The sequence below is a fragment of the Gymnoscopelus microlampas genome (assembly GCF_963454915.1).
Source record: "Gymnoscopelus microlampas genome assembly, chromosome: 20".
Taxonomy (NCBI): domain Eukaryota; kingdom Metazoa; phylum Chordata; class Actinopteri; order Myctophiformes; family Myctophidae; genus Gymnoscopelus; species Gymnoscopelus microlampas.
In genome coordinates this window covers 40,524,726-40,576,386 of record NC_139957.1, presented here as the reverse complement: position 1 = coordinate 40,576,386, position 51,661 = coordinate 40,524,726, and the positions used below count along the sequence as shown (strand labels likewise).

The 51,661-nt window shown below is 41.8% G+C and overlaps 2 protein-coding genes across 3 annotated transcripts in view; both read right to left on the bottom strand.

Annotated features, from left to right (window-relative positions):
• Positions 1 to 17,306: 17,306 nt before the first annotated feature.
• On the bottom strand, positions 17,307 to 37,008 carry fbxo34 (F-box protein 34). Of its 2 annotated transcripts, none has more exons than XM_084045838.1 (3): positions 36,784 to 37,008; positions 24,689 to 24,871; positions 17,307 to 21,875 (listed from the first exon to the last, which is right to left on the bottom strand). In XM_084045838.1, the coding sequence occupies exons 2-3, from the start codon at positions 24,760 to 24,762 to the stop codon at positions 19,679 to 19,681; spliced, it is 2,271 nt and encodes a 756-aa protein (XP_083901964.1). In that variant the 5' UTR covers positions 24,763 to 24,871; positions 36,784 to 37,008; the 3' UTR covers positions 17,307 to 19,678. The 2 variants fall into 2 exon arrangements, with proteins under 2 accessions (XP_083901964.1, XP_083901965.1); XM_084045839.1 differs by lacking the exon at positions 36,784 to 37,008 and adding an exon at positions 35,737 to 35,760.
• Positions 37,009 to 42,553: 5,545 nt separating this feature from the next.
• Positions 42,554 to 51,661, bottom strand: part of LOC311036894 (alkaline phosphatase-like) — a gene marked incomplete at its 3' end in the record, with an annotated part of 15,217 nt that continues 6,109 nt past the window's right edge. The window contains exons 4-11 of the mRNA XM_084045904.1: positions 50,467 to 50,646; positions 49,212 to 49,379; positions 48,484 to 48,624; positions 48,246 to 48,315; positions 47,999 to 48,133; positions 46,868 to 47,059; positions 43,530 to 43,649; positions 42,554 to 42,885 (exon numbers count right to left, since the gene is read on the bottom strand). Of these exons, the coding sequence (XP_083902030.1) occupies positions 42,554 to 42,885; positions 43,530 to 43,649; positions 46,868 to 47,059; positions 47,999 to 48,133; positions 48,246 to 48,315; positions 48,484 to 48,624; positions 49,212 to 49,379; positions 50,467 to 50,646 (1,338 nt within the window). The remainder of the gene's footprint in view (positions 42,886 to 43,529; positions 43,650 to 46,867; positions 47,060 to 47,998; positions 48,134 to 48,245; positions 48,316 to 48,483; positions 48,625 to 49,211; positions 49,380 to 50,466; positions 50,647 to 51,661) is intronic.

Below are 51,661 nucleotides of genomic sequence, written 5' to 3'. Positions count from 1 at the left end.
TTTTGTTACAAACTCAGCCGTTTGCAACACTCTTGGTTGGTTGTTGCAATAAATACATTACATTTAAGTGGTTGTATTCAATTTACGTAATTTGTTATCCCTGAGTCACTAGAATACCTCCATATGAAGTATGGAGCTCGGCCTATGATTGATCATTGAATTGATTGATGTGCTGCATGCCATGAGTGCAAAGTGGTATTTTCTTAAACTTAATTCAGCTAATCAAAGAGGATCTGTGGTCATGATACAGCTCTGTTTGAGGAGCTATAGTTGAACACATACAGACATATTTTTTACTGTCCAGTCCAAAGTGAGAACAATGTAGCCTACTTGATTTAACACCAAAACTGCTATAGTTTTGATAATCTGAAACTAAGGAATTTATAAATGACAAAAAGGGTATGAATTTTTATGACATTACGAAACATCTCTCTGTTTCCTTTCAATGAAAGTGTAAATCTGGGTTCAGACTCAGCCAGAGTAAACGTTTTCTAACAGATGGTTTTAAACAACCTAAATCTCAGTCGTGTCATAATGAACCCTTTCCCTGATCATCAGAGGGTGTATCTAGTAGATCCAGTCATTCTGTCAGGGGTAGAGGTGTTTGCTGTGGATTTTCAGTTTTTGACCTGTCACCTCTTGCTTTAACTTTAAATATAACCTCAAAATCCTAATTAGTGTGAAAGGCCTGGTGGTGCAAGAGCAAAGCATAGGCTTCACAAGCGGATGGTGGTGGGTTTGAATCTTGGTCAGGGAAGATCTCAATTTTCGGTCTTTTTAAGGCGAGAACCATGGATGAAGCCCGCCTCCCTCCTCACGCCCTCTTTTAGCTCCGGTAGGAGAGGGAGGAGCATGGAGGGAGCCCACCTCCAGGGGGAGGAGCTTAATACATTTACATATTAATTAAAGATTTTTATTTTAGTATTTTTTGGCCAGTATTTTTTTTCACATGAATTTGTTCGAGACATTTTTTTATTGTTTTTTTTCATCACCAGTTTGTATTGACCACAGCTCCATTGTTTTTTTGTTGTATTACCCTTTTAGTTTGTAGTTGTTTTGAGTGAGCTTTGAACCTTGAACCTTTAGTTTGTGAACCTTTGATTTATCTTTTAAGCCACGCTGGCATGGAAAGTACAATTGGGAACGTCATCCTTAACCCGCCTTTTAGAATTTAGAGATGGACAGTGAAAATGTTCTTCAGGAGCCTTGAACCCCAAACCTTCTGCTTTCAGACCCTGTGTTTATCTCTTGAGCCACGCTGGCATGGAAAGTACAATTGGGAACGTCATCCTTAACCCGCCTTTTAGAATTTAGATGGACAGTGAAAATGTTCTTCAGGAGCCTTGAACCCCAAACCTTCTACTTTCAGACCCTGCGTTTATCTCTTGAGCCACGCTGGCATGGAAAGTAAACTTGGGAACGTCATCCTTAACCCGCCTTTTAGAATTTAGATGGACAGTGAAAATGTTCTTCAGGAGCCTTGAACCCCAAACCTTCTACTTTCAGACCCTGCGTTTATCTCTTGAGCCACGCTGGCATGGAAAGTACACTTGGGAACGTCATCCTTAACCCGCCTTTTAGAATTTAGATGGACAGTGAAAATGTTCTTCAGGAGCCTTGAACCCCAAACCTTCTACTTTCAGGCCCTGCGTTTAACTCTTGAGCCACGCTGGCATGGAAAGTACAATTGGGAACGTCATCCTTAACCCGCCTTTTAGAATTTAGATGGACAGTGAAAATGTTCTTCAGGAGCTTTGAACCCCAAACCTTCTACTTTCAGACCCTGTGTTTAACTCTTGAGCCACGCTGGCATGGAAAGTAAACTTGGGAACGTCATCCTTAACCCACCTTTTAGAATTTAGATGGACAGTGAAAATGTTCTTCAGGAGCCTTGAACCCCAAACCTTCTACTTTCAGACCCTGTGTTTAACTCTTGAGCCACGCTGGCATGGAAAGTACAATTGGGAACGTCATCCTTAACCCGCCTTTTAGAATTTAGATGGACAGTGAAAATGTTCTTCAGGAGCCTTGAACCCCAAACCTTCTGCTTTCAGACCCTGTGTTTATCTCTTGAGCCACGCTGGCATGGAAGTTACTATTGGAAACGTCATCCTTAACCCGCCTTTTAGAATTTAGATGGCCAGTGAAAATGTTCTTCAGGAACTTTGAACCCCAAACCTTCTGCTTTCAGACCCTGTGTTATTATCTCTTGAGCCACACAGGTATGGATAATACAAAAGAGAACGTAATACTTAAACCACCTTTTAGAAGTTAGATGGACAGTGAAAATGTGCTCCAGGAGTTTCGAACCTTAAACCTTTGGTTTATAAACCCCAGAGTTTTCTCTTGAGCCATGGTGGCATGAACCATGCAACTGAGAACATAATACTTAAACCACCTTTTCAGGATTGAGATGGACAATGAAAATGTTCTTTAGGAGCTTTGAACCTTAAACTCTTTGGTTCATAAACAGTGACACATCTCTTGAGCCACAGAGACATGAAACATTCAGATGAGAAGGAAATACTTATCCTTTTAGTATTTAGATGCACAGTGTATTTCTACATTAACTTCACCACTTAAACCCTCTATTCTTAGTAAAGTTGCAACTTTACTTTCCCGCTTGCCTTGTTACCATCTACACCAAATCTTTTCACAAAGAATTGTCAATCTACAAGCTCACAACACGTCGACACATTGTAAATCTTGACAAATGTTTGCCGCCAGAATAGGGATGTTGGGCCTTACTTCTCCCACCACTGCTGAAGAGCATACAAGACATTAGACAACTAAGAAACCCCAGTGGTGCAGTTAGAGCATACATGGGAAGTGACACAATGGTGGAAAAAAAAAAGTACTAAGTCCAGAGCTCGATGAATGTTAGGGACCAAAAAAAAAAGTCACTACAAAGTACTACCAATCAACTCTAAATTGCCTGAAACGTACTCCTAACAGGTTTTTGGGGGGACGATTTTGGCCTCCACACTTAGTGATTTTTTCGGATTTAACTTTCGTTCCGGTAGTGACAAACTTTCGTTTCGGTAGTGAGGACCCCCGGACTCCCCACTAGCCACGCCCCCAACCAATCTCCTGGATTCTGACAGTCCAATGTTGGCAGCCCTGCCTTTTCTGAGGAGAACTTTAGCCAAAAATAGCAGATCTACAAGCTGGTGTGGTTGTCATGGTTACTAACCATGTGTCATGTGTGTCAGAATGATTGGAGGGCGGAGTGTGTCATCAGTGGAGATCTGGCCCACCTGGATTGTCCTCTATAAAAGAGGTGGCTGGACTTCATTCTTGCTCTCTCTCTCTCACCGTGAAGCTCACTGAGAGCACTCCAGCCTTTTGGATTTTGCTTGTTAAAGAACGAGATCACTGTGGTAGAGGTTTGGGTTGTGTAGTTACCTTGTCATGATGTAACTCCAAAGGTGAACAAGAAATCTAAAATAATTGCTGTATAATAATTTAATAGAAATTGATCATTCAAAATATGCTCCTCATTGACATTGTACGGTGAAACGGCTCTCAAAGTCACTCTTTTAGCACGTAAACGAACACAAACAAAGCTGATTCAGTCAATATAGAACATCACCAAACCCAGTACTGTTTTTCTTTTTAAATAAAAATGTCAACTTCCTGTTGACTTTACTATTTGAAGATCCAGATCCGTGGATCCAGTCCGAGTTCTTTTTAATAAAAATAGCAAAATCAACAGGATGTTAGCATTTTTATTTAAAAAAATAAACGGTACTGGGTTTGGTGATGTGATATATATATATATATATATAGTCTGAATCAACTTTATTTGCGTTCGTTTGTGCTAAAAGAGTGACTTTGAGAGCTGTTTCAGCCTACAATGTAATTCAATGAGGGAGGAGCATATTTTTTTTATTATCAATGGAGCAATTATTTTTAGATTTCTTGCCCACCTTTGGAGATGCATCATGGCAAGGTAACTACACAACCCAAACCTCTACCAAAGTGGTCTTGCCCTTTAAGCACTGTTATCCACCCCAGTATCCGTATTGTGGGTATAGCTTTAACAGAAAATAGCCGATCGACAAGCTCACTGCGACACGTTGTGAGCTTGTTGATCGGCTATTTTCAGTCAAAACTTTCCTCATAATAACACAAAACAGAAAATACACTAGTATTGAGCCCTGAGGCTCACCTGTTACCCATATGGGGTTAAGTTAGTATTAATAAAATAATTTAAACGTTCTTTGTTTGTGTGAGTTGCCTCATTTTGTTACAAACTCAGCCGTTTGCAACACTCTTGGTTGGTTGTTGCAATAAATACATTACATTTAAGTGGTTGTATTCAATTTACGTAATTTGTTATCCCTGAGTCACTAGAATACCTCCATATGAAGTATGGAGCTCGGCCTATGATTGATCATTGAATTGATTGATGTGCTGCATGCCATGAGTGCAAAGTGGTATTTTCTTAAACTTAATTCAGCTAATCAAAGAGGATCTGTGGTCATGATACAGCTCTGTTTGAGGAGCTATAGTTGAACACATACAGACATATTTTTTACTGTCCAGTCCAAAGTGAGAACAATGTAGCCTACTTGATTTAACACCAAAACTGCTATAGTTTTGATAATCTGAAACTAAGGAATTTATAAATGACAAAAAGGGTATGAATTTTTATGACATTACGAAACATCTCTCTGTTTCCTTTCAATGAAAGTGTAAATCTGGGTTCAGACTCAGCCAGAGTAAACGTTTTCTAACAGATGGTTTTAAACAACCTAAATCTCAGTCGTGTCATAATGAACCCTTTCCCTGATCATCAGAGGGTGTATCTAGTAGATCCAGTCATTCTGTCAGGGGTAGAGGTGTTTGCTGTGGATTTTCAGTTTTTGACCTGTCACCTCTTGCTTTAACTTTAAATATAACCTCAAAATCCTAATTAATGTGAAAGGCCTGGTGGTGCAAGAGTAAAGCATAGGCTTCACAAGCGGATGGTGGTGGGTTTGAATCTTGGTCAGGGAAGATCTCAATTTTCGGTCTTTTTAAGGCGAGAACCATGGATGAAGCCCGCCTCCCTCTTTTAGCTCCGGTAGGAGAGGGAGGAGCATGGAGGGAGCCCACCTCCAGGGGGAGGAGCTTAATACATTTACATATTAATTAAAGATTTTTATTTTAGTATTTTTTGTGATTTTATGGCCACTATTTTTTTTCACATGAATTTGTTCGAGACATTTTTTTATTGTTTTTTTTCATCACCAGTTTGTATTGACCACAGCTCCATTGTTTTTTTGTTGTATTACCCTTTTAGTTTGTAGTTGTTTTGAGTGAGCTTTGAACCTTGAACCTTTAGTTTGTGAACCTTTGATTTATCTTTTAAGCCACGCTGGCATGGAAAGTACAATTGGGAACGTCATCCTTAACCCGCCTTTTAGAATTTAGAGATGGACAGTGAAAATGTTCTTCAGGAGCCTTGAACCCCAAACCTTCTGCTTTCAGACCCTGTGTTTATCTCTTGAGCCACGCTGGCATGGAAAGTACAATTGGGAACGTCATCCTTAACCCGCCTTTTAGAATTTAGATGGACAGTGAAAATGTTCTTCAGGAGCCTTGAACCCCAAACCTTCTACTTTCAGACCCTGCGTTTATCTCTTGAGCCACGCTGGCATGGAAAGTAAACTTGGGAACGTCATCCTTAACCCGCCTTTTAGAATTTAGATGGACAGTGAAAATGTTCTTCAGGAGCCTTGAACCCCAAACCTTCTACTTTCAGACCCTGTGTTTAACTCTTGAGCCACGCTGGCATGGAAAGTACAATTGGGAACGTCATCCTTAACCCGCCTTTTAGAATTTAGATGGACAGTGAAAATGTTCTTCAGGAGCCTTGAACCCCAAACCTTCTACTTTCAGACCCTGTTTAACTCTTGAGCCACGCTGGCATGGAAAGTAAACTTGGGAACGTCATCCTTAACCCACCTTTTAGAATTTAGATGGACAGTGAAAATGTTCTTCAGGAGCCTTGAACCCCAAACCTTCTACTTTCAGACCCTGTGTTTAACTCTTGAGCCACGCTGGCATGGAAAGTACAATTGGGAATGTCATCCTTAACCCGCCTTTTAGAATTTAGATGGACAGTGAAAATGTTCTTCAGGAGCCTTGAACCCCAAACCTTCTACTTTCAGACCCTGCGTTTAACTCTTGAGCCACGCTGGCATGGAAAGTACAATTGGGAACGTCATCCTTAACCCGCCTTTTAGAATTTAGCTGGACAGTGAAAATGTTCTTCAGGAGCCTTGAACCCCAAACCTTCTACTTTCAGACCCTGTGTTTAACTCTTGAGCCACGCTGGCATGGAAAGTACAATTGGGAACGTCATCCTTAACCCGCCTTTTAGAATTTAGATGGACAGTGAAAATGTTCTTCAGGAGCCTTGAACCCCAAACCTTCTGCTTTCAGACCCTGTGTTTATCTCTTGAGCCACGCTGGCATGGAAAGTACGATTGGGAACGTCATCCTTAACCCGCCTTTTAGAATTTAGATGGACAGTGAAAATGTTCTTCAGGAGCCTTGAACCCCAAACCTTCTGCTTTCAGACCCTGTGTTTATCTCTTGAGCCACGCTGGCATGGAAGTTACTATTGGAAACGTCATCCTTAACCCGCCTTTTAGAATTTAGATGGCCAGTGAAAATGTTCTTCAGGAACTTTGAACCCCAAACCTTCTGCTTTCAGACCCTGTGTTTATCTCTTGAGCCACACAGGTATGGATAATACAAAAGAGAACGTAATACTTAAACCACCTTTTAGAAGTTAGATGGACAGTGAAAATGTGCTCCAGGAGTTTCGAACCTTAAACCTTTGGTTTATAAACCCCAGAGTTTTCTCTTGAGCCATGGTGGCATGAACCATGCAACTGAGAACATAATACTTAAACCACCTTTTCAGGATTGAGATGGACAATGAAAATGTTCTTTAGGAGCTTTGAACCTTAAACTCTTTGGTTCATAAACAGTGACACATCTCTTGAGCCACAGAGACATGAAACATTCAGATGAGAAGGAAATACTTATCCTTTTAGTATTTAGATGCACAGTGTATTTCTACATTAACTTCACCACTTAAACCCTCTATTCTTAGTAAAGTTGCAACTTTACTTTCCCGCTTGCCTTGTTACCATCTACACCAAATCTTTTCACAAAGAATTGTCAATCTACAAGCTCACAACACGTCGACACATTGTAAATCTTGACAAATGTTTGCCGCCAGAATAGGGATGTTGGGCCTTACTTCTCCCACCACTGCTGAAGAGCATACAAGACATTAGACAACTAAGAAACCCCAGTGGTGCAGTTAGAGCATACATGGGAAGTGACACAATGGTGAAAAAAAAAAAAAGTACTAAGTCCAGAGCTCGATGAATGTTAGGGACCAAAAAAAAAAGTCACTACAAAGTACTACCAATCAACTCTAAATTGCCTGAAACGTACTCCTAACAGGTTTTTGGGGGGACGATTTTGGCCTCCACACTTAGTGATTTTTTCGGATTTAACTTTCGTTCCGGTAGTGACAAACTTTCGTTTCGGTAGTGAGGACCCCCGGACTCCCCACTAGCCACGCCCCCAACCAATCTCCTGGATTCTGACAGTCCAATGTTGGCAGCCCTGCCTTTTCTGAGGAGAACTTTAGCCAAAAATAGCAGATCTACAAGCTGGTGTGGTTGTCATGGTTACTAACCATGTGTCATGTGTGTCAGAATGATTGGAGGGCGGAGTGTGTCATCAGTGGAGATCTGGCCCACCTGGATTGTCCTCTATAAAAGAGGTGGCTGGACTACATTCTTGCTCTCTCTCTCTCACCGTGAAGCTCACTGGGAGCACTCCAGCCTTTTGGATTTTGCTTGTTAAAGAACGAGATCACTGTGGTAGAGGTTTGGGTTGTGTAGTTACCTTGTCATGATGTAACTCCAAAGGTGAACAAGAAATCTAAAATAATTGCTGTATAATAATTTAATAGAAATTGATCATTCAAAATATGCTCCTCATTGACATTGTACGGTGAAACGGCTCTCAAAGTCACTCTTTTAGCACGTAAACGAACACAAACAAAGCTGATTCAGTCAATATAGAACATCACCAAACCCAGTACTGTTTTTCTTTTTAAATAAAAATGTCAACTTCCTGTTGACTTTACTATTTGAAGATCCAGATCCGTGGATCCAGTCCGAGTTCTTTTTAATAAAAATAGCAAAATCAACAGGATGTTAGCATTTTTATTTAAAAAATAAACGGTACTGGGTTTGGTGATGTGATATATATATATATATAGTCTGAATCAACTTTATTTGCGTTCGTTTGTGCTAAAAGAGTGACTTTGAGAGCTGTTTCAGCCTACAATGTAATTCAATGAGGGAGGAGCATATTTTTTTTATTATCAATGGAGCAATTATTTTTAGATTTCTTGCCCACCTTTGGAGATGCATCATGGCAAGGTAACTACACAACCCAAACCTCTACCAAAGTGGTCTTGCCCTTTAAGCACTGTTATCCACCCCAGTATCCGTATTGTGGGTATAGCTTTAACAGAAAATAGCCGATCGACAAGCTCACTGCGACACGTTGTGAGCTTGTTGATCGGCTATTTTCAGTCAAAACTTTCCTCATAATAACACAAAACAGAAAATACACTAGTATTGAGCCCTGAGGCTCACCTGTTACCCATATGGGGTTAAGTTAGTATTAATAAAATAATTTAAACGTTCTTTGTTTGTGTGAGTTGCCTCATTTTGTTACAAACTCAGCCGTTTGCAACACTCTTGGTTGGTTGTTGCAATAAATACATTACATTTAAGTGGTTGTATTCAATTTACGTAATTTGTTATCCCTGAGTCACTAGAATACCTCCATATGAAGTATGGAGCTCGGCCTATGATTGATCATTGAATTGATTGATGTGCTGCATGCCATGAGTGCAAAGTGGTATTTTCTTAAACTTAATTCAGCTAATCAAAGAGGATCTGTGGTCATGATACAGCTCTGTTTGAGGAGCTATAGTTGAACACATACAGACATATTTTTTACTGTCCAGTCCAAAGTGAGAACAATGTAGCCTACTTGATTTAACACCAAAACTGCTATAGTTTTGATAATCTGAAACTAAGGAATTTATAAATGACAAAAAGGGTATGAATTTTTATGACATTACGAAACATCTCTCTGTTTCCTTTCAATGAAAGTGTAAATCTGGGTTCAGACTCAGCCAGAGTAAACGTTTTCTAACAGATGGTTTTAAACAACCTAAATCTCAGTCGTGTCATAATGAACCCTTTCCCTGATCATCAGAGGGTGTATCTAGTAGATCCAGTCATTCTGTCAGGGGTAGAGGTGTTTGCTGTGGATTTTCAGTTTTTGACCTGTCACCTCTTGCTTTAACTTTAAATATAACCTCAAAATCCTAATTAGTGTGAAAGGCCTGGTGGTGCAAGAGTAAAGCATAGGCTTCACAAGCGGATGGTGGTGGGTTTGAATCTTGGTCAGGGAAGATCTAAATTTTCGGTCTTTTTAAGGCGAGAACCATGGATGAAGCCCGCCTCCCTCCTCACGCCCTCTTTTAGCTCCGGTAGGAGAGGGAGGAGCATGGAGGGAGCCCACCTCCAGGGGGAGGAGCTTAATACATTTACATATTAATTAAAGATTTTTATTTTAGTATTTTTTGGCCACTATTTTTTTTCACATGAATTTGTTCGAGACATTTTTTTATTGTTTTTTTTCATCACCAGTTTGTATTGACCACAGCTCCATTGTTTTTTTGTTGTATTACCCTTTTAGTTTGTAGTTGTTTTGAGTGAGCTTTGAACCTTGAACCTTTAGTTTGTGAACCTTTGATTTATCTTTTAAGCCACGCTGGCATGGAAAGTACAATTGGGAACGTCATCCTTAACCCGCCTTTTAGAATTTAGAGATGGACAGTGAAAATGTTCTTCAGGAGCCTTGAACCCCAAACCTTCTGCTTTCAGACCCTGTGTTTATCTCTTGAGCCACGCTGGCATGGAAAGTACAATTGGGAACGTCATCCTTAACCCGCCTTTTAGAATTTAGATGGACAGTGAAAATGTTCTTCAGGAGCCTTGAACCCCAAACCTTCTACTTTCAGACCCTGCGTTTATCTCTTGAGCCACGCTGGCATGGAAAGTAAACTTGGGAACGTCATCCTTAACCCGCCTTTTAGAATTTAGATGGACAGTGAAAATGTTCTTCAGGAGCCTTGAACCCCAAACCTTCTACTTTCAGACCCTGTGTTTAACTCTTGAGCCACGCTGGCATGGAAAGTACAATTGGGAACGTCATCCTTAACCCGCCTTTTAGAATTTAGATGGACAGTGAAAATGTTCTTCAGGAGCCTTGAACCCCAAACCTTCTACTTTCAGACCCTGCGTTTATCTCTTGAGCCACGCTGGCATGGAAAGTAAACTTGGGAACGTCATCCTTAACCCGCCTTTTAGAATTTAGATGGACAGTGAAAATGTTCTTCAGGAGCCTTGAACCCCAAACCTTCTACTTTCAGACCCTGCGTTTAACTCTTGAGCCACGCTGGCATGGAAAGTACAATTGGGAACGTCATCCTTAACCCGCCTTTTAGAATTTAGATGGACAGTGAAAATGTTCTTCAGGAGCCTTGAACCCCAAACCTTCTACATTCAGACCCTGTGTTTAACTCTTGAGCCACGCTGGCATGGAAAGTAAACTTGGGAACGTCATCCTTAACCCACCTTTTAGAATTTAGATGGACAGTGAAAATGTTCTTCAGGAGCCTTGAACCCCAAACCTTCTACTTTCAGACCCTGTGTTTAAATCTTGAGCCACGCTGGCATGGAAAGTACAATTGGGAACGTCATCCTTAACCCGCCTTTTAGAATTTAGATGGACAGTGAAAATGTTCTTCAGGAGCCTTGAACCCCAAACCTTCTACTTTCAGACCCTGTGTTTAACTCTTGAGCCACGCTGGCATGGAAAGTACAATTGGGAACGTCATCCTTAACCCGCCTTTTAGAATTTAGATGGACAGTGAAAATGTTCTTCAGGAGCCTTGAACCCCAAACCTTCTGCTTTCAGACCCTGTGTTTATCTCTTGAGCCACGCTGGCATGGAAGTTACTATTGGAAACGTCATCCTTAACCCGCCTTTTAGAATTTAGATGGCCAGTGAAAATGTTCTTCAGGAACTTTGAACCCCAAACCTTCTGCTTTCAGACCCTGTGTTATTATCTCTTGAGCCACACAGGTATGGATAATACAAAAGAGAACGTAATACTTAAACCACCTTTTAGAAGTTAGATGGACAGTGAAAATGTGCTCCAGGAGTTTCGAACCTTAAACCTTTGGTTTATAAACCCCAGAGTTTTCTCTTGAGCCATGGTGGCATGAACCATGCAACTGAGAACATAATACTTAAACCACCTTTTCAGGATTGAGATGGACAATGAAAATGTTCTTTAGGAGCTTTGAACCTTAAACTCTTTGGTTCATAAACAGTGACACATCTCTTGAGCCACAGAGACATGAAACATTCAGATGAGAAGGAAATACTTATCCTTTTAGTATTTAGATGCACAGTGTATTTCTACATTAACTTCACCACTTAAACCCTCTATTCTTAGTAAAGTTGCAACTTTACTTTCCCGCTTGCCTTGTTACCATCTACACCAAATCTTTTCACAAAGAATTGTCAATCTACAAGCTCACAACACGTCGACACATTGTAAATCTTGACAAATGTTTGCCGCCAGAATAGGGATGTTGGGCCTTACTTCTCCCACCACTGCTGAAGAGCATACAAGACATTAGACAACTAAGAAACCCCAGTGGTGCAGTTAGAGCATACATGGGAAGTGACACAATGGTGGAAAAAAAAAGTACTAAGTCCAGAGCTCGATGAATGTTAGGGACCAAAAAAAAAAGTCACTACAAAGTACTACCAATCAACTCTAAATTGCCTGAAACGTACTCCTAACAGGTTTTTGGGGGGACGATTTTGGCCTCCACACTTAGTGATTTTTTCGGATTTAACTTTCGTTCCGGTAGTGACAAACTTTCGTTTCGGTAGTGAGGACCCCCGGACTCCCCACTAGCCACGCCCCCAACCAATCTCCTGGATTCTGACAGTCCAATGTTGGCAGCCCTGCCTTTTCTGAGGAGAACTTTAGCCAAAAATAGCAGATCTACAAGCTGGTGTGGTTGTCATGGTTACTAACCATGTGTCATGTGTGTCAGAATGATTGGAGGGCGGAGTGTGTCATCAGTGGAGATCTGGCCCACCTGGATTGTCCTCTATAAAAGAGGTGGCTGGACTTCATTCTTGCTCTCTCTCTCTCACCGTGAAGCTCACTGAGAGCACTCCAGCCTTTTGGATTTTGCTTGTTAAAGAACGAGATCACTGTGGTAGAGGTTTGGGTTGTGTAGTTACCTTGTCATGATGTAACTCCAAAGGTGAACAAGAAATCTAAAATAATTGCTGTATAATAATTTAATAGAAATTGATCATTCAAAATATGCTCCTCATTGACATTGTACGGTGAAACGGCTCTCAAAGTCACTCTTTTAGCACGTAAACGAACACAAACAAAGCTGATTCAGTCAATATAGAACATCACCAAACCCAGTACTGTTTTTCTTTTTAAATAAAAATGTCAACTTCCTGTTGACTTTACTATTTGAAGATCCAGATCCGTGGATCCAGTCCGAGTTCTTTTTAATAAAAATAGCAAAATCAACAGGATGTTAGCATTTTTATTTAAAAAAATAAACGGTACTGGGTTTGGTGATGTGATATATATATATATATAGTCTGAATCAACTTTATTTGCGTTCGTTTGTGCTAAAAGAGTGACTTTGAGAGCTGTTTCAGCCTACAATGTAATTCAATGAGGGAGGAGCATATTTTTTTTATTATCAATGGAGCAATTATTTTTAGATTTCTTGCCCACCTTTGGAGATGCATCATGGCAAGGTAACTACACAACCCAAACCTCTACCAAAGTGGTCTTGCCCTTTAAGCACTGTTATCCACCCCAGTATCCGTATTGTGGGTATAGCTTTAACAGAAAATAGCCGATCGACAAGCTCACTGCGACACGTTGTGAGCTTGTTGATCGGCTATTTTCAGTCAAAACTTTCCTCATAATAACACAAAACAGAAAATACACTAGTATTGAGCCCTGAGGCTCACCTGTTACCCATATGGGGTTAAGTTAGTATTAATAAAATAATTTAAACGTTCTTTGTTTGTGTGAGTTGCCTCATTTTGTTACAAACTCAGCCGTTTGCAACACTCTTGGTTGGTTGTTGCAATAAATACATTACATTTAAGTGGTTGTATTCAATTTACGTAATTTGTTATCCCTGAGTCACTAGAATACCTCCATATGAAGTATGGAGCTCGGCCTATGATTGATCATTGAATTGATTGATGTGCTGCATGCCATGAGTGCAAAGTGGTATTTTCTTAAACTTAATTCAGCTAATCAAAGAGGATCTGTGGTCATGATACAGCTCTGTTTGAGGAGCTATAGTTGAACACATACAGACATATTTTTTACTGTCCAGTCCAAAGTGAGAACAATGTAGCCTACTTGATTTAACACCAAAACTGCTATAGTTTTGATAATCTGAAACTAAGGAATTTATAAATGACAAAAAGGGTATGAATTTTTATGACATTACGAAACATCTCTCTGTTTCCTTTCAATGAAAGTGTAAATCTGGGTTCAGACTCAGCCAGAGTAAACGTTTTCTAACAGATGGTTTTAAACAACCTAAATCTCAGTCGTGTCATAATGAACCCTTTCCCTGATCATCAGAGGGTGTATCTAGTAGATCCAGTCATTCTGTCAGGGGTAGAGGTGTTTGCTGTGGATTTTCAGTTTTTGACCTGTCACCTCTTGCTTTAACTTTAAATATAACCTCAAAATCCTAATTAGTGTGAAAGGCCTGGTGGTGCAAGAGTAAAGCATAGGCTTCACAAGCAGATGGTGGTGGGTTTGAATCTTGGTCAGGGAAGATCTCAATTTTCGGTCTTTTTAAGGCGAGAACCATGGATGAAGCCCGCCTCCCTCCTCACGCCCTCTTTTAGCTCCGGTAGGAGAGGGAGGAGCATGGAGGGAGCCCACCTCCAGGGGGAGGAGCTTAATACATTTACATATTAATTAAAGATTTTTATTTTAGTATTTTTTGGCCACTATTTTTTTTCACATGAATTTGTTCGAGACATTTTTTTATTGTTTTTTTTCATCACCAGTTTGTATTGACCACAGCTCCATTGTTTTTTTGTTGTATTACCCTTTTAGTTTGTAGTTGTTTTGAGTGAGCTTTGAACCTTGAACCTTTAGTTTGTGAACCTTTGATTTATCTTTTAAGCCACGCTGGCATGGAAAGTACAATTGGGAACGTCATCCTTAACCCGCCTTTTAGAATTTAGAGATGGACAGTGAAAATGTTCTTCAGGAGCCTTGAACCCCAAACCTTCTGCTTTCAGACCCTGTGTTTATCTCTTGAGCCACGCTGGCATGGAAAGTACAATTGGGAACGTCATCCTTAACCCGCCTTTTAGAATTTAGATGGACAGTGAAAATGTTCTTCAGGAGCCTTGAACCCCAAACCTTCTACTTTCAGACCCTGCGTTTATCTCTTGAGCCACGCTGGCATGGAAAGTAAACTTGGGAACGTCATCCTTAACCCGCCTTTTAGAATTTAGATGGACAGTGAAAATGTTCTTCAGGAGCCTTGAACCCCAAACCTTCTACTTTCAGACCCTGTGTTTAACTCTTGAGCCACGCTGGCATGGAAAGTACAATTGGGAACGTCATCCTTAACCCGCCTTTTAGAATTTAGATGGACAGTGAAAATGTTCTTCAGGAGCCTTGAACCCCAAACCTTCTACTTTCAGACCCTGTGTTTAACTCTTGAGCCACGCTGGCATGGAAAGTACAATTGGGAACGTCATCCTTAACCCGCCTTTTAGAATTTAGATGGACAGTGAAAATGTTCTTCAGGAGCCTTGAACCCCAAACCTTCTACTTTCAGACCCTGCGTTTAACTCTTGAGCCACGCTGGCATGGAAAGTACAATTGGGAACGTCATCCTTAACCCGCCTTTTAGAATTTAGCTGGACAGTGAAAATGTTCTTCAGGAGCCTTGAACCCCAAACCTTCTACTTTCAGACCCTGTGTTTAACTCTTGAGCCACGCTGGCATGGAAAGTACAATTGGGAACGTCATCCTTAACCCGCCTTTTAGAATTTAGATGGACAGTGAAAATGTTCTTCAGGAGCCTTGAACCCCAAACCTTCTGCTTTCAGACCCTGTGTTTATCTCTTGAGCCACGCTGGCATGGAAGTTACTATTGGAAACGTCATCCTTAACCCGCCTTTTAGAATTTAGATGGCCAGTGAAAATGTTCTTCAGGAACTTTGAACCCCAAACCTTCTGCTTTCAGACCCTGTGTTTATCTCTTGAGCCACACAGGTATGGATAATACAAAAGAGAACGTAATACTTAAACCACCTTTTAGAAGTTAGATGGACAGTGAAAATGTGCTCCAGGAGTTTCGAACCTTAAACCTTTGGTTTATAAACCCCAGAGTTTTCTCTTGAGCCATGGTGGCATGAACCACATGCAACTGAGAACATAATACTTAAACCACCTTTTCAGGATTGAGATGGACAATGAAAATGTTCTTTAGGAGCTTTGAACCTTAAACTCTTTGGTTCATAAACAGTGACACATCTCTTGAGCCACAGAGACATGAAACATTCAGATGAGAAGGAAATACTTATCCTTTTAGTATTTAGATGCACAGTGTATTTCTACATTAACTTCACCACTTAAACCCTCTATTCTTAGTAAAGTTGCAACTTTACTTTCCCGCTTGCCTTGTTACCATCTACACCAAATCTTTTCACAAAGAATTGTCAATCTGCAAGCTCACAACACGTCGACACATTGTAAATCTTGACAAATGTTTGCCGCCAGAATAGGGATGCTGGGCCTTACTTCTCCCACCACTGCTGAAGAGCATACAAGACATTAGACAACTAAGAAACCCCAGTGGTGCAGTTAGAGCATACTGTACATGGGAAGTGACACAATGGTGGAAAAAAAAATTACTAAGTCCAGAGCTCGATGAATGTTAGGGACCAAAAAAAAAGTCACTACAAAGTACAACCAATCAACTCTAAATTGCCTGAAACGTACTCCTAACAGGTTTTTGGGGGGCCGATTTTGGCCTCCACACTTAGTGATTTTTTCGGATTTAACTTTCGTTTCGGTAGTGACCCAATGGTGAAAATGGTGCGCGCGCGTGCATGTGAGCCCGCATACCGCAGCCCTAACCTCAAAGGTCTTCCCGCGGCTATGAAGAGACTCAAGTCAAGTTTGTTTTAAAACAAACAAGTGTCTGTTCATACATATGTTAACTGAAAAGTGTTCCAGGTGACTACCTTTAGAGAGCGTCTAGCTGTGACTTTTAAACACATCCGATTCCTTCATCTTTATGATTTTTATTTATTTACTATTAAGAAGTACTGGTTTGTGATGCAAGTCTTAAATCACTGGCGATGTTCAGACAGGCAAATGGAATATTTGTACAAATGTGATTGGTTGCTGTGGTAACATAACAGACATGAGTATAATGCTCAACTTATATACACATATATGTGTCAGTATAAATCAGGCTTGAGTGTCCAGACTAATATCACTCCGTAGATATTAGTCTGGAACTTCGGTGTGAAAGATTCATTTCCAAGGGCTGGTTACAAACAGATTCACACGGCACAGCAAATCTTTTTTTGCTGTGGCAGATTCGTCTTGGTTTCCAAACTACGCCAGTAGGGCTTCTACTATCTAGATGTTTTTGTCCACCCGGATTATTCTATTGATTACATTTTTAAAATAATCAAGAAGCATGTTTCGGAAAAAAAGTGTGTAAAATATCAAATTCTATTCGTTTTTATATTCAACTAAATTACTTAAATTACTGATTAACCACTGAAATCCCACTTTATACTTTGGCTGCAAAAAGTGTTAAATAGCCAATCTACAAGCTCACACCCCGTGACATAGGTCTGCTTTTCGCCATTTTTCAGCTTAACTGGACTTCCATTAAAGCTGGACATCTTCCATTTATGCTACTGGATTAAATCGAGTCTTAATCGAGTCTCGATTAATCAACTCAACAAAAAACAAAACCTAATCACACTTTCCTGTAAATCTGTGTGACAATAAAGATTCTGAATAATTACAAATATATATATATATAAAAAAACAAGACGACAGTCTATTCCCAGAACAAAAGACACGAAAAAAAACTTTATTTATCATAGAGCATCCAGAGAAACCAAGTAAGCTTCAAAAAGCAATATATTACATGGTCTCCACCCATAAACCTTCTTTAAAATTCTTTTCCAAAATCATTAACCTCCTGCGCTCTCCAGTATGTACAATTATGATAAACAAGGATAATAAAAGAAAAGGTAAAACAAAGCCAGGCCGCTCCGCTCTGTGTTTGTTAATAATAAAACCACTCTGATTTATGTACAAATGTAAACATGAACAAAAGGTGCAGAAGTTACATCATGATCCTCCCGATGAAACACACACACTCACTCACACACACACACACACACACACACACACACACACACACACGCTTGCATTACTATACTTGATGTATACTAATATACATCACTGACGTCCTATACTTGAGGACATCACCATTTTACAACACTCATTTTAATACAGGCATTTATGACATTTTTAAGACTTTAAAGCCTGAGTTTAAACACTTAAACCCCAGCATCCTTACTGTGGGAAGGCCTTCGCTCACAAGGCGTCGCATTTACTTTCTATAATGTTCTATGTCTGTATACGGTATACTTTTATTTGGCAAATATTAAAGTTGTAAGATTTGGGGGGGAAAATATCTGATACATTTTCTAAAGGAATATAACCATAATTATAACCGTATAAGACCAAACAGAGTTTAATGCTGCACTTTGCAACATCACTGATATCGGCTCCGCGACAGCAGAACACAACCAGGTACAAATCAAGCCTTTACCATAAAGCTACATTTTGTCCTTGTGAGGACAAGAGATTTTTTACTATACTTGAGGCCCTCACAAATATAGTAATACAAGCAAGCACACACACACACCTATTTTTTGTGTCTTTTCCATGTCAAAAGGTCACAGCTAGGTTTCTGTTTTTCGGCAAAAAATGACACCCATAATAAAAGCTCCCAGATGAAATATTTTTCTCCCAGGTTGTTTTTCCGTCTCAGTGTTTCAGTGCTCATATTACTACGGTTTCTGCCGTTTGGGGTTTGTAAGACAAACGCTGTACCCTGCTGCAGCTCCACAGTCTGACCACTGGGTGTCCCCATACCACCACCACCACCACCACCATGACTAGCCAGCTTAATAGGGCTGGGCAAACAACCGGAAATATATCGAAACAGATCCTTAGAACCATCCTTAGTAACCAACTTAATTTCGCTCATGTACTGTAGGTTAATCGGATAATCGAGAAGCAGGTTTTTTTTTTAATGATATATATTTTTCTTAATTTCTTACATATCAACAGGAAAAAATTCAAACAGAATTTTTAGAATAGACTAAATCGATAAGTCTGATTAACCATTTAAGCCCTACATTATACCTCGTCGTACAGCGGTGGTGAGCAAAAATAGTGAAAATAGACGATCTACAAGCTCGTAGATCGATCTACAAGCTTGTAGATCGGCTATCTTCGCTTTAAAGCGGTTCTAATAATGCTGATATGGATGGATTTGAAGTCATCATCGCCCAGCCCACTGCCACTTAGAAGGTAGAAGAAGAACTTTGGCTGAACGTTCTCTTCCACACGTACGGCTGTGGCTCAAACTTCACAGAGAAGAGGAGGAGACAGGAAATGGACAGGCGGGGATAAAGTGCAGATGACATCACGACTCAAAATCCACGATTACATTTTTGTTTCGATTCCAAGGTCACGATTCAATTCAATTATCGATACAAATAAATGTTAACCAGTTAAACCCTATATACTTAGTTGACCGGAGTCCCCCAGGGGTCTATACTAGTCCCCCTTCGTTTTCCGCTCTATATTAAATATATTTTCAGAATGGGCGGTGTGAGCTTGTAGATCTGGTATTTCAGTCACACGTTTGCCCCAGAATAGGGGCGGTAGGGGTGGCTGTTGGGGGGGAAAAAGTACATCATTCTAATCTAGGTGGTTTTGCAGGTTGTGTGTCTGAAACTCAAGCAATAAAGCAGCTGGCATTCAAGCTCGTGATGGCATTTGAATTTTGATTTTAAAATCACAGATTCGATTAGTTTAGTTTTTTGGGGTGACACCCCTACCAGACAGGACGTCAGGCTGCGAGCTGCAGACAGGGGGCGCTGTTTCTTTACAGTCTGTATTGACAAGGACAACCACCCACACTCCGAAGACAAACAATACATCGTCAACATGCTTATGGCAACAACAGAAAAGGCAGGCAGGCTTGCGCATACACATGTGCGCACACACACACACACACACACACACACACACACACACACTGATTCAGCCCTCATAGGACAGCAGACAAACCCACACCCTCAACAAAACAAGAAAAGAAACCCAAACGTCAAAAATCATGAAACAAGTCTGTGATGGTCAGTCCTCAACCGAGTCCTCATTGCGCTGCCCCAAGCCTCCCCCGCGCCTGTAAACGGGCGCATTGATGCTGTGGAAGGCGGGCACCCAGCGGTTGTCGTGGAGGCCCACGTTGCACCCCGGCGTGTCCCTGGAGAGACCGTGGCAGCACATCCAGAAGCCCGGTCCGTACGGGTGAGCCTGGCAGTAGGGCTTGTGGTGCCAGCGGCACAGCGACACATCGCCGCGCCCGTACCGCTTCTTGCACTGCTTGCACGGGTCGTCGCGGTAGCGCGGGTCCGACACCCAGCGCGAGTCGGCGGGCCGGATGCCGTAGCTCCGGATGACCAGGCGGAAGTAGTGGCACGTGCACTGCAGCGCCGCCAGCGAGCACGTGGGCAGCAGGGAGAAGATGTGGACCAGCAGGTGGTGGGGGAGCAGCGTCAGGAACGGCTGGGGGTCCAGCAGACGCTGGATCCTCTGGCGGACCGCCAGGAACTCTTGAGAGACGCTGCGATGCAGCGGGAAGCACGCCACCACTCCGCCTTGCTCCTCGTCATCCTCCGAACTCCTCCTCTCCTCCTCCCTGCCGGATTCAGACTCACACGGCGAGGGGGAGAGGCGACAGTCCGTGGGGGGAAGAGGTGAGGTGGAGCAGGGATCTGTTGGGCCGTGCGTGGCGTGTGTAGAGGCTAGCGTGGCGTGTATAGGACCGTGCGTGGCGTGTGCAGAGGCTTGCGTGGTGTGTGTTGGGGCATGCGCGGAGTGTATAGAGGCGTGCGCGGAGTGTGCGCTGAGAGGGCCTGATGAGAAGAACAACATGCCCGGGGGTGGTTCCTCTGGTCTGGGAGCAGTTAGAAGCTCTGGTTTGAGGGAGCGGACATTGCACTGAGAGTCACTGTGGTCTTCAGGCTGTGGCTGTGCCTGGGAGGAGGTTGGAGGCTCCAGTTCAGGTTCCCGAGGAACTCCCCCGTCCCCGCTGGTGGGTCTGGGACCCCGGACCTCCTCCAGGCAGACCTGGAGCCTCTCAGGGGTCTCCCGGTCCAAACCGTGTTCAGCCTCACTGGGACGGACTGGCACGACTGGGAGCGCAGAGGAGACCACTTCAACCTCTGGCAGCAGCGAAGGTGGTGAGGAGGAGGAGGAGGATGTCAGGGGCGGTGATGAAGGCTGGCCTCTCCGCAGACTGTTGCTCCTGGACAGACCTCCTCCTGATGTTGAATTGCTCCTGGACAGACCTCCTCCTGATGTTGAATTGCTCCTCTTCAGACACTCTGACTCCAGCCTGGCCACCATGTCAGACACCCTGATGACCTCTGATCCCTCCTCCACCTCTGAACCCTCATTAGGAGTAGAGGGAGGCGTGGTAGGAGGTGTAGAAGGAGGCGCAGTGGTAGGCGGTGCAGAAGGAGGCGCAGTAGTGGTAGGAGGAGCAGTAGCAGGTGCGGTAGGAGGAGCAGAAGGAGGTGCTTTGGTTGTACAGCCTGTGTGTGTGTTGACGTTTGCTTTCTGTTCCAACAGTGCCACCATATCCACCACACACACTCCTCCCCCACCATCCTCCTCCTCCTCGCCGCCTGCTTCTCCCCCACTCCCTCGGGCTGCCTGGCTCAAGGGCTCCTCACCCGGGCTGCTGGCGTTGGTGTTGAGGTCTCTCTGCTGGTGATGGAGGTGGTGGCGATTGCTCCCTGATCTCCTTCGTCGTTTGGCGGAGGAGCAGCTCTCCCTGTCCCGCACGCCGCCCTTCACCTTCAGAGACACAGGCCTGGCGGGAGTGGAAACGGGCGTGACCTCCTCGTGTTTCAGGGCGTCTTCCCCCCAACCGTCCGAGCCTCCGATTGGTGGGCTGACGGAGGTGAAGATGGCGATCTTCTGCCGCACGTTGCCTGGTTTGATAACCGCCCAGATGTCCACAGGCCCCTCCCCCTCCACCCCTGTAGCTCCTCCTCCTCCCCCCTTGCGGTACAGCCCTTCCCCTCCCTGGGAGCCTTTAGCCTTGCGTCTCCAGGCGTCTCCATGGCAACCCGATCCGTTAGCGTTGTGGTTGTTGCCGTGGTGAAGTGTGTTTGCCGATATGACCGTCAACGGGGAGCGCCCCCTGACCCCAGCCACGCCCCCCACCACTCCTGGGTTGCCACAGTTAACGCTGCGGGTGCCAGGTTCCAACCTCACCTCCGACCTCACCAGCTTAGGACACGACTTCATATGCATGATAGGCCTGAGAGAGAGACACAGAGAGGAGAAAACATGTTATTATGAAGGAATAATAATTATAGGGCTGTCATGATCGTAGACTTTACCTTGACGATTCATTGTCATACAAATAATTGCGATTAATGATTTAATTATGTTTTTTGCCATTAACTCATTCAGTGCCTGACTTATTTCTGGCAGTTTGGCTCTGAGTGCCAGAGCCAAAAATACCTTGTAAAAAAAAAGGTTAGGAAGCGAGATACAGCCTTTTTCAGTAAGATGTTAAACAAGAAGTGAATGGAGCAGCAAATCTTCAAATCATGATATCTTGGGTTCTGAACATTTTTTTTCAAAACGTTTTTTCATGACGTCGGCGACGTCATTGGCACTCTGGGCTTATAAAAATGTGACGTCAATGGCACTGAATGAGTTAAACATTGGAAGATATAAATTAAAAATCGGGTTGTCTTTTAGGCTTTGCAAACAGGGTGCACAGGGCAGATGACAAATAACTTCAGTATACAGTAGAAAGAAATGACTGACATTGACCGGCAACATTAGGCCTAATCAAAATGAATATGTACGATGGCCAAAATAGGCCATTATATAATAAAAAGGCTAATGGAAATAGCCGCTATAAAAGCTCAGTTCGTAGACCTACCATTTCCACTGTTTTTGAAAATATTTGAAAATCTACGAACATTTGAATTCATACTAATAATGGAAACGATCCTTCTGATTATGCAATACGATGTCGGTGTCTCAAGTGGCGTGAAACTTTTCTGGGCCAAATTAAACTGTTGGTGTCAGTATGAATGACAGACGCTGGCAGCTGATCCAGCTGTGCCGCCGTAATAACAAACGGGTGTCGTTTCAGAGCGCTGGTCGCGACCAGTGCTCCCAGGCAACTGTGGCAACCCAGGAGTGGTGGTGCTCTAACATTTTCAAAATTAAAAAGAAATTTCCAAAAAGATGAATTCATGTATATAAAAAAAATACTTACAAAACTACAAAACAAATTATATGATTTTTTTAAAGAAAAGTAGTGAAAATAGCAGATCTACAAGCTCACAACGTGTCGTGATGAGACACGTTGTGAGCTTGTAGATCGGCTCACTAGTATGGGTCCCGGTGAGACGACACATTTCTCTTTTGGGGTTTGGGAACCACTGTTTTAGAGGAAAGGACGCCCGATTTCTCTTAAGAACGTTATTTCCTTGTTTCCTCTCTCCTTGCATCTCTCCATGGAAAGAAAAGACAGTTAAAGAACAACCGCCGTTAAAAGATCACAGAGACATTGACAAATAATCGGCGATCATCTCTTCAGAGATCGTCAACATCTATAGGAGTCTACAATACAGTATTGATACAGAGGTTGTGCTGGCATACAGTGGTAATAGAAGTTGTAGTTTGGTTGTTGTTCCATAGTGATCTACGCGTCAGTGAGATCACACCACTCAGCTAGCATTAGAATATCTACTGAGGTAATATGGTGTGTGTGTGTGTGTGTGTGTGTGTGTGTGTGTGTGTGTGTGTGTGTGTGTGTGTGTGTGTGTGTCTCTCTCTCTCTCTCCGAGTGGCAGGTCTGCAGAACCTCGTGTTCTGCATTTCACCTCCAGGCGTGTGTGTGTGTGTGTGTGTGTGTGTGTGTGTGTGTGTGTGTGTGTGTGTGTGTGTGTGTGTGTGTGTGTCGGTGTGTCGGTGCGAGCCTGTACATGTGGTTGAACATGTTGGCATAAACACACAGGGAGTCATACCAAAGACATGAGGAGAGGAGAGAGCGAGACAGAGAGAAAGAGAGAGGACAGAGAGAGAGGAGAGAGAAAAGAAAATAAAGGAGACAGAAAGAGAGAGAGTGAGACAAGACATCAGGAATGCGTTTTATAACTGGGGAAAACTAATGTTTGGTACACAATAGAGCGTAGAGGTTCCCAACCTTTTTTGAGCTCTGGAACACTAGCATAATTTGAACAATTCTCAATAGGACCGCCCCACCCCAGCTCCCCACAACAATATATACAATATATCTAGTATACAACACAGTTATTTCTATTTAATTAATATTTAACTTTAAGGACCTTAAAAGCTGGATGCTGCCGGCGTCGCACACTGCATGCAACCAATGTCAAGCCAGTCAATATTTAATTCCAAGCATTTATCCCAACACTACAACCATTAGGTAAAAAAAAGATAGCATATACTTATACACATTTTCCCATGGACCAACTGTAATGACATGGTCCACTCCACGGACGATTATTGGTACCAGTCATTGTCATTTATTTGTATATTCAAGCTATTTATCATATATCTAGCCGGTAGGCCTGACACAATTATTACATAATCGTCTAATCTCAATTATTTGAGATAGTCGCAATTCTTTTAGCATAATAATCATAATCGTTTCCATGTTGAAAAATGTTCACACATTTTCAAATACAAGCTTACAACGCGTCACTTCATGATGCATTGTAAGCATGCTAAGCAGCTATTTTTTGATTTATAGAGTTATTAAATATGTCAATCATTTCTTTGTATATTTCAGTTGTTTGTCATATCAAAGGCTTCATATGTTCCAATGTTCAATGCCAAACACACAATTAAATCGTTAATCGCAGTTATTTGAGTGACAATTAATTGTCAACTTAAATTTGTAATCGTGCCAGCCCTACTACCCGGTGCAATTTTAGTTTTAAAAGCCTAAAGAGGCAAACAGAGATATAATTTATATTTATATGTTCCAATGATCAATGCCAAAAACACACATTTGTACGAAAATCCTTGTCGATAACCTGGCGGTTGATTGGTTAGTATAATGTGGATGTAGGTGGGCCTTACCTCCAGGCTGACTGTTGATTGGTTAGTGGTGGTGACGCTCTGGGTTGATTGACAGTTTCACATCTCTCATGCATTCACTCCTCCCTCCCTGACAGAAGAAAAAACAACAACCTCTCCTTCTCTTCCTCCAGGACAGGCTGGGTGTTGATCAGTTGACCCTCAGGGTTCAGGGATTCAGACAACCTGCAGAACACCACAACAACACACACACTTACATAGGGTTGGGATACGGAACCGGAGGAATCGGTAGGAACCGCATCCAACATTGAGGAACCGGAATCGGCTTCGTCACATTTGGAACCGGTTTTATCACACCGTCAGAGCTGGTTATGTGGACTTCACGTCTGCTATACAATTGCAATTACCGGTGGTTCTCAAACTTTTTAATTTCAAGGACCACCATACAGACCTGTAAGGGTTCATTTGGAACCCCCCTATAGGAATCGTTGAAGGGAACCGTTAAGGAATCGGACCATTAAGAGGAAATCGTTAAAATGCTAAAGGATCCCTCCCAACCCTACGCATTACATAGGGTGATGCAGCATTAGAGGGGCCAAGAGTTCATGTAACTGATCTATTTAATCAATTATTAAATGATCCATGTTGAAATGTTGCATTTTTGTTCTTTTCAAATTGTTTTTGAGATATAGAAAATAGCCGATCTTCATGCTCAAAAAGTGTCGCGTCGTGAGCTTGTTAGGTCAGCTATTGTAGGTAGTTATTATTCATTTTTTTGGAAAACTTTTTTTTTTATTAATTGAAAATCGACACATTTAATCGAGTAAATTCTTAACAGCATTTAATCTATTTTTCTATTATAGATACATTTTTAACATCCCTAGCATGGTTTCATGCAGATATACAAGTTTCCAGTAGGGTTTACCTACACCTGTTATACAGTAACTGATTCTGGGTGCAGATGCAGTCTTCTAATAAACAATGCATTCTTATTACCCGATTTATTATGCCTGCTGATGCACATATTAGTTCAAACAACTTAAATGTAGTATTTTTCCAACTTGATGGCCCTTTTTGAAAGCTTCTTCAGAAAACACTGAAGAAGCTTCACATACAAACATAATACATTATAAAAGATTGTCTAAAAAAAGATATATTATTGATACGATATTGCATCTTTAAGGACAATACCGATATGACGTTTAATCGTGCATCCCTATATGAAAGTATTACTATTAATATGATTACTGTTGTTGAACTGTGTTGAACATGGAACTGTGTTGGACATGGAAATCACACACATGCGCGAGTGAAGTTGTAGCGTATGAACTAAGTTATACACACACAAATGTTGTCATGATGTGTCGTTCTTTCCATTACACAAACACATACTTTGTCTTTCACTACGAGAACTGACTGACTGAGTGTGTGTGGCTTGTACACAACAACAGAACGTGATGCTGACCGTTTCACCCACACAGCTGTTAAAACCCTTCTCCTATTACACACACACACACCTTGCCAGTACAGGGTCCCCACACATTTTTAGCAATGAATTTCCAAAACTTTTCCAAAACTTTTCCAGAATATTTAGCCCAATTTCCAGGCCTATATAACAATCATTCAGCGCAATAATGTGTCTCTTAGGCCTACTCCTATGCAGAATGCCCAAAGATAGGCAGTGTAGCAAAAATAAAGTTTGAGACATACATTAGGCAGCCGTCACAAAGCCCGTTCGGCGAAAAACTACTTATGTTACATATTTCGGCAGTGGGCGGCAGTGGCTCACGGGTAGAGTGGCCCGGTAGAGTGAACTGGAAAACCGCAAGGTTCCCTGTTCGATCCCGGGCTGGGGCGCTCCCCTAGAGTTAGTGTCGAAGTGTCCTTGAGCAAGACGCTGAACCCCTAATTGCTCCCGATGAGCAGGTTGGTGCCTTGCATGGTTTCCTCCGCCATCGGTGTATGAATGTGTGTGTGAATGGGTTAATGGCACAATCAATGTTAAGCGCTTCGGATAGAAGCGCTATATAAATGCACCATTTACCATTTATATTTCGTGTAATATTATTCATGTTTATGAAAATGTTTTGTTTTAACAAAATCAATAGCCAAAAACAATGCATAGCCAAATATTTTTCCAGGACCCTTGATAAATTCCAGGACCTTTGATGATGTTTGATCAATTTCAAACCTTTTCCAGTACTGGATTTTTTTATTTTTTATTTCAAAATATTTCCAGGAATTTCATGACCGTGGGGACCCTGCCAGTATTAGGTGTGTGTTTGTTGGACTGAGTAAGTGGCAGTGAGAGAATGCGTGTGTGTGTGGCGCTAGTCTTGTGACGAGCCAATAAGCATTTGGGATTCTTCTCATGTCTATATATGGCAGAGCGTAATCAATATGCTTGGAATGCACGCCATATTGCCTGTGTGTGTGTGTGCGTGCGCACGCGCTGCTGTACATACAAGTCTAGAGAATTCAACACCTACTCTACTAGTTCTTGCTACCCAGTGCCTATCCGTTTAGACTATTTTGGTATCGTATTTAATGTTTAAAGCAATAAAAACTGCGTGCCTGCATGGCCTACAGCAAGCGGCAGCGCAATGCGCACACGGCCATATAATTTAGCTTCAACTAGGCTAATTTCTGTTTGAGTAGCCTACTGTAGGATAGGCTACTCACAACACGAGCCATGCGCATCCACAAAGTAATCCAACGTTTCATCATCAACCATCATTTAAAATGAATAAAATGGCCAATCTATCATAAATCAATCATCATAAATCCATCGTCCCATGAAAATAGTTGGAGAATGAGCAGTCCGGTTTGCAAGTGAAACCATAGAACACCACAGAGGTTTGCTTCAGTGATTTTACAGATCTTACTCGCCTTAACCCATTGAGACCTCCCGGTCTCAAAAATAGCAGATCTACAAGCTCATAGATACGAGCATGTAGATCTGCTATTTTTTCTATATCATTTTTTTTTTGTTTCAGAGAAAATATGATAGCTGACAGCTGGTGTTTGAATGAGACGAGTCATGCACAGTCACACGCTTTCCAGTCTTTCCAACGCTTACCACAGCCGACGTCGGTGCGGTGGAGAGCAACCTTTAGTAGGCCTGTAGCCATGACACCAAGAGACAGCAAATAGTAGGGAAGTAACGATAGTCAATTTTGCGACATTGTGATAAATATTATCACGGTCCATTTGTGTCTGAACAGCAGCAGAGGACCCAGTGTTCACAGCAATCATATGTGCAGATTCACAGATCTTTAAAACATCCCTCTTGCTAGAAATCTAATATTTTAAAGATCACTGTGAAAATATCTGCACAGTTGATCCCTGTGAACACAGGCTAGAGACTGAGATGTGCTGATGTCAGTGTTGCCAGATTTTGCGTGAGAAAGAAGCAACCAGGTCTATAAAAAAACGCCCCAAACAAGCGCCTATGGCAGGTCAGTTAAACTTGATTGTCTAATGTTGAAGCAGTGTAGAGCAGTGGTTCTAAAACACTTTTATGTCAAGGACCCCAAAATTCATATTTGGCCACAGACCCCCATCAGAAAAGATTTTGGTGCTGTCTATTTTCAAATAGCTTAAGTATATATATATATATAGGGTTTAAGTGGTTAACACCTTTGCAGCAACTCTCTCGCTGATCGCGGGTTATTTTGCTAAACAACTAACCCGTTGTTGTTGGCCGTTTGGCTGAGCGATATAGCCTAGCCATTTAGCTTAGTGACTAACTCAGTTTCCACCCATTCACGGTCTTCCCTCCCGGCTTGGCAAAGTATAAAATTCGATTACAGCCATACTTTAAGTCAAACATTGTAACCAGCACTGTACCAAGAGACCAAAGCTAAAGTGACACAAGAGCCTCAAACAAGCAGAGTGCATCTCATTAACCACAGATGGGTGAACTTCATGGACTACTCAGAGCTATATTACAGTCAGAGCTCATGTAATGACATGAGAATGGTAAATGCAAAGTTGTTGAATTGTTTTCATTTTTTAAATATACATTATGATAAATATCACGTTGTGGACTCGTTACCGTGATATTATCGTATGAGTTTTTTGGTATCATTACATGATCACGACCAGATACAGTATTGGTAGATAGCCATCACTCACACAGTAAACACCGACTCATATACGGTCCAACACCTAACTGCACCCTACAAGAGAATAAAACTAAACAATAGGCTGTGACCTAGAAGCGGGCATGAAAAAGGGAACTAGGACAGAAAGTAGTGGAAGTGGATAGAAGGAGAAGAGGCAGTCACAGCTCAGTTTTAAACCACACTCATGACAATACTTTACGTAGCCCATGTAATCAAACACTCTAAAGAGATAATTAACTCCAACTAATTCCAACTCCCAACTAAATCCAATGAACTCCAACCGACTCCAAGTTCTCCAACTAACTTCAACTAAATCCAATTCCAACTAATCCAACCATTTCAAACAAACAAACTCAAACTAGATCCAATTAACGCCAACTAGCTGAAATCAACTCAACTCAATTAATTCCAAACAACTACAACTACCTCCAACCAGCTGAATCCCCCCCCCCCCCCCCTGATCTACTGATTTTCAAAATCAAACTGTGGGCCAGTGCTTCTCAAACTTTTTCAAGTGAAGGACCCCCAAATTGATATGCATACATAATCAATCATCATGTACATTAATACATGCCAATACCATTTTGAAAAACGCATTTTAGGCCCTGTAGATCATAGGTTTCACAATCTCCAGTGTAATCTCCCTACCTACAGTATCCTGTTGTCGAATTCCGTAATACTAATAATCTAATCTTCAAATCTTCTTTTATGGGGTCCCTGGCAGAATATCTTTTAAAAATAGGCTTCTGTGGCCTAATAAATGTCAATTTGGGGGTCCTTGACATACACATATTTAAGAAGCACTGTCCTAAAACCACTTGTCCTATATACTGTAAAAAAATGAAGTGGGTTTAAAAAAACACTGTCCTACATACTGTACTCTGATTTCTGCTTTACAAGCTCACTGTGTGTGTGTGTGTGTGTGTGTGTGTGTGTGTGTGTGTGTGTGTGTGTGTGTGTGTGTGTGTGTGTGTGGAACAAAGCTTCTTTTACAAAGTAGTCAAACAGGATCTTTACATTTTGACTGGGGAAACCCAGCTGTCAAAAACACACAGTTGGGGTTTTCACCTGAACACACACAAAAACCACATAAACCTTAAACCTGACCTGTGAAAAATCTACAAAGTCATGTGACCATTGGCTCCACCCGGCTGACAACAAACATACCTCCACATGTCTCTACAAGATGAAGTGAGCTGGGCGGAACAACCGACTGAGCTGTCGACATGTCTCCACAATGGAACAATGGATCTCCAATGTCCTCTAGGAAAAACTATTCATCCATCTATTCTAAAGCATTGATTCAATGATTTTCAACCTTTCACACTCCAAGGAGCCCCAGTAGTCTGACATGCATTAGGCCACAGAGTAGACCCCCCCCATCATCTCTGGTAACCCAAACTACACAATAAAATCCTCTGTCTAAATTCAACTGTGAGAGTATAAAAGAATGGACCCCTACGGGTCGAACTGGTTCCATTTGTATCATCTCAAAGTTACAGAGCTGTAAGGGTCCAATTCAACTACATGATTTAATTGTCCAGGATTATTCCTTTTCAAATGTTAAATATACATTCATAATTATAAACATACAGCCATTTTTCTTTTTTTTGCACGCCACCCTTGTGCGCCCACGACTAAATAAAATAAATAAATGTAATTGGAAGTCAATTTAATGGTTTTGTTTCGTGCAACTATCCATTATGTTCTTAGTGATCGCTCTATTGATTACTTTTGAATAGATAATTAATCATTAACTTTTTTTATGTAAACAAATCAATGTAAAGAAAAAATAATGCATTGCCTGATACCCGGAACTGGAGCAAAAACTAGAGAAACAAGAGAGTGTGTGTGTGTGGGGCGGGGGGGGGACTGAAAGGGAGAGCTAACCCACCCAGAAACATCTGGTTAGGTTGAATCAGTCACGTCATAACATTACATCATTAGCATTACACACACAGTATTAGGTGGCAGTCAGCCATCATTGAAATAGTGGAGATAACAGGGTGATTTAATCACAGGCCCGAGTTCAGTTTGCCTAAAAGTCGATTTACAACTAAATAGAACGCCGTCAGTGCTCCACACACACACACGCCGTCACAGTGCTCCACACACACACACACACACACACACACCGTCAGTGCTCCCCACACACACACACACACACACACACACACACACACACACAGATGTGTTCGCCTGAGGACAACACATGATAACCCTAGAAGACAGATGTCTCTCCATCAGGGCAAAAAAAACTATTAAATTATCTGTCAGCACTACAGTACATAATGAAGGTATAATATATATATATATATATAAAATAAATATATATATTTTTTACCCATCATTTCATTTTAGATCTGCTATTTTTGATATTTATAAGAAAACGATTACGTGAAATCAAAAATGGTTCATTGTCTGTGGGTGTTATAAATATCATTTGAACCAATGAAGTAATTAAGTGCTTGTGACTAAATAACTACATTGGATCCATTGGAACACAGGTCATTTTTTCCCCCTTTCCTGAAAAGTAACGGTTTTGGACATGACCAAAACCATTTATGACATATGACACACAGACAAGGTCAGAGAGAGAAGGATGAGGCTGGCAGGGCACTGACAGTGTCTGGCACCCAGAACTGGTCTGGTGGCAAAGCAAACTGACACTGTCGGAGCCAACCCAAGGTGCAGCTAGAAGGGGGAAGAGACGCACCACCAACATAGACACACAGTGGCGTTAGGCCTCTCACAATTATTACATAATCATCTAAACGCAATTATTTGAGATAGTCGCAATTATCTTTGCATAATCGTCATATCGTTTCCATGTTGAAAGAATTTCACACATTTTCAAATATTTAAAAAAGGCAGAAACAGCAGATCTACAAGATTACAACACGTCGTCGTTGTAGGCTTGTAGATCAGCTATTTCTGCCTTCTACAGCTATTTCAGAAGATCTACAAGCTTGCTATTTCTGCCATTTTTAAAAATGGCAAAAATGGCAAAATGCAAGTATAAAAAATATTACATGTATAAAAAAAATATGAAATGGGTCAATAATTTCTTTGTATATTTCAGTTATTTGTCATATCTGCCCTGTGCAATTTTTGATTACAAAGCCTAAAAGGCTTCATATGTTCCAATGTTCAATGCCAAATACACAATTAAATAGTTAATCACAATTATTTGAGTGACAATTAATCCTAAATAGTCCTAAGTGGCGTGACAGCGGAGCTAGCAACACTGCAGAGCTCAAGAGCCTGATGCTAGATGGGAAGGTGTGGAGTGAGTCCCGAGATGGTGTCGGCTGATCCGCACTCTCGCATCGCATCTTCACAACAAGACAAGCTCAACTGGCAAAAACCTGCAGAAAGAATTGCAATACTTCCAAGTGCTTAGTCACAAGCACTTGTTAATAACTTCATTGGTTCAAATGATATTTATAAAACCCACAGACAATTAACCATTTTTGATTTCACGTGATTCTTTTCTTCTAAATATCAAAAATAGCTACAAGCTCACATCACGTCGCATCGAGTTGTGAGCTTGTAGATCGGCAATTTTTGCTACTTTGGTGTGATGCCGTGAAGTAGGGCATCCATTTATGAAAAAAACAGAAAAGTTGAAATATGGAGAGCTACAAGGTTTCTGCTCGAAAGCGACAATATAGGAGCTTTAATCCATGATGTGGTGCTTGCTTTGTCTCCATGCTAAAGTTGCTGCTTGACAAATCTGATGACTCATCATCATGAATTAGGAACAGCTGCGTTATGTTAGTGGTGTGTGACGTTATCATCACTGCACAAAAACAAGCCTCCACTTAACCAATTCCAACCTGGCGTCAATATATAGGTGAAAACTGTCTCAAAGATTGCAAAAGTAGCAGATCTACAAGCTCTCAACAACGCATCGCGACACGTGACCCGACACGGACAGATGACATCAGTGAGCCAACCACTCAAACGCAAGTCAAATGAACTAGTTAATCGATTATGAAAAATCATTGATAATCGATTTACTATCCCCATTTTGGGCATGTTATTGTAACATATTCAAAAATAGTGGTAATAGTCAATATACAAGCTCATCATTGAGCTTGTAGATCAATCAATCAATCAATCTACAAGCTCAGATAGTCAACCTGAGCTTGTAGACGGTTTCATCACCGTTGTGTGATGAAATATAAAATAATGATTTGTTGACATCCACTTAGTTATTATATAAAAAACACCCTTCTCGATAATTTGATTAAACAAATAAAACCGGGAAAGCATCTGTCATTTTAGATTTTAGCTATACATCATCTCTGTCGGGTGGAAACCTCATACAGTATGTCCAAAACTGTTACTTTTCAGGATTCAAATTAAAAAAGTAGCAGATCTACATTACAAGCTCAAAAAGAGTCGCGAAAGTTCCGAGCTTGTGGATCTGATCTGACTGCTACTTTTGATACTTGTGTGTGACGCTGCAGTATGATCAAGTAGAGCATTAATTTACGTAGGAATTAATGATCACTAAGATGATAATCGATAGTTGCAGCCCTAAAAATAATTACACACCAGCTTTTGATCTTCACATTCACGCAATAACACTTAATGTCACCCAGTAGTGGTCCGACCAGACCACCATATGTCTCAATAGAAAAGCAGGGAGACCAAATACAACCACCACAGCTAGTTAGTTATATTGTTTTAACATGATACCCTACCAAATAGTTTAAGTAACGTTTCATTCTCACACAAGTTATGAATTGCAGCTTTTAGCTCTTTTCAAGTCCAGCATTTGGATGCAAGTGAGGATTCCCACCCCGGCAGAGAGGACGCCCCAGGCCAGTACAACGTGCAGCAGTCTCTCTTGGAGACTGTTGCTATTTAATGGGTGTGACCAGCAGCGCGAGCCTCAGACAGTTCTTCTCACACTATGACACAATTCTTCACTGAAAACAATACTGATCAAATTCTGTGTCTCAGGCACTAATCATTTCACACAATGCCACAAGAACTCCATTCACACACTAATCACATGAACCATCTCTCCACTGACGCAAACACTGAGGAGACCCTGCCGCCCACAACACCTGGCTCAGGTGCCACTGTTTCCACCATCTTAAAGCTCGTCATCATTGCTATAGATTTAAGAGTAGTGTATTGTTCAATAAGAGGCATCTCACCTCTTGTTTAATAAAGTAAACAAGATAAATGTTAAAGTCAGGATACCAATTTTATTCAATCAGTAGAGAGAGAACCCCACAAAAAAATATGTATCAGCTTAAATTTGAAAGTGATCCAGTTCCAGTTTTCGCTGCAATTGTTTCCCCCACCCATCAGTTTCAATTTCACTTGTTTATATGCTGCATCAGTGTATCCTGTGTGAGCTTTCTCTCCTAATTGGATAAAATCTGTATCCTTCCTGGCCTGAAAGTGTATTTTCGGTATACAAAAGAGCTGGAAAGATGGAGAGACCCGTTTCTGAACAAACACTCTAGGGCTACTCAATGTGATGCCAGCAGGCCGCATGCGCCCCATGCATCACATTATTAGTTTTAGGCTAAGGCCCTTGATCACAGTTGTATTTTGCAATGTGGCCCCTGAGCAATGTTAAGTTGAGTAGCCGTGCTCTAATGATTGCTATATGAATATAGAACTTTAACACACTTACGTATCTTAACAAAATAATGCAGATCTCAGACTTCATGTGGCCAGCCTGTGACATCAGTCATCTATGACAAATCTATGACATATGACAACAAATCTCGTTGGTTTCAGAGTGATCACAGCCCCACTGACTTCCATTATAAAATCGAATGTTTCCGAAGGTATAAAACACATCAGGAAAATGTGTGGAGGTGACAGTGTGCATACAAAGCTTGGCGTTGATCAGTCCAGCGGTTTGCGAGATCAGCTCCAGAGACACACACACACACACACACACACACACAGCCTCTTGGTAGAGCCACACCGTAAAAACATCAATCACAACCCCCACTTCCAATGCTCTCTGACAGACAGACTGAAGAGCCTGTACGCTGAAAAGGAGGAAATATCACGTCTAAAAACACATTTCACACATTCCTCATATACTGAGGTTCACACCAGGCAGGCTGCATTGCTCGCTACTGAGTATTTGTAATCTTTCTACATGTAAAAACAAACAGGAGAAGGCAACTTATTTCATTTGGGTACAACCATATACCATTTATGGGACTTGGGAGGATCTAATTTGCACTCTTAAACACACTGCTGTGCTACAATTCAACTGAACAATTCCCTGTGGTCACATAACAGTGGTTCTCTAAGTGGGGTGGGACCCCAATTACACTCTAAAATCCTCATTGTTAATCTAACTGTACAAATGAGTGTACAAATGAGAGGGTCCAAAAACGGGTCCATTTAGTTAGTTTGTATACTGTCAAAGTTACGGGCCTGTTAACTCCTCAAGGACCCCTGGGGGGGGGTCCTCTGACCCCACGTTGAGAACCAGTGTTCTGAGGGGTCCCCAGATAAATGCAGAACCATTTAATTTCACCATTATATAACCGGCTATAAGCTATAGACGCTCAATGAGAGAATGTACAAGTACTCATTTTCAGATCATAGGTTTCCCTGACTCTCCACTGTTATCTCCCCCACATACAGTATAGACCGCTGTGGAATTCTGCACTACTGTAATCTAACAACCAATAACACTCTCTTCGGCCAGGGCAGAATGTTTTTTTCAAATGGGGGTCAACGCCAATAAGTATCAATTTGGGGGAGGGGGTCCGTGACATGAACACAAATACAAAAGCAGTATCGCCAATAAAACTACGGGCTAAAAGCCACAGAGAATGTATCTTCCTCAGTGACATTAGGCTATGTATGTGTGGCTTCTTGCAGACACAGAATGCAGCTGTCAGGTCCAGACAGAACCAGGGCCTCTTTCGGTATGTCTGCCTGTCTGTCTGTCTACCCTTTGACTACCTTTCTGTAAGAACACGCTTTCACTCCGCTGTTGCCAATGTTCCAAATCCTAAAAAACCAACACATAATGTAGATGTTAGTTAGCAGTTCAAACCCAGACAGCACAACCATGATTGAACCAAACCCACACAACCCCCCACATCATCACAGGTTAGCTACCCAGGCTTGTTTGCTTGGCCTGCTCTCATCTAGGCCAAAATGGGACTTAGGGTTGACATGACATTGGCCTCATCATGACAACTAGAAAAGACCCAGGCGACATCCTGAGAGCTTGGCTTGATCAAATAAAAACATTCATTTGTGTTTGTGTTTCATTTAGTTTCACCACAAATTAAGGCAAAACAAGACTCAACCTGGCCTTATTTGGCTAAATAAGAGCTATTTGACAATAAGACAATTCTTTACTAGTGACACAGGCACGGGTAGAAACGTTATTATGTTGGTTGATTCAACGGTCAAATATACAGCAGCCTAAATGGCTTAAGTTGTCTAAACTTAAAGCTAAACTTCTGTGCTGCAACGTTACTAGCATCGATGCTAACTAGCATGCTAAGCACTGAGGGCCATTGAAAGTGACGGCAGAACATGCTAACCATATTAGCCTCGGTGGCTAGCCGGGGTACTGACCCGGGTAGAATGACTCCGACACAGACAAGTTTACAAGCTACACAAACCATTCAGTTTCACCTCGCGTCTCACGACTTGGAGGTTGTTATAGCGTCAAAAGAAACAACAGAATACTCAACACCACAAGTACAATAAACAAGGATGTGCCCGTCACGTCAAAAGCAAGCGCCATCTAGCGTTACGGGGTTCGGGTGTACCGTGTTATTATGATCCGCTGTTTTCGCCATTTGGGGAAACACTGAATACTGAAAAAATACCTATAATTATTTTTTCATTTTATTTATTTAGAGAAAATAACGTGGTTTAAGAATAAATGTATACATGTTGTAGTTAATGTTTGTTCTTCCGACTACGTGCATTGACGTCACCGACGTGTCCATGACATCTTCAGCCTGGAATGGAAAAAAAAGAAAAACCAACCTGAGAGCAGAAGTCTAGAAATGTCTTGGCGTTTCTAAATCCTCTCCTGGTGGAAAAGCGTGCAAACAGCGTGTTTTTTCTCCTCCCCTCGGCCTTTGGAACACATGTAGCCGTCGATTCGTCACTATTAAACTTGAGTTGCATGTGAAATTACACTATTTAATTGGCTTCCTTCCTTTGCGGCTTCGAGAGAGTCGCCTGCCTGCTTGTACTGTAGTATAATAAGTGTACTCACTACTACTCCTACCTAGTGTTGCCAGGTTTTGTGAGAGAGATAAGCAACCAGGTCTATGAAAACAAGCCCAAAATAACATATATTGGCTATTTTCAAAAGAAATCTTGAAGACAATTTGAACATTTTGGAATATTTTTTGAAACATTTTAACAACACAAATCTTGTATGGGGGTCCCTGGCATAAAATGTTTTCAGATGGGGGTCTGCAGACAAATATATATTAATTTGGGGGTCCTTGACTTGAAAATGAAACACTGGTTTAAACATCATTAGTTAACAAGCCCAAATAAGCATCTACACTTTAGAAACAAGCCCAAATAAGCAACTACACTTTAGAAACAAGCCCAAATAAGCAACTACACTTTAGAAACAAGCCCAAATAAGCAACTACACTTTAGAAACAAGCCCAAATAATCATCTACACTTTAGAAACAAGCCCAAATAATCAACTACACTTTAGAAACAAGCCCAAATAAGCAACTACACAAAAAACCGCAGCCCACAACTTTACAGAACAAGCCCCAAGTCGATTATAATAAGCGGACCTGGCAACCCTGCTCACTGCTCCTACCTGACCAGCGTCAAGTTACACAGGCTACAGCAACACACGACTCAAGTTCCAGTTGTGGACTTCAAAATAAAACACTCATTACATTTAAATTAATCATGATATTATTATTATTACATTATTATTATATATTATAATATGAACCCGTAGTGAAAATAGACCCATTACAGGCACATGTGTTCCAAATGAGCACATACTTTATGAACAAGGGTTTTTTGATTGATTGATTGATTGATTGATTGATTGATTGATTGAATACTGTATTAACAGTTCGCAAATAGTACAGTAGTACGATTATACAATGGTGCTAAAGGGAAGGAAAAAGTCACACTTGTAAGCATTGTCCCTTTGCATAAGCACATTGACAGTCCACTGAAAAGTTTGAGATATAGCTTCTCTGGCTCACTTTAGCCTGGCAATGCCAGACTGATCACTGATCACGTGGGATCACTCATAAGTTCCGTGATCAGTCTGGCAATTCCAGGTTAGCTCAGAGTGGTATTCACAGAATCTTTTGGGGACACTGTATGTAAACCAAAAGGAAAATCATATCATATAGAAAACTGTAAAGGGTACAGCATTGCCTCTAAACTGCTGTAGCTAGCCCCAAAATAGATAAATGCATCTAACTGAGGTATATGGCAGATACTATGTTGTACATTTTAAGGATACAATTAAGATTACTTGCTTAACTTTGTTTTACCCCACCTTGCCCCTAAACCCTCATTTAACTTGTTCAGAGGCAATGAAGTAAATAAAATACTTTGTATGGACACCATGTATAAGTTCCATACTTTATGTCCCATTTGTAGATGGCTTGTCTCCAACAAAGCCATGGCATGAAATATTTATTACCACACCTGCCTATATTCAAGTGACTAGAGGTTCGGCCTGCTATGCGGCCCTCACACCTACGTCGCATCGCCGATCCAACTTATATGGCCAGAGATCTCTGTATCTGGCAGTCCTTGTCCCTTTTATGGGCATTTATCGAGATCCCTGATGTCATCAATATATGGCCATAAATGGGCATGGCCCCTTTTGTGGAGCTGAGTGATTTGTTTGCGCCTGATGCCATGACGACACATTGAACAACATACTCCATATTTGGGCGTAGCTGCTTTGGGAACTCCTTAGTATACAGTTATTATGGCTGAGTCATGGTGACATGAGTGTGATTGTGTGGTCCAACCGCCCGCCCGTCCTGCCTTAAGCCAATTTTAATATAGGATTAGTGTATCATGTTTTATCATTAGTCGTAGTAATTTGTTTATTTATTTATTGTGTGTATTACTACATCATGAGAATGCATGAAGAAAATGTTGAACTTTGTTAAAAAGGTTGTTTGTGCATGCAGAATGTAATGCACCAACTACTGTGTGTGTGTGTTCTTTCGTGTATCATTAGATGGCCAACTCCATGTCGTGCAGGTGCAGCCACGCCCTCGTCTCCGGTCCTAAGTCGAAGAGGCCGGCTTCTGAGTGTTGAGTGTTGGCCGGCTTCTGAGTGCTGAGTGTTGACGCCAGGCAGGATCGGCAAGACGCCAGAGAGCTGGGCAGCGGAGGCTCCTGGATGCTGGGCAGCAGAGGCTCCTGGACGTTGGGCAGCATGGAGCGTTGCCGCGAGCGATGACGATGGCGCCCCCTCGCCCGGTTCCCCTTGCCGATGGCCAAGCGAGACCCAGCCCAAGGGTTTAGGGCTGACACAGTCTCACCGTAGGGTGGCTCGGGGAACGCAGGGTCAACAGGGGCGAGAGCAGAGCACACAGGCCGGAGGCCTACATACCCAAGGCTGACTGACTGGGGTGCAGGCTGGGAAGCAGGCTGAGGACAAGCAGGACAATGGCTAGCAGGCTGGAGAACAGGTGGAGAAGCAGGCTGAATTCTAGCAGCCCGTAGGCTTGCAGGCGCATTGGACAAAGCGGCCCACATTGCCTTAATTGTCCCCTCAAATTTATCTGCTAGCTCTGGCCAAGAATATGCCACTCGGAGGGCCTGCTTCAGACCCTCAATCTTACGTTCGGCACCGATGGAGGGACTTTGGCAATTGTCCATGATGGAGATCATTGATTGAAGCGCCTTGTTGAAATCATCCACTTCTGCATCATCTGCTGGGTCCATTGTGGTTGTGGTTGGTTCGTTCTGTCACGGTGCGAGGCAGGGAGGTGTAGGACCCAAGAGCAAGATGAGAGGCAGAGGCAGCGTAGCTCGAATGAAAGTGTTTATTAACACCAACCAAGAGGAGTAGGCAGTAATCAAAGTCCAGGTACAAGCAAAACTCATAACATTGCAAATAATGGCAGCGTGCACTTAGGTGCGGATGAGTCCAGTGGTTTGCATGATTAGCCCCAGACTTACAGACAGACAGACAGGGTTGAAAACAATCTCCCCCTTGCCCTTTGCGGGAAAAAATTATATGTTCCAATATTTACTCTGTAATACAACCTCGAGTTGAAAAACAGTTTTTGTTCTCTTTGCTTTGTATTTTCCCATTTATGCAGAAGGTTTTGCTGAATCATCCACTCAACAATCAATCAATGTCTGAAACTGTGGCAGTCTTTCTTGAAGCCCAGCCGGTGCATTGTGATGTGTTTTGAGCTTGTAGTTCTGCTATTTTCAACATTTCAACAACACAAATCTTGTATAGGGGGGTCCCTGGTGCAAAATGTTGTCAGATGAGATTCCGCAGTCAAATACAGATTATCAATTTGGGGGTCCTTGACATGAAAAGGTTTGAGAACTACTGTGATTAACGGTACTGTACGAGCCAATGGCGAGTCAATGACGGCCGGGATATAGCACTAGTATGGGGGAAACTACCAGAGGGGACTGGACTGTGTTGTATAATACAGGCGCCCATTCAGCGCCCATTAGTTGCTGTTGCTTGTTTGGTATATATAATTTATATATTTAATGTATTCAATTCTTATTCTAAACTTGGTCTTAGTAAAAAGGAACATCTCAGGTGCAGTATAGTGACTAGGCACAGTTTCCCAAAACTGGGTATTTTTCTTATGTTTAGCTAACTCAGCATGGCAGTATATATCAAGTTGGTTCTCCAACACTTCAGTGGCACTAAAAACAAAGCTTCAGACCTCCCAAAACAACCTGATTCGACTACTACTCGGCCTAAACCCCATGACCCGACTAAATTCAGCACTCTTTGCTAGTTTGGGATGGCTCAGGGTAGATGACAGGATTAAGCAAAGATCAATAGGACTAATAGATACTCAAGGAGACAGTGCCCTCATATCTGTCTTAACTACACTTACTACACTGTACTTAGTGACACTTAGTGAAACGTTAGTGACACCCAAATGGCAGACAGCCACCGTAGGCGAAAAGAATTTAAACGGGGTGTGAGTGATAATTATTATTACTTATTTGCAGTGGTGGAAAGTAACTAAGTATATTTACTTAAGTGCTGTACTTAAGTACAATTTTGAGGTCTTTGTACTTTACTTGAGTATTTACAATTTCCAATACTTTTGCTTCTACTCCACTACATCTCAGAGGCAAATATTATACTTTTACTACAATTATTTGAAAACTTTCGTTACTAGTTACTTTTCAGATATGAATTATGATATTATGAAACATTCATTAACCCCGCGATGCGACGCCGACGCGTTGTGAGTTTGTAGATCGTCTATTTTCAAATATTTTAGTACTTTTACTTTAAGTAGATTTTGATGCCAATACTTTTGTACTTTTACTCGAGTACATTTTGAATTCTGGACTTTTACTTGTAACAGAGTATTTCTATATAGCAGTATTGGTACTTTTACTTGAGAATTGAATTTGAGTACTTTTCCACCATTGCTTATTTGTTCAGTAACAGAGGTTTCCCCATCTGTCCAGCGCTTTAGTAAACAGAAAATACATTTTCAGGACGGGATACCAATTGATTCTGCCCTCAGGAGAGAGAACTCATACAGGATATAGGCCTACATGATACACAAGTGGAATTAGATTGATGGAGGGGAAATTAGCAGATGAAATTAGAACTGGAACAATAGTATAACATTGAAGCTGATAAATGTTCTTGTGGGGTTGTCTTGGATACAGGATAGGTGGGCACTAGGGACATCTGGGCACCTTAATGTAAAACTGGCTATTTTGTCCAAAATGTTAAGTTAAAATAAAATATTTAAAAATGGTCTTAAGTAATGTAAAGTACACATGATGTGAACATGCAGGTACATCTGCAAATGCACCATTTACATCATTATTAGATTTAAATCTATCCTTCAACTTCTTGTTGATGCCGAAGTGACTGGATATACAGGTTTTGTATAGCAATTTGTAGCAATTGTAGAAATATTAGACCTGAATTGTCAAATGTTTAAGCATGTTCTAATCATGTATACAGTACTTTACTTTATTGAAAAACGGATGGAAATAATATGGAAATAACGTCGCGATGGGAACTATATACGAAAGCGAATTTCACCCACTTTTTTACCTTGTAAACCTGTGATTTGACAATAAACCTGTTACTACAACAAAACAACTTAACGTATATATTTTGGTGCCAAAACTTTTATTAAATAACATTTTGAATACAGGATGTTTACTTGTAAAAGAGTATTGTGGTAGTGCACATTTTTAAAGTTTAAAGTAAAAAAAAAAAATCAGAGTTCTTCTTCCACCACTGACATTCTGGATAGCCTATAGAAACAGTAGGCCCAATAAAAATATAGATCCAGTGACGACATCTTTAACCTACACGCATCTCCCTCTCATCATCACAGGATGGAAAACAAAAATACATGCCGACAACCGATAATGCTGAATTTAAATCCCAATGCAACATTTATTATTTGATAATAAGGCTTTAATCACAACAAAGGAACAAAATCATCCTATATTTTTGCAAAGGGTTTAATAGCTACAAAGCCTATATCTGATATACTGGCATTCATACTCTGTGTATTGCATATTTGTGACTTTGTATGGATCACTTGCTCAGTGCAGCATGGCAGTGAGCAGGGCACACAGGAGCGCTGCCACCAGCGTGCCAGGTCTTCCCAAGGGCTTAAACGCTGCGGCTGCGTTCTTATCGCCACTAGTGGTTTGGGGGAGATCTATGGGAGTCGTGGTTTGTGGATGAATGCTGCAATGCCTCTGGTCGCTGCCCACGCAGGCGGCATATGCCATGGCATGGGCTATGTAGTTCTGCTCATGGACACCCTGGAAGAGGTGTGCCATGGGCCCACGGGCCAGTACTGGCACGTCCTCCCCGCCATGCGTGGCTGATCCCATGGGGACCCCAGATTGTTGGACGTAGTCTTTAGCCTCTGATGGATGGATAGACAGGAGAGAGAGAGACGCACAGAGAGAATATGCCATATGAATATAATTAGAGACCAGGGACAGATATCTAAACTCTAAAAGGTAATTCCAGCACTCTTTTCTCCTGTGTATGTGGGAGAAAACATGTCTCTGGAAGTAACTGACGAGATAAAATCTATAAAGTCATGTTGAATAACTAATATTTAAAGGGCTGCAGTGACTGTTAGAGGACTGACTAATGCAGGGACGTGCACAGATACTCTAGGTGGTGCTAGAGCACCTGCCCTTTGCCCTCTTGACCAGAAGTGCCCTTTTGAAAAAAAAAAAAAAAGTTTTTTTTTCAACAGGGGGTCTGGGACCCCTAGGGGGTCCTCAGAGTTACTACAGGGGGTCCGCCAAATCTTTATGTGATATGATTTTTCTTTTTACCATAACCACTCGAAACCTAGCATCCCTTTTCTGAGGAGAACGTTAGCCAAAAATAGCCGATCTACAAGCCAACAATGCCTCGCGGCTATTTTTGGCAAAGAGGTATAGGTGTAGAAGGAAAAAAGAGCAGACCAAGTAAACAAAAAAAAGTATAATTTACTTGAGCACCTGCCCCTCAAAATGTCTGTGCACGCCACTGGACTAATGAAAGGAGTTTTACTTGTGTCAACTTTCCGGATGTCGGGGCGCTTGCCATCAACCCTCTTGCCATACCCAGGTCCATTGCCGTACATCAGAGTAGTGAAAGGCAGAGAGTCTGTGCCCCATACGGTAGATTTACCTGGAAAACACAACCATGGAGATTTGTCCTTCACACATAATGATATTAGAGGATCACAAGTGTTGCTGATATACACATTCCAGCTTTCTTTCTTTCACATTAACTTACTCAGTTATTCACACGCACAAGATTCTATTTCTCTCACACGCATACCTAATGTCTATTTCTCTCAATATTATATGCATAATACAGGGTTAGTATCACCTTGGACAGTGCTGCATCATCAGCTCTGCTGATATGCCAGCCCTCAGTTGGATAACCTCGTGAACAAATTATGGGCAATAATTTATTTATACTCATACGATACGATACGATAATACTTTATTGTCAGTTCACACTGAAATTTGTCTTGCGACCCAGCAGCCATGTATGCAACAATAAACAGTACACACATTTGACATGACACAAGAAAAACAAAACAAACTACATACATAAAGACATACAAAGACAAGAGCAATGTCCACCTCTCAGCCTACCCCTGGCCTATAACTCCTGATTAAGCCTCAGTGTCGTTTGATGGACAAAGGACCTCTTCAGTTTAACCTTATTGTATGTAGGAACACTGTATCTCCTTCCTGAAGGCAGCAACCTATATTCTCCATACAAAGCATGGCTAGTGTTTGAAGTGATATTCTTGCCAACCTTATCATACTGTCATTATACGTAGTTGTATAGAGCCTCTGAAGTGGCTGTCCAACAATCTTTGAACAAATGTTCAGTTGCTGCAGCAGTTGTGACTTTAAGGCTACAGACAGACATCCATACCAGGTGGTACTACAGTACTGAAGAACACTCATTATAACAGAAGTGAAAAACAAAAGAAGAATCTGTCAACTAGCACCAAAAGATCTCAGACGGCGAAGGAAATAGACTCTTTGCTTTGTCTTCTTACCCACTGATTCAATCTGGTCTTTCCATGACAGAAGGTGGTCAATTACTACTCCTAGGTATGTATACGAACATACCTGGTTGATCTGTTCACTATGAATAGTAATGGGGGATCTGTGTATCTCTAGTGGGGCACCAAAAACAATCTCCTCTGTCTTTTTTGTGTTAATGATAAGAGCGTTGTTATCGCTCCACATAGCCTCATTTATTTACAAATAGATTGGCTAAGAGGCTCAGGGGGTTGATCGGCCACTTGGGAGGTTACTTATAACCCACTCAGTCCTTTGATCAACCCTGCACGCACGTGCGCCCGCACAGGGCAGGAGTCACTGGGCAGGAGTCACTGGGTCGCCAAGGAAAGACTGTGAGAGGTAAGGGGTTGGATCTCTCTCTCTCTCCCCCTCCCTCTCTCTCTCTCTCCAGGTGAGGCATTAGCATACAGCATCACCCCCGCTGATGAAGCTCTCAGTGTTTCACTGAGGCATTAATCATATGCCAGTGGGAGCCAGCAGGGAGATGGAGAGAGCCACAGGGTGACTAGGAGGAGATGGTGAAATGAGGATAGGAGAAGGAGCGCAGAGCTCCGTATGGGAAGTAGACATTATTTACTGTCAATTCAGTCTGCTCCGACATTTCGAAAGCCAACAGACAGAGAGGAAATGACAGTAGGAGGGAGGAAAGGAAAGTAAGAGGCGAGGAATGGCTACTTTAGAGATAATACCAATGCAGATGAAGAACTGGGGAAAGACAAGTATAATCCTGTAAGGGGTTAAAAGAAGAGGGGCGACAGTGAGGGAGAGAGTGAGGTGGAGGAAGGAGAGAGAAGACGAAGAAGAAATGTTAAGCTACCGCTTGCTGCTGAGGAAGACTGGAGCAGAGACAAAGCTAGCCACACACACACACACACACACACACACACACACACACACACACACACACACACACACACACACACACACACACACACACACACACACACACACACACACACACTAGTATAATTGGCGTCTAGTGCTGTATGTGTGCAAGCATGAAGAACATTTACATATTCAAATATTGATGCCCATACACACCCACACAGGTTCGCACATTCGTACACCTACACATGCACTGTCACACACAGAGAAAGAGAGAGACAGAGAAAGAGAGAGACAGAGACAGAGAGAGAGATAGACTCTGCTGGAGGGCAGGAGAGGATTGACAGAGCGGAGGAGAAATAAATAGATGGTACAGCGTGGATGGGTGGGCAGATGACTTCTGATTCAAGCCTCACACCGAAATACAACACCACCCTTCACACCCTTCCATACAGGTGGCTATTATAGGCACACTGGTGCCTGGTGGCTCACCCAGCTACTGCACAGAACATATACAAGTAAGACGCGCGAACGCTGGAAGCGAACGCAGTTCTATATTTCAGCCACACTGTAATAGTGAACTCTGGCGCACTCTAGCGGCTGCACACAGGTAGTGCAGCTGCTATATTTCAGTCACAGAGTTTTGAGTCACATGGGGGCACGAGCCAATGAGAGCGTGAGTCGCATGGGGGCGCGGCTGCACACATACTGCACACAGACACACAAGCCGAGCCGAGTTACATAGTAGAGGCTCCACTTGGGCGGCCGCGCCTCCTTCCGCGTTCGCAATTATACCGTTTAGACTGATGAGAGGCTCTTGGTTTACCTATTGATCCTAGATTGCTATTTCTATGCATTTGATGCATTTATTACCTCGTGTTTACCTTGCTAACTGTAAAACGCTCTGGATTAAGATTGTCTGCTAGATGCCTAAATTGTAAATTATATCGTCGCTGTCGGGGCGGAAACCTTGTATGTCCAAAACAGTCCTCTATTTTGGACATAGGAGGTGAACAATACAAATAAATGAAAAATAAGATAATAATAATTTCAAAATGTTTCAAATGAACCAGTCTACAAGCTCACAACATGTAACATTGCGACATGTAGGCGAGTTCGTAGATCGTCTATTTTAGCTACTTTTGTTTTGCGCGATGCTGTCATTCAACAAAGTATTAAATAGGACATTCATTTAAATCATGAGAAAAAACAACATTAAAAGATGAAATATGGAGAAACAAGGTTTCTGCCCATCAGTGATGAAACAGTATGCTCCTTATGAGGGTGAGGACATCGGTTCAACAAGACCCCTGTCTTGTCTCAACTCTCTCCTTCTCTGCCCTTGGTTTCCTGTCTCTCTACACTGGCCTACACTGACATCGGAAATAAAGCATAAACACGCAAAAATAATAAAATACAATAAAAAAATAAAATAAAATAAAAATAAGGTACTGTACACCCAGTTGTAATCACCCAGAATGCTGTTTCCTCTTAAGCTATATCCTTGGACGATGAAGGGGTGGGAGTGGTCTGCCGTGACCACGGTGAGAGTCTCCTCCTCATTTGTCAACTCCAGACCTTTGGAGATGGCGTTGTCAAAGGCCACAGTCTCATGCAGCGCCATGGAGGCCAGGCCATCGTGGTGGGCATGGTCAATACGCCCTCCTGAAGCAGGGTGCAGGGCACAAGACAGAAAGCTTGTCAGGTGTCGGGTCCCGCCTCTGCTTGACACTTGGAATGACATTGGGCTCCCCTCAAGCCAAAGCAGACGACATCAGTATTCTTATCCCTCCTACCTCCCAAACTGTGGAATGACCCCCCCCTAGTCATGACTGCAGATTCATTCCCCATTTGCTGACAAAGTCTGAAAACTAACCTCTTCAGACTCTACCTCACACCCTAGCACTCCTTATTCCTTAAGTATCACTTGTTGCCCATTTCCATAGATGCTACTTGCTCACAATGTGTTGCGATGCGACGCATTGTGAGCTTGTAGATCTGCTATAGATCTTTCTATACTTTTTCAATTTTTGCACCGCCCCTATATGTGAGGTTTGGACATCGACATTCGCTGCACTGTGATTGGCCACCATTGTACCCCCCTAACCCTACACATTCAATGCAAATCACTGGCCACCATTGTACCCCCCTAACCCTGCACCGCATAGCCCTATAAATAGGAATATGCACTTAAAAAAAACACATTTATGTTTTTTTTTAAGTGTATCACCCATTGTGGACCAACCATTGTTTATTTATTGTTAATAAATAGCACCACACACTTCAGAAATATTACTTTTCTTTAAGTGAACTTCCATCACTGTAATGACCACTGTGACCACACCGCCCACTTCACACTGGGTGTGATTTTTTTAATAAATGGGACATTCTGCATAATGAGTACTTTCTACATTTGTTACTTTAAGTACATTTTCATACCAATACTGTTGTACAATTACTCAAGCAAATTTTGTATTAACATTTTTAAATGCAATATTTATACTTTTAATTAAGTAAAACATGTGAGTGCTTTTTTCCACCACTGCTGATGTATGTCCAGTATGTGTGGATGGATGGTATGATGTACGTATATATGTTCCTTACCCTCCACCAGCAGGAAGAAGCCCTGGGGGTTTTTGCGCAGGATGCGGATGGCCTTCTCCGTCATCTCCTCAATGGAGGGGTCCATGAGGGGGTTTCTGTCCAGGTCAAATTGCAGGTTCACTGGCTCAAACAGAGCTTGAGGAAGAGGGCCAGTGAAGGGGGGAGATGCAATAAATCCATCATAATAATGAACAATGAAGACAATGACCACAGTGAGAGAGAGAGAGAGAATAAAATAATAATGTACCCATGAGGTAGTCTGTGGTTTCAGGGTCGACTGCATCGAATGCCTTTCTGTTCCACACATAATGAGCCACCTGTGCGACACACACACACACACACACACACACACACACACACACACACACACACACACACACACACACACACACACACACACACACACACACACACACACACAGTCAAACAAACAAACTCAATTAACACTGAGGCTTTTACAGTGTAGAGAGGATGAGAAGTACAACCTTGCCAGTTTTCATGGCCTCCCATTCGTTAATAAGGTTGCGCCCATCCTTTCTTTGACCCCTGGATGGTATGTCCAAGGGATACTCAGGGTCTTTGGTTCCCTTAGGGGTCATGTACTTCCTACCGCCACCCATGATCACCTACAGTAATAGATAGACAGATAGACAGATACCTTTATTTATCCCACAGAGGAAATTCAGTCGCCCAGAGGCGGCACAGCAGTTAAAGGTTACAGATACAGGTAAAGAGTACTGTCGTGCACAGCCATACAAGGCAAAAAGAAAAAACAAGAAGCATCAACAATACGGAGCAACGGTATACAGAAGTAAAACCTCTACAACTGTCCTGCACTATGCAGGAAAACAGTGTCTCACAGTGTCCTGTCCTGTACAGGAAAAGCAACAACACAGGTTACAGTGTCTTCCAGTGTCTCACCGTATCCCGTCATAAAACAAATAAAGTGTCCATTACAATCAGTGTCTAACTGTATCCCGTCATGAAAACAAATAAAGTGTCCATGACAATGCCAATCAAAAAGTGTCCATTCAAAGCTAAATGCGTGAGAAAGTGAAACACACGTACACACACATACAACACGTAATTAGTTACAAGCGCACATACCTTTGTTTGTAGCCCACATATGCACAGATTATACACAGTATGTACAAACACACATTCACTCACTCTCACACGCATACACGTTCACTCAGTATAACGACGGCCTTACATCTATGTCAGTGTTGTTCAGGAGCTGAGAGGAGATGTCCGTGCAGTTGTCTCTCTTGGCCGAGTCTGGTAGGTCTGCATCACTGTACCAACCCCTGCTGGCACTGTGGGCATAGGTGGTGGCAGGGGTGGCATGCTGTACCTGCGTGGTTGTTACAATGCCAACTGACTTGCCTTGGCATTGTGAGGGGAGGGGGGAAGAGAGAAAGAGAGAGTGCGAGCGAGAGAGCACGCAATAGAGAGAGAGAAAATAGTGAGCATGTTACTGATGCTGTCAAGTTCAGCCTGTATGTTTGTTAATGTTATTGCTACCAAAGAAGATGACAACAGCAGGCCATAATCTAAGTGAAATACTGTATTTAAAATGAATTTAAAAATGAACTGAGGCTAGGGGGAATTCTTATGAACTGAAACGTTATTTTAGTCTGCTATTAGGGAATTAGATTGGGGTCCATTAATATTGTGGGAACATGTTTATGTTTTCTTTCCTTAGAACTGAATGTTGCTGATTTAACTTCATTATTTTTCTTAGGATCTTTTTTTTAATGTCCATGTGGTGAAGTGAACAGGGACTAAAGACCCATGAGGGAGGGAGGGTGTGGGGAGAGTTGAGTGTTGTTCAAAGCTAACTGAACCATCCTTGTCCCTAAGTTGTGTGTTAAATGTTATGTTGGGTGTGAATTATTCTGTATTGTATTGTTTGTTTCTGTATGTAGAAAAAAGAAAAAGCTATGAGTACTGCACATGTTCCTGCAACTGCCCTACTACCACCTATGCTGAATTATAAAAAAGAAAATAAAAGGAAGAAAAAAAAGTATAGTCAAAGGACAATCTCCGATTATGAGAATAGGAAACTTTACATATACTGTACGTAGTTTAAATTTTTAGGTTGACTTTATTAGTTTGCCTTCTAGTGTGACTGGTAGAACAGTTGAACCATGATTTCACAAATCACTCGGTTTTTAAACCGATTATCACACTGCTAGATGCAATGTCAGAGATCTCGGTGACATCTAAATTCAATGAGGTTTCTGTAACAGCGGCGAGAATGGCAAAACCTAACAAACCTTTGCCTACTGCTTTGAAAACAAATCATATCATTGCCTAATATAAAGATTTTTCTCTGAATTGTTTCCACAAATGTTTACATTGAATTTGGATGTCAGCAGACATATGGGTAGGTGGAGATCTCAGATCATCTGGCTATGAGAGACTTCATCAGTGTGACAAGACAGTACATACAGCCCAGTTCCCACTTTACCTGCGTCTTTGGCCCATTTCAGAATGGAGGTGACCTCATTGCCCTTCTGAGACTTGCACACACCGTTGCGCGTGGCCGCACTGACCCCGACGGTGTTCTGGTTAGTCTTAACCCCACACAGGAAGGCTGTAGCCGTGGCTGCACTGTCTGGGACCTGGAAGTCTACGCTGTAGGTCTGCACACACCATGCACGCCCGTGCACACACACACACACACACACACACACACACACACACACACACACACACACACACAATATTAACAACGATATATATTTTTTTTATTGTCAGTTTGTTTTTGTTGCAGTATCATATACTGTATAGCATCAAATAAATGAACAACAGTTACATTTGGATAGTTATTCAAATATTTTGAAACAAAAAATAATTAATTGCAACACAAACATGATCATCTTTCTTGAGTTGTCTCTCAAGAAAGAGAGACAACTCCAAATAGTCAACCAAAATGATCACACAAAAATAAGAAATAATAGTACAAGTTAAACATTAGAGAATGAAGTAACTGTGTAGCTAATATAATTTAAATATAATTTAAAAAAGAAGGAAGGGGTTGGGATTGGGGTGGGGGTCTGGGATGTTTGGCTTTGGCAAACGTAGGCTAAATTGTAATGATTTGTCTTTCTTTTTAGATAATCATTTGCATAGCAGTGTGATTTCTTCCATACTATATAAATCCCATAGTCTTTGCACTCAGGACTCATATGTTGGTAGATTGGGTTTAAGACAATTTATTGTGATGCTTTTTATAGCTGCTGTGAGCACTATTTGTGGAAGATATATCCGAGTTCTTCTCTCTAGACCCTCTGGGAAAACTCCAAGTAGGCGTATTAATGGATCCTTCCATTGTATATGGAATACTTAACAATATTTAGCAATTGAAAAGTATTAGCAAGACATTGTGACTAAATAACAACTATACTGGATCCATTGGAATGCGTGTTCTTTTTTCCTGAAAAGTAACGTTTTGGACCTACAAGGTTTCCACTGGACAGCAATGATGTAATACCCATCAGTATAATGTATATACAATTGCATGAAGTCATATCTGTTTCACAGTGTATGTATGGCTAGGGGGGCTTGTCATGTCAAATCTATCATCTTCACCCTAAATTAAACCATAATCTGTTACAGTATATGCATGGTTATGATAATGCATGGATTTGTACCCAG

Bases quoted from the DNA above. Each gene is read 5' to 3' on its own strand.
- fbxo34 (XM_084045838.1), bottom strand. From the start codon at position 24,762: ATGCATGAGAGATGTGAAACTGTCAATCAACCCAGAGCGTCACCACCA. The intron at 21,876-24,688 runs GTAAGGCCCACC...TCTCTCTCTCAG, and splicing joins AATCAACAGTCAGCCTGGAG to GCCTATCATGCATATGAAGT.